At 37.5% G+C, this 72,089-nt stretch overlaps 3 protein-coding genes across 3 annotated transcripts; all 3 read right to left on the reverse strand.

Moving 5' to 3' along the window:
• Positions 1 to 29,852: 29,852 nt before the first annotated feature.
• RNF212 (ring finger protein 212) lies at positions 29,853 to 46,963 on the reverse strand (the record flags this gene model as incomplete). Its single annotated transcript, XM_080635901.1, has 11 exons — positions 29,853 to 30,572; positions 31,317 to 31,385; positions 33,032 to 33,099; positions 34,005 to 34,050; positions 34,840 to 34,909; positions 34,999 to 35,063; positions 36,178 to 36,236; positions 38,189 to 38,245; positions 40,994 to 41,068; positions 45,083 to 45,144; positions 46,852 to 46,963. The coding sequence occupies 11 exons, from the start codon at positions 46,961 to 46,963 to the stop codon at positions 30,368 to 30,370; spliced, it is 888 nt and encodes a 295-aa protein (XP_080492027.1). The 3' UTR covers positions 29,853 to 30,367.
• A 3,311-nt stretch (positions 46,964 to 50,274) lies between these two features.
• Positions 50,275 to 55,091, reverse strand: LOC308231002 (transmembrane emp24 domain-containing protein 11-like; the record flags this gene model as incomplete). Its single annotated transcript, XM_080636081.1, has 5 exons — positions 50,275 to 50,424; positions 51,278 to 51,424; positions 53,140 to 53,265; positions 54,048 to 54,148; positions 54,962 to 55,091. The coding sequence occupies 5 exons, from the start codon at positions 55,089 to 55,091 to the stop codon at positions 50,275 to 50,277; spliced, it is 654 nt and encodes a 217-aa protein (XP_080492207.1).
• A 5,837-nt stretch (positions 55,092 to 60,928) lies between these two features.
• Positions 60,929 to 66,783, reverse strand: SPON2 (spondin 2; the record flags this gene model as incomplete). Its single annotated transcript, XM_080631541.1, has 6 exons — positions 60,929 to 61,107; positions 63,320 to 63,494; positions 64,551 to 64,742; positions 65,012 to 65,235; positions 65,595 to 65,820; positions 66,616 to 66,783. The coding sequence occupies 6 exons, from the start codon at positions 66,781 to 66,783 to the stop codon at positions 60,929 to 60,931; spliced, it is 1,164 nt and encodes a 387-aa protein (XP_080487667.1).
• Positions 66,784 to 72,089: the final 5,306 nt, after the last annotated feature.

The raw sequence follows: 72,089 nt of genomic DNA on the forward strand, positions 1-72,089 counted from the left end.
GTTTTAAAAAGAAGTGGATTGGACCCTCTCCCTTTCTGTAAACTCTGGCTGTGTTACATGAGTATTTTGGTTTGGAACAGTTGTGCAGTTCTGAAGCAACGCCCCATCACTCCCCTTACCACAGTTTGCAGAGTTTACTTGGTTCATAGAGCAGTTTTAGTGCACCAGATTCCTTCTGTGGGACACAAAACCAAACCATCTGCTGCTGCACACCCCAGATGTTCTCCTACAGGAATGTGAGGGTCCCAAACTACATCCTTTGGGCATTCCTTCAACCCACATGCCTGCTTGGGTGTTTATGTGCAGGAAACCAGACTATATATAAATGGAAATAACCTCCCTGAACCATGTCGTGTGGATGCAAGGATCTCAACAGCAATCCCTTGGAAATACCATTCCAACCTTTTTCTGCCAAGTTGCTTTCTATTGTAGGAACAGTCTTGTAGAACTCGATAAAGAGTTTTGTCCCTTTGTAGCATTAGTTAGAGTCTATTATGAGCAAGGCTTAAGGTTTAGCTCTGTCTTTAACCAGTTTCTTCTGGTAGAAGGTTTACTTCAATTACATTTCTAGTTCCAGTAAATCCAGTTCTTAGGTGCCTACAAGTTCATGTGCATCAGACATACCAGGAGTGTGACTTCCCTGAAGCAGCAAAAGAACCTTATGGTCATCTGCTACAACACCACATCACTTTGAATCTAACCCACCATCCATGCTACTGCATTGTTGTTCATAGCTGAGCGCACTGGTGGCACAGGGTGGCCAAACACTTCTAATGGCATGCATCCAGGTGATTAGTCCAGGTGACCATGCATACTGGTGATTAGTTGGTTACTTCCCAGGGCACTCATGGGTTCAATCCCAGCATCAACATTAGGAAACGTAGCTGATGGGAGCATCCTGGGTCTGGGACAGTGTGATGATAAAGGAACTTTAAAAGCAAATTTTCCTGAGAAGAAGGATTAACCTAGGACTTAGGTGATTATATTTGAATTAGCTTTCTTCTTTAACAAATAACCCTCAAAGGTAATGTTTTTTGGCTCTATAGTGAACACTTAGTTGGCTTCAAACGACAAGGGATCCCACCAAATCCCAGTCTATTTGTACTCTTTTCTGACAGTGTAGAGTCTTTTTGTCTGTTTTAATGCTGGCTGTACACTCGTGTTACCATTGAAACTCCATAACTTGTTGTGTAACTTCTTTTTCTTTTTAACCTGACTTAGCTTGCTTTTAAAACCAGCTGTGTCTTTTCACCCCAGGTGAAGCTTTGCAGCTAGCCTACATTATGTAAACATGTATTGTAACATCCCCAAACCTGCAGTTAGTCAACAAAAGATCAAACGGACCAACACACTTTCATGGTAGCCATCAAAGTCACTCAGACTTTCTCAGTGAAAGCTGCCAGCTTGCTTTTTTTTTTGTCCAGTGGCAAAGGTAAGGCTATTTGTCTTTCTTTCACAGTCACAAATAAATAAGGAAAGGAAGAACAGTAGTTTAAAATGATATCTTAATCAAATCTGTTCATCTCAGAGCTTATATTTCAAGCCTTTGCCTGCATTCCAGGGTGAAGTCAAATGTCAAACTTTCCCCCTTTATCTTCTCTCCTTGACTCGAGAGAAGATCTGTATCTTTACAGAATGAAACAACTGTTTCCCTTAAAATGTTTCAATAGGCCCTGATTTTGTAAAACAAGCCACTTCTCTGGCAGGTGCTTTGATTTCAGGGAATTAAAGTAATTGCCACAAAAGGGCTGACAAACCTCACATCTGCTGCAGTAAGAGGAGAAGGAGCTGTATGGATCTATGCAACCTGTCTGGGCAGGTGAATAGGTGGACAGGGAGGGGTTTTGGTGTTGACTTCTTTAATATACTTTCTTGTCTTACTGCATTCTGGTCTTAAGTGTGTATCAAGATATCATCTGCTTTCTCCTCTTCCCTAAATCATCTTTGCCAACTGGATCAGTTGTGGATGTCTAAAGAAGGATAAAAGCACAGTCAGAGCTGTAGAAACAAGACAGGAAGAAGTAGTTTGTTTAGTCTTCACACAAGAGGGTTGAAATGAAGCAGCATACACTTACAAAGTAGCTGCAGAGCAGAAAAAGACAAACAGTTCTTCATGTCTACTGATGATAGGACAAGGATTAATTGGTTTCAACTGTACTGAGAGAACTTCAGCTTGGCTATCAGGGGAGAGCCTGATGTGATTTCTGATTTCTCCTAATGTGATTAATTTTGTGCCAGAAAATCTTGTCCAAGAATCTGTGAAACCTGCACCACTGGAGGGTCTCATAAACAGCTGAGGCAGGAGTGATTTAAGTGTCCATGAGAACAACTGATCCTGCCTTAGAGAAATGGGCTGTAGGATAAAACAATTCTTTGAAATCTCTTCCAACATTATCTCCCAAAAAAGCCTTGATTAAAACAGGACTCATGGCTCAGAACTGATTCAGAGTTTGGGGTTGTTCATTCCTTAGCCAAGATTTTGGTCTACACTGCTTTCTCCCTTCTCATTATCCTTTCAGCTCACATAGGGTAAAGTAGAACGAAAACTGAAATCCAAGTAAGGTACCAGCACTGGGATTACCATCAGCCAGCATGGTCCTCATGCCAGCCAATCCCTTACAGTTAATATCACATTCTTGGCAGAGTTTTTTTTCACCTGTTACTAACTCATCCCCACTACATTTAGTCTGAATCCTGCCCCTTTCTCTTTCCTATTCAAGTTATACTTCCTCAGGGACAAGAACTGAGCACATCAATATGTGTGTACAACAGCTAACCTGTTTTGGATGCTAGGCTTAGAAATTATATCATGGACAAAAGTTGTTAAACAGATCTCTGTGCACTAATGATGTATGATTCCCTGTGCTGCAAGAAGTCACAGGGCCATCAAGCATCTTCATTTCCGCATTACTTCTGCTTTTTCCACACAGAAATTTTGTGTGCAGAGATTTTGAGGATTTTAAAGTGCTTCTCCAGAATTTCCAGCCATCTTTTAGCTTGAACAGGGATGGAAGCCCAGTCATAATTATTGCTTTGGAGAAGAAGGCCAAAGCTTGAGGGGAAGAGGAGACAGACTGTTCAGGTACTATCCAGTACTATTAGACCTGCTCCTCTTCCCTTCTGCTCACCTACTTAACCAAGCCCAGAGAAGGAAGGACAGGCTGTCTCTCACCTGTCTTGCATCTCCTTGCACATAAGGAAACAATCCCTTTATTCTTAAAAATGGGTCACTATGTGCTTGGAGGAAGATAGTCGGGTTCTTGGGATATAGATTCAATCCCACAATTTTCTCCCTGTGAGTACAACTCCCCATAATTGTGACTACAACTAACAAAGGAGAATGACAGGCAGAGAAGTTTCCACTGCTCAAGTGAAGCCAGGAAGAGGTTAGAAAAATATTTTGATGCCTATGAAATCATCTGAAAAACACATTTCACTATTGTAAAGGGTTTTTCTTTCTCTTCCTGTTTAACAACTTTGAATATATTTTTAACTGGATTTCCTTCTGAGCTCGTACTGAACTTAATTGCTTCTCTATGGAGAAATTCCCTAGTGCTAAACGTGGTCCAGTCCTGTGTTGCTGGATGTGAAGGTGTTCGGAAATCACACAGCAAAGACAAGTGGCAGCCTGATGGGGAGGGAGCAGGAATTAATCATTTTGTATGTGTGCAATTGTGGCTTCTGGGTATCAATCCAGAATTCTTCAGTATATTCTACTGGAGATTGGTTTGGATTCCTATATTTCAGTTTCAAAATCACGTCACAGGCTCCCACTCTGTACCCACCTTCCCCAGTAGTGCTCCTCATAGTAGGAATGTGCAGAACCCTCCTTTGCAGATGCATTTTTTCCAACTATACTGCAAAAAGTATGTTTACAATGCTGCATTACATGTAAAATACATGAAGTACTCAATCTAAACACTTAAGAAGGCCTGACATAGGCAGGCCACACAGACATACTAGCCAGCCTGAAGCTGAAGGGTGCTCAAAGAACAGTATTGACTTCATGTCCTTGCTCAGGTGGCAAAGTCAGTTCTGAATCTGCAGGAATCGCAGGGGCTGTACCTTTGAAAGACAATCAAAAGGACCATTTAGAGTTGTAGTTTTCCCTAATCTCCAGGATTTTAACTCTTGTTAACACAGAAACTACTCAATTGCTTTTTTCGTTTTAATTCTCTCCCTGTCCTTTCTATGCGTATTTGGACACTTCACCTATTACCATTGCCTTCCAAATATATCACCATCCTCTCCTTCCATTCCTTTCTTCAAGGTCCAGTTTGCTGCTCACTTCCCCTTCTTATGTCTCCCTTCCCCATCGCTTTTGTATCTAGAGCACCCCGCCAATGTCTCTACATCACTACCTCTTTTAACAAGTTAATTTCAAAATGCCCACAAAGAGAAACTAGTAGTGGACCAAAGGAACACCATGAAGTCATTCACCTCTTTGACACTGTCATGTGTCCTGTCTCCTCGTGTTCAGTCCTCCCCAGTGGGGGGGCTGCCTTTCCCCTCCCTCAGTCCTGCCCAGTGCCAAAAAACTTCATAAACAATTAGGGGATGCGGTTGGGTTTGGAGAATGAGGTGCTGACCTTGCTCTGTTCTCAGCCCCGCCATTAAGCTGCTAAATGACCTTGAATAACTTGTGTAACCTCGTCTGTCCCAATCTGTCTCATCCTGTGACTTTTCCCAACAAAACGTGTAAGCTCCTGGGATCATGTAATGTGCTGTTAAAGCCGCTTGAACAAAAGGGACCTATTTTCCCACTGGCTGGCTCAGCTGGGACTTATCCCCTGTAACCACAGGCATCTATACTGTGAATATCGACATCTGAGTTATTTGCTGAAGTTTCCTAGACATTCAGAGTGGAACAATAGGCAGGTTTAGGTTGAGATTTACCTAAGCAAAAGTAGGCTTTGACTTTGGGATGAAATGAATTGCTCTGTCAGGCTGCTTACATGTTGAAAACACTCCCAAAAATTAACTGATTGCGATTCTTTGGTGAATTTAGTTGAAATATTTAAATGATTTTGGGCCAACTAGATTGCATTTTTTAATAAATGAACTATTCTATTAAAAAATTTCACCCAAATCTTTTGGAAAATGTTAAATATTTGAAAGGTGATTTTTTTAGGTCTTTCCAGATTTTTTTTTGTAAATGGATTCTTGAGCTTCTGTTTCACGAGGAAGTTTTATCACATTTCATGCTCCTGAAGAGATATAACTGTGCACAGTGCATGTAGACACACCAGTACCAGCAAGTCAGCACACCAGACCCACCTCAGAGATCCCTTGTTTGTTGTATGTAAGCAGAAATCATGAGCTCCGTAACATCTCAAGAACTACATGAATACCTAAACCTGGAAGTAACACAAATATAAGATGTTACAAAGATGCTTTTCCCATCTGAAATGAGAACTTCCATGAAATGGCATATGCTGAAGAGCTCATGGGAAGGAATATTCTGTTTTCCTACCCAAAGGAAGAAGTTTGGAGAACAACAGATCTTTTGCAAGGAAACTAGATGGAAGGGTCATGTCACTCACCAAATATGCAGAAATGGAAGAGCTGAATAACTGAACAGCATGAACATTACACCTATCACTGCTAATCAACATCACCTCATACAGCTGAAATGGCAGTAGAATAGTGGAGTGTCTTTGAAAAAGACTATAATAACAGAATGAACTTTAAAAAAGAAGTTAAAGTTTTGCCAAAATCTGTTACATATGCTCTACAAAGGGGTGTCTGTGAGCAACTGGGAGGGAAACAACAAAAATAAACTGGAGGAATAGCTTTCACAGGGTAATAAATGAATTGCAAATAGCACACGTCAGACACACTAATTCTAAACCAGAAAATTGTTCCAAAACAGAAATAAAATGGGATTGTGACTGGGACAAATGGACTCTTCATCCTTAGAAAAGGAGAGACACTTTCCTGTGTAAAGGATTAATTTATTAAAAGAGAAGAAATCTTTGGAGTTTAGGTGCCATTTTTTATGCCAAAGTAAAAGGAAATAAAATATATATACACCCATAAAGCCACCTCAAAATCCCAAGCACCAAGACAGAACAGTACACTGAATATGAAGCCTCCAATGCCCAAAGGGACCTTTTAGAGACTACCTGAAACTAGGTTAGCAAAATTAATCTAGTCCTAGAAGAAAACCTTCCGCAAGGAGGAAATTCAGGGAATCATTCAGTTATTAGTTAAAGTTATTGAAAATGCCTGTGCCAACTGTATGAGGCTGGAGAAGTCATCGTGGGCAATGGAAAATGGAAATGGACACAGATCCTGTGAAAGAAACAGAGGAGTCAGTACCTTCCTGTGAGTCTCTTCCTCCCAGTGCTTCTCAGGAAGGGCTGGTAAAATGTGGAGTCTTAATTATTTCAGCTCATGTGAGCTTGATCCTCCAGAGCAATATTGGAGTGGCTTGTAATTCTGAAAACTGGAAGTTGCTCAGCCAAAAACTGTTTGAAGCCAAAGAATTCCCCTCTCCATACAGCAGCTGGAGATGTAAAGAAGAGGAGATATAACTAAGCAACTGGACATAAAACTTCATCAGTCCCCACATCCTCCAATCCCATGCCACTGCACTGACCTGTAGATCATTGCTAAGGAAAGAAGAGATTGTCTGATTTAATAACTCTGCTGAGACCACTACAGTGCAGCTATGTAATGTGAACACCTGGAAACTGAGGACAGAATGGAGGCTAATCATCTCATTTTGAATGGGCCACTAGCCCAAATACCATTTGCATTTATTATCAGGCTGGACTAGATTTTAGCTGGGATTGGAAATGAAAACTGTATCTTTCAACAAGCCCCTTGAGCCATCCTGTTTGAGGAAGAAACAGCACTGAAACATCACAATAAGGTAATGGAAAAACATAGTCTTCCTTGAAGTACATGTCTAATATTTAGATCCACCTTCCTTTGGTGGTAATACCGTGCAGGCCTATAGAAAACAAAAGCTATGTGCAGGTGCTCGGAAACACCCCAAGAGCAGCCACAGATGAACCCAAATTGTGATCCTCCAGTCTTTTTTGAGGTAGGGCAGTGACAACCTGCATCTTCAGGCACTTATACTGACACATCCTCAAAGAGGATCAGCAGCAGTCTTGGAATCACTTAGGAGTCCTAATATTTATGGCAAAGACTTTTGGAACTGAATAGGGCTAAAGAAGTCACAGAGACTAAAAGCCTTTCAACATGAAACTTGTAAGTTTTGTAGTCTTCAAAAGAATTTATTCACTGGTTCAAATGTAACCAGTTTTCATTACTTGGGTTAGTAAATAATGTTCTGTGGCAATGCCAATGCTTGTGTCTGACTTCAGTAAAATTACTGCTTATTTCTTTCTTTTTGGTCAAAGAGCACTACTGATCATGGTCAACAATGGAAGGGGATGCTTGAGAAACAGAAGTAGGAGGGTGGCTTTGTAGTGAAGATGCATTTAGACAATTTGGTATCTGTTACAAGCTGAAGTCAGACAAGTGTCTGCATGCAAATGTGGGCAGGTAATGAAAGGGAACCTCATACAGTGAAAGGGTCCTTTTTCTTCATTAGCATTTAGAAAGTAAGAAAGTGGCATAAATATGGGATCTGATGACTGGAAACACACTGGACATGTCCTGCATGTCACAACGCTCACAGGGCTCTCTGCTAGCACCATGTGCTACTATCATATTCAGGTGATCTCTTCATCCCATTGACTCTGAGCATTTATTATCATTGTGGAAAGGGTTTGTTATCTCACATCAGTAGGATGTGTCTGTCTGCTGCTGCACACAAGGAAAACCTTTGTCCCTTAATTCCTTATCCCTTGAGCAGAACAACTGCACTTAGGAGAAGGTAATAAGGGCATTCTCAGATACCCTAAATCCTTTACTGCACTGTCTATGGCTGGAGAGCAAAGGAGACAGAGGGTGTGACATGGAAAACGACAGGGCATGCCCCAAACCTGTCAGTATTTAAAAGGCATTTGGACAATGCCCTTAAAAGGGTGCTTTAACTTTTGGTCAGCCCTGACTTGGTCAGGCAGTTGGACAATATGATCATTGTAGGTCCCTTGCAACTGAAATGTTCTGTTCTGTTCCATTCTATTCCATTCCATTCTATGATAAGGGGTAGATGGTGTATTCCAAGAAGAGAGGTCAGTTGCCTTTGCCTTCAGATTGTGTCAGGAAAGCGAGCCACGAATTCCTCACAAAGCATGGCAGCAGCAATTACCTATGTAAAATAATTTCTGTCATGTTCTGTGACCACTGTGTGTGCAAGAGGGGATGAGAGAAAGGGGAAAAGGCAGTGGATGAGCTTGCACCGCAGCAAGTGATCTTGAGCAGCTTCCAGACGGCACTGGAGCAATGTGTTTTATCTGCCTCATGAAGAAAGGGGATCTGTCATTCAATTCATCCAGACAGGGCTTCTTTTCACTCTCCTGGAAGTGTTTGACTTTACCTGGCTGTTTTCTTACTGTTACCCATGAAATAAAGATTTTTATCGGTTGCAGTGGAATAGACAGAACTCCTTTATTGCCAGTTCTGCTGAAACAGGAGGCCAGCGATGACTGGAAGAGCTGGCAGCCTGTGCAAGCTGATGTGAAAAATAATTTGCTGAGCTCTGTCACTCAGATAAGGATGAAGGACCAGATCCAGCTCTGGGAAAAAGGGTGGCTTAAATGAAGGTCTGCAATTTGGCAAGAGCCAAAGGAGCTGAGGGGCACAGGTGGAGAGATAGTTCTGAAGTGGGTATTGTGGAAATAGCATCTAAATGATGAAGCAGAGGTAGCTAAAAAACATTTACAAGGTTTTGTACAGAAAGGAAGAGACAGAAAATCCATTTTACAAGACCAAGTGTGCAAAACCTTCCCACTACTCTCATTTATCCTATTATTGCACAGAAAAAACACCAAGGTATCTTGGGTTCAGCTTTAAAACAAGCAATCATTTGCTTGAGATTACAGAAAAAAGCTGGTTTTAATTTTCCTGTTGAAGTACTTAGTTCTGCTTGATGTCAGTAAGTGGCCAGAACAAGAGAGCTCAAAAGAACAGTAGGAAGCTTTGTAGTGTATGATTGCAGAAAGGAGGTAGCAGGGACAGTAATCTGAATGTCTTTAGACCTAATATTAATTCCTATTAGCCTTAAAGTGGAAATGGAGTATACCGTTAGTAAGCATTATGTGCCATACCCTAAATACAGTACTTGTATACAAGAAATAGTTATAATGCAACAGTGCATGGCTTGGCCTCCTCACGCACAAATAAATGAGGCGATACACTTCCCATGAGTCTTCCAACGTGCCATAGAAATGTTTTTTCCAGAGAAAAGATAAAAAAATGGAGATTTGATGAAGGCTGGAGCAGGACCGATGAGAGGAAGGAGAGGGAATGGGGAGTGATAAAATGGTGAGTAAAGAAAGGCAATTGTCCGTAGAGAGGGATTGGCCAGGCTCTTTTTTGGAGTATGTGGTAGTGTCTGGTCACTTGAAGGACAGAAGAACCAGCACAGGGACCTCCTCCTTCATCTCCCATCCTCACAGACATCATATGTACCTCGCTGGACCATGAAAAGCAGCAGATGAAGAAGATATTGCTGATATTACTGCATTTAAAAGATGGGTTCAAATTGAATTGCTAAAAAGTGTTTTAAAGTTGGTTTTTTTAATCTCAAAACGTTCCTTGAAGGCAATTCCTCAGCAGGAGCTGAAGAAAAATAGCCTGGTTATGGTTTAACGGACTAGTCCCACAGAGCTTTTCATAAAATAGTAACAATATTGTAAACGAGAAATGTTATAGGAACAGATAAAATGGGAATTTGCACAAACTATGGTGCTTTTTATTTGCATATGACCTCAATGATTATGTGCAAGATTTGGCCCTCTTCACAATAAGTGCCACATTCTGGTTAGAGAAACACGATGCCTTTGTTTTGGCAGAAAATAAATCTCTGAAGGCAATCAAAAATTCATGTAACATGTTCTAAAAATACCCCCTCCAAAACTGCCTGTGCCAGACAAAACAGGAGGAAATATTTGCCTTTGACAGGGATATTGATCTGTAAAATGTTTCTTCTCCTTCCTTTGCCCTCTTGATTTTCTTCCAAGCTCCCCTTTTCTGGTGCTTTCAATGGAGCAAGGGTTTCTTCTGGGAAGGAGCATCTTGAAACACAGCTTTGCCAGCTATCCCCTTGTTTTTATTTACACTGAGGCCCTATGCAGTGTTCTGGCAATTTAGAGAGGGATTACATCCATGTTTAGCTTTTTAGACTTCCCCCAACATGTATAAGGAGCTTTGCACTAACAAGGACTTTAATATGCACATTATTGCAAAGTTGCTTTGGATGCCCTCTCACCTGCATAGAAATAAAAGGAAGTGAACCTGGGAAAAATGTTTTCACTTCCTATGAAAGTCAATCCACCAAGAAATGAATCCTCATAAAGAGGAATACTGCTCAAGGCAAGGATTTCTCTGAATAAAGTAAGAGTCTAGATGCTCTGGAGGTGGATTTCCTATTCATTGGTGCACACTAGTGGCTTTATAATGCTATGGTGATGCAAAGCACCTCTTCTAGCTTAAAAATACAAGGTTTAGGATCACTGGAACAGCAGTGCAAAGCAGCTGGGTTAGACCAATGTATCTGGCAGTGCTATATTGGTTGTGGAAGCTAATTTAGACCATCTGTGGCTTCCTTATATTGGTCACTGCTCACCTCTTGCATGTTTTTAAGCTTGTGCGAGTAGAAATTGCACCACTATACCCCTCCAAAAGCAGGATTTTGTTTAATGACCACTTTTCCTCAGAGGCCACAGTGCCAAAAGAAAATCTTCAGGTCTCTGATATAATTACAGAATGGGGGGTATTGGGTAGAGTGAGGTTGTTTCTTCTTTAGCAGAAAACAGCAAGTTGCTGGGGGATGGCATTTCCAAACAACAAATATCCCACCTGTCTCTTTGACCTGGCACACCGTCACACTAGAAGAGTGATGGATGAAAGCTTTTATACAGTTGACTGCTGTTTCTGGGTCTCATCTTTCCACCAAGGGCTCTATTTCCCCATTAGACAATGTTTTTATTTCGGTCAGACTACAGGGTTTTGTGTTTGCCATAAGCCGTGGTTATACCTGGTCAAAAGAAAGGTGGAGACACATCGCATCCCTTCTTTGACTGTCTTTTGACAGCACTGAAATGCTGCTGATGGGCAGCTGTCCCTTCTGCTGCTATGCTGTACTTTAGGCAGACCATTACTGAGATAAACCAATATAACCTATCACACATCAGCTGACATATGGCTATTGAGGGACAAAATCAGATAGGAAGGAGTTTAAATATTGCATATTTGCACAGACTTAACAATTTCTCTGTCTGCAAAGAAGAACAACATGGAAGCTTACTCTGAACTCAGTCAATCATTTCAAAATGCAGTCAATAAAACCAGTGTATAATAGCTGCTGGTAACCACAAGCATGTGTTAAATGAAGCATTGTATTTTCTAGGAAAGAGGATGTAAGAAAGCCTGGGTTTTGGACCATGCTTTTTCCTGGAATATTATATGTCTAAAATAGCAGCTTAACAAAACACCACAAAGACCAAGGGACATTTGCTGTCAAAGACCAGAAGAATCACAGGGTTCCTAAACTGAGAGGCCTTCAAGACCTGAAGGAGTACTTAGAATGCTCTTTCAGCTTTTCTTTTTCTCCTTTCTAGTCTGTATTTCATTTGTAGAACCAAACCCTTCTTTCTCCAAATTCTCAATTCATATTTTGACACGGAATAGCCTTAACATTTGTGCAAGACCTGTGACATAACCTGGCATTCAGAAATCCAAAAATGTACATCCATATCTTTGTGCATACACATAAGACATGAAGGGTAGGCAGCCAGTTTCAGGCTAAGGATTTCATAAAATCATAGAATACTTTATGCTGGAAAGGACCTTAAAGCTCATCCAGTTCCAATCCCTGCCACAGGCAGGGACACCTTCCACTAGAGCAGCTTGCTCCAAGCCCCTGTGTCCAACCTGGCCTTGAACACTGCCAGGGATGGGGCAGCCACAGCTTCTCTGGGCACCCTGTGCCAGCGCCTCAGCACCTTCACAGGGCCTAAAAGCTCATCTCAGTCTCCCCTCTGGCAGGTTAAAGCCATTCCCCTTGTCCTGTCCCTACAGGCCCTTGTCAAAGGGACTTTGTCAGAAGTCCCTCTCCAGATTTCCTTAAATTATGTGTCCAAATCAAACAATTTGCAACTTCTGTTGCAGAAGCAGAAAGAATCAGATGTAATAATCATTCACTGCATGGAATTACGAGGTTTTACACAGCTTGGTTGAGTTCCTTACTTCACTCCCTTCTCCTGCCAGATCCTCTCAAAAAGAGCTAAAATAATAATCTCTTGAGACTTTTACTGAGAGTTCATTGCACTAATTTGAATGGGATTCTTGCTTTTAATTTAAAACTGGAGATGGTTTTGCCATTCATGAATGATTTCATATTTGTTATAAAAACACAGGCCTGCTGGAGTATGGCGTTTCAGTAACAAACTGCTTTTCAACAACACTGTTGGCCCCTTTCATATTATAGTTAGAATCACTCTGATTTTATTTTAAAAGATAGCAAAGTACTTAGAAGCTCCCTCATGCTGAGCTGCTCTTGACTTCTTGCTCAGAAGATGGGTCAGACAATATGATAAGACACAATTACATCAGACAGACCTTCATGTCTCCAGGACCAGTGCTAATAAATCAGTGGAACAGATCCTTACTTGTTAGTTTCTGCTTTCATTAGTGAGGCAATATTTTACTATAAATTTGCAGAAACATAGCCATGTCCAAAACTCTTCTTTCAGAGATTTGCCAATTCGTAAGTTATTTGTAATCTGTAATTGTAGAATAGTCCTTTTTTTCTATCCCTGGAGTGCCGGTATTCTGTATTAGAGTTTTGCATGTGAAAGAGCTTGCACATGTACGCACAGAAGCACATACTGTTGCATGACTTGCCTTTGAATGGAAATTTCCCATAAATATAAATTAAACTATTCCACACAAGTGCATACAGTGCAAACACAATTGCATCAATGTGTTTCTTACATATTTCGGCAAATTAGTAGGATCTGGTTATCAAATTTATGATGTTCTGCTCCCGTAATAAATAATCCGTGAGCTCATTAAAACTGTGTTTCTCATATGCCATTAACTACAATAGACCCAGCACATGTGCAAGCATAATCTCCTTCCCAAAGCCAGATACTGTGTATCAGACTTCAGGGTTTTCTATGTGGCCTGTTTGTAATATTATTGGAACCGAGGGAATGAAAATGTTTGCTATATACCTGAGACCTATAAAAGATTGAGTTCATTCCTCCAAATGTCAAATAAGTTTTCCACTCAACAGATTCATCACTGAGTTTTCATTCAATACCTCCTACCCTCAGATCCAAGCCTCAATCTGCTAATTACCAGCAAAAAGCAACCCCTCCATTCTTAACGTGCTCAAAACTGCCGGGAGAGAGTATTTTCTGCTGATGTAGCACCTTCCAGCTTCAGTCTCAACTCACAAATATCAGACCACTTCTGTTGTCCTCTACCCTTCTATCTATCCATTTTACAGCCACTAGCAGGAGTTTTATTTTCTTAGCATCCTGCAGTAATTAATCTCCAGAGCATTTTATATCCTTTGCCTCCTCCAAAAAATAAAATCAAAACCACCTTGACTGTGAAAAAAACAAGGGATAGAAAATTAAATGATTTGCTCATGGTTGCAGTGGAACGCTGTCAATAAGGCATCTTGCGGAGTGCCAGCTCAGTACTAAGCCGCCCTTCCTTGGGGTAATAAATACTGATGCTTTTGCAAATACCCATGTTTTCAAGCAGAGAACAGTGTTGCTCTTCCATCCAGCAGCACCAGCTCTCACTGCAAAAGAAGCAAATCGCAGTTTGAATAAAGGTTGGTAATTGTCAGCACTCTGTGCTATTGTGCAGCAGCAGAAGTTGCGCTTGAGCTTCCAAATGTTCGTCTCTCCCTCTCCACCACATTCACTTGTGAATTTTCGTTTGTGAGAACATTTTCACCCCATTCTGTTTCTGACAAAGCTCAGAGAAGAAGCGTCAGTGATATTATGGCCATCTAGCATGCTGTTTACTAAATAACTCTTCATCACATCCCAGTGACTGTTTTCTTTGGAGGGAAACAAACACCCTTACAAATACAGCAGATGACATATGAAATGATAAAAGTGCCTATTGTGTAAGTGAAAGATCTCTTTTATTCCCAAAAACCCCCAGCTTTACAAGTCTAATGTGGAGTGCTGCACTATGCCAGATACACTTGGAAACCGTCCCAACTATCACTTTGAAACTCTGCCTATTTAAAAGTTTTGGCAACTTCAATCACAGCCACAAAAGCTTCAGCAAAATTGCTGTTTTAATGAGGCCAGCCCTGCCAGGAAGCGACAAAGCACCCAATGCCATCTGTTTGCATCTACCCACATTTAATCTATTAATGGGAGCCAAACTTACAGTCCTCAGTATTGTTTTACTGGTATCATTATCTGGCCTAAAAATAAGCTATGTGCCTTATTCATTGCTGAAGTAACAGAAATCAGCACTCTTAGACCAGATAGAAGTTTGACCATGGTTTTTCGGCCAGAAAAGAAAACAGGAAAATTTCGGCTCCATATGCCATGAACGCAAGTGAACCTTGGCTAAGCAGACAGATGCTTTTTTTCACATATGCATTACAAGCTGAGAACTAACTACACTTGTAGGTCACAGTGACTGTATTCAGAATCTCTGTGGAGTTAAAATACGTGGAATAAAAACAAGTTAAAAAGACGTTACTGTGTTCCTGTGCTACTATCAAGTTTCTATCCAATGATCCAACATGCAGTAGCTAAATAAATCCAACTGGCTTCTTCTCTATTCAAGCCCTAGGTCCCTGAAGATATTTTTTTTTCCATATATTTTCCACAGTTATAAAACCTTTGGGTAATTGCAATGATAAAACATGAATATGGGCATTAGCAGCTTCCTCACACTTCAGTGCAAAACTTAAAATCATGAATCAATCTGACACTCCAAAGGAAGACTCTGCAGAGAAGTGTCAGCTTACATTTCATGATGTCTCTGTCTACATATTAAGAATTGAGTAATCAGGGTTGAGAGTGAATTGCAGGAACCCAAAGTGATTCTTGGGCTCTAATTCTAAGTATGAGCTCTAGTTACTTCTCAGCTCCCATGCATGTAGTACCACTGGCATAAATCTCTACTTTCCAACTCTTTATTCTACCCTTCCCCAGTTTGTCCTCATTTTCTAGCTTCTGGGACCCCAGAACACAGGCTGAAAGGAAGCCAAAGCAAGATCCACCAATATCCCTGCGCTGATCAGCACCAGGATTGCAGAGGTTGCCTTAAAGCACACTTGTCCTGCAGTCTGAGGTAGTCTAAAAGGTTTCAAAACTCCTTGAAGAACATGCAAGGCAAAGGTGAAGGTTTTCAGATAGCAATGATGTGAGCTTGTAATGAACAGAGCATTATCTTCCTTGGTTGGCAACAGCCATCCCTGCTGCTGGAATATTTAAGCCTAGAAGGAGGAATTCTTTGTTTCATTTTTGATGTTGTGAGACTGTACACACACAGCAGGAGATGGACAGACAATGTCTACATTTGTTTAACAAGTTCTAACACAAAACAGGAATAATAAAAGCAAAGGAAGAGAAATTGTAAGCTTTTTAACACCTGTAGGATCTGGAATAGGAATTTCTAGTGGGTATAAAATGAAATTTTCCTCGTTTCCTGCTTGCTTCCTACACATAAGAGTAAAGGTGTATGAAAACACTGTTCTCAGCACTTTTAAAAGTGATGTTAGTTTTGTTGGCTGGCTATAAACATTCTCCTCCAATAGGGATAATTCTTCCCAGTTCCTTAGGCCTTTCACGACTCTTTCTTACTTGTTTGAAAAACTGCCTATGATCATCTATATCCTCCGAGATAATGGTGCAATTTTTTTTGTTGTTTTGGGCAGTTCATGTTATGACCTCTGAGGCCATACTGGATTTAGGGATTTCAGTTTGGTCTTCAGTGGCTCATAGATATCACAAATGTAATATACGTCACAGGGCACAGACTAACACAAACTGTGTAACTGAGGATGGCATTTCTGTAAAAGCTCAGAGTGCTGTAGTACGTTGGCAGGCTAATCTGTCATGACTAAGAATTATTGTATTCATAAGTCTACACCACTCAAACTGAATCCTCTGATCTAAATGAAATTATTCTGGTTTCATGGCAGTGTTACTTAGATTGCATTATAGTCCATTATCCATGGCCTTGTTCTGACTATAAGTGATGACAGATTTGGGTACCTTATATGGTTTGCCCACTTACTTTCAATGCTAGAACTATAGGTGTAAACAAGTCTATTTTGTAGAGACTTAGTGCAGCTTAGTTTCCATATCTACCTCAGTCTCCTCTTTGGCAAGTACTATATTCTACTTTTTGAATATATTGGTCTTCTCTTTTTTCAGCACTGCTGTTTTTATTTGTGTGCCTGATTCTTAATCATTAGGATTTATTAAGCTATGACATAAGCAAATTTTCCAGCACTTTCTACTCCTTTCATGCCAAAGTTCACAGTGGTTTATGGATTTTAAATTACCGTGTTTACTTCACATTTCATTTGAGATATTAGTATATCATATTCTGGCATTGTAGAAGGCCAGGATTTAAAGTTAATTTCTCTTAAACACAATAAATCACAGTTCTCAAACCCAGATTACCTTAAGCGTCACTGGGCTGGATGACCCCAAAGGCATAAGCATTGCAGCGCTCCCACAGAGAAACACAGTGACCACTATGCCTGGTCCAGCTCCGACTCATGGCTCTTACACCAGTTACTGCAGAATAAAAGGTGCCAAGCAGATTTAGGGGAACTTTCACAGAAAATTTCTTCCTAACCATCCAGACTTAGGCATTAGATTAGCTCTGAAGAAGATGCATAGCAAATAGCTATGGAGAATGAGAAATGTATTTTTTGTTGCTTTAGTTCCATATTGTTTTCTTAGTGTAAGAAGAGGTTTGTGCTGGCCTTAGGCAACATGGCAATGGGGTGGCAGCAGCAGGGGCAAGGGAACATCATGCAGTAGTTGCATTTAGAAGGAAAGTAGTGATGACTGATAACATATTTCTGCTCTTTGGACACCATGCTGTAGTACAGGAACACATAAATAATTCCGCTAAATACATTGACACAACCTCTGCTGTCTAACACTCATAAAACCAGACCTTAGCCTTCAAATGCAAAAAGGGAGATAAACTACGATCCGCTTGATTTTAAAATAGCAATTTAACAACTGTTATAACAGCCTCTGATATTTATTTTCCGAAGCTAAATCCAGACCACCAGCCATATTTAGCAAGCACTGGAGCATGAGCCGCCTCTCCAGCGCCGGTTCCTCCTCACAGAGCTGGAACGACGCAGCAATGAATCAGTTACATGCTGCAGACCACACTCCAGCTGTCTCACAATAAACTAAACTGCTGCAGCTCCAGAAGTTCACAGTAGCGGCACTAATTTTTACCAGCTGAGGGCTTGAGCCTTTATCTCTTGTTTAGACTTCAGAGCAGACCTCAGCTTCCTGCAGCATGGGTCTCCTCTAAACAAAGGGCTGATCATTGGGTTTTACCCTTGTGCTCTGCTGTCCCAAGTACCCGAAAGCCCACAGGACCCTTTCCCCACAAGTGATGGGGTGTTAACATGGTTCACAGAGAGCACAATCTCTCTCACACTGCCATAGCGTGCAGCTCTGGTGACAGCATGACCCCTATTACCTGGAACAATGCTGCTGTGGATGCGGGAAATGGAGTACCTACCACATGGATGCTACTGAAATGAAACTGGCCCCATGTGCCAACTTCGCAAAAAGAACACTTTGTTCCTGCCTGGCCTTGGCAAGCTTTTTACCCTGGCTAATTTAACATTAAAGCTACACTAGCTGTCTCAGATCCATATTGTTAAAGCCAGCGGGGTATGCCAAAAACTACAAAGAGAGTGAGCTTTTTGCCTAAACAAATAATACTGACTGTCACTTTGTATCAGGACTTAATCCTGTTAATGAACTACAGGTGGGGCAATTTCCCTGATTGAATGCATTTTTCAGGGACCATTTCCATTCACTGTATTGCCTGCTGATAGCCATAAGGTATGTACCATAATCCGGGCTTCGCTCTTACTCAGCAGTTCATTAATTAGAGTGCCTTTAACATCCGCTCAACCCTGTTATCTCCACCACGGCCACAAGAAAATGCTGTTCCCACTTACTGCAGGGTTTTGCAAGCTGTATTCAGATTTGCACCAGGCTGCAGATCCGTATTTTGTGTTGTGTAAAGGGTTTTGGGGAGGTTTCAGCTGGTTTCACGCTAGTTCCTTTCTCCTGGAACTGAATATTGGAAATTTCATTTGGGATTAAACTCACAGCAATGAAAATGAGGTAAATTCCTTGGTTATTCCTGTTCAGATTGTAAGATCTCACTTTGTGATGGATTGGACAAGTTTAACATCTGATTAGATCTGAAAATTAGTCCAGAAATCCTATTTATGTTAATAACAAAAGATCTTTTTACTTTTCATATATGTTGCTTTAATTTGATCCCACTGTGTCTTCATAGATGTAGAAGCAACAAGAGAAAGCTTTTCTTTGCTTCTGAAAACAAAAGGTTGAATTCATTTCCCCATTTATGTTATATGGAGATCTTCGGAAGGAAAATCCAGTGCTACTGAGTGAAAAGATGTCACCTCAGCCCCTAGTAAGTAACAAGTAACTGTTCTTGTATTGATCCTTTTTAGGTGACATGAGTAGTTCTTTGGCCAGGTTTTGCTACATAACATCCTGGCTTTCTTAGCTCCACTTGCTCTCCTGGGAAGAAAAAGATGGGAGAAGAGGCTGCCAGGATACCTGTTTATCTGTTCTCTGAATATCAATGTACTATTTCAGGTAAAACATTTTGGGTTTATGGTCTTTTTTGGGTTGACAAGTGGCCAGGTTGGACAGAGCCTTGGGCGACATGGTCTAGTGTGAGGCGTCCCTGCACATGGCAGGCGGGTTGGAACTGGATGGTCTTAAGGTCGTTTCCAAACCCAACCATTCTGTGATTCTGTGAATGTGAAAAGCCTACATGTTTTTCACTGAACATTATTTTTTTAAAAATCACCTATCTTGGAAAACACACTTCTTTTCTCTAAAAACCAGTTCTGCTGCTGAAAACCACAGAAAGACCAGTGCTAGTTCCAGGTGTAGGGCCTGCACTCCTAACTTCCCTAGGCTGTTTTGAAGGTCACTACTGCAAAAGATTTCCTGTTTTCTTTTAAACTAAGTACTAGACAAAAAGCGCTATTTTGGGTTATATGAACAAGCACCTCTTTGAGTACAGGAACTAATAAAAGGCTGGCCTCCCGCAGACTGATATCTCATGCTTTGTTTGTTTTTACCTGAATTAGATTAGTGCTGCAGTGTGATTTCACCCTTATTAGCCACTAGGAAGGCTACACAACGAAGCACTAAGCTCAAGGAAAAGTTCAGACAGAGTTCACAGCTAATTAGACATCCCGGGCTCCTCACAGAAAAGCAATCTGGATGGTAGAGCCACACAGGCTTTACTGTCACCAGCCCATGGGGCTTCTCAGGTGCCTGAACACTGTTGCATCCAGCTGGCTGGTTTCCCTCAATGGTGAACTAACAAGTGCTGTCTCTCCCCTCTCAGTTTGCATGCATTGTCTATTGGAAAACACTGAGAATTCTGTTAAAAATGAGAGGTATATGTCATAGAATCATAGAATAGCTAGGGTTGGAAAGGACCTTAAGATCATCTAGTTCACATACTATTTATGACAGAACAACATAACAAGGCATAACTGGGACCCCAAGAAAGGATATATGTAGCTACTACCATTGAGTAGAACTTTTTGTCTGACTTCTCTAAATAAATTTTAAAGTGAGTTGGGGTTTTTTGTTCTTTTTTTAAAAAACTTATTTTTAGGCTAAATAATCAGAAGTTAAAGCTATATTTGGTATTGCCAAAGCAGTAATACCGGGTTTACAGAAAAGAATTCAAATATAACCCCCACTAATTGTGGAGCAAACTTGTTACCTTCCCAATTATAACAACGTGATTGCCAGAAGTTTGGTTATTTGTGAAACCATGTAGCAAAACACATGCATGTATCCTTTTTTAAACCACCAAACCCTGGATGTGGGTAGGAACTATGACCATGGCTGGTGGTGTTTCACCCTTGCTTGACTTTTATGGAAATTGTTTCTTTCCCTTTAATATAAAAGCGAATTGCTTCTCTATTTTAAAAGTAATTGTTGGCAGCAAATAGTTATATTCCAGGCACCTCTGCCCAAAAAGCTTCACAAAGAACACAATTCCCTCTTACTCAGATGGTCAGGCTCATGTATCACTTCTGCCCTGCTTGGTTGTATTTTCGGGGTGAGTGGGAGACCACTGGCTCATAAGCTGTTTGCTGACAGTCTCTGCTGGGCTTTTCAATGGCAAAGTCTGGCCTGTGCCCACTGCCCTGGCTTTAGCCATGCTGTGTTAATATACTCTTTCAGGATCTGCTTATTATTGCTTAAAAGGAAAACATAAGGGGTTGTATTACCTGAATAGTCACAATTTTCACAGTCTTGGGGTATAAAGATTGTGGATTAAACACTATGTAAAGTTGGGGAAAATATAGAACTAGTACAGCAGTATCTCATTAAGTGTGATCTAGACATTACATATGGTGTATTCAAAAAGTTCAATACTGTTGAACGGCAATTCAGATAAAAGAAAACCTCCATTAGCATATCAGAAGAAGGCTCTAAACCACTCTATATAAACTTCTGTGCTTTGATTTTTTACTCATGAACTAATTAATTTTTTTTTTTGGAAACAGGCTGCACTTATGAATTTTGGAAACTAAACGAAGCATGGCAGGGATTCCAGTTTATTGCCTAACAAAAGCTATTACTCTTCTAACAGCTCTGACAGGCACAGCTGAGTCTTACAAGAGCTACTCCCTTCTCTCCAACCCATTATTTTTTGTCCCTTCAAACACTCTGTTGCCATATTAACAATCACTGTAGAAAATTCGCAATTACCTCAACAGCACATTGTAGGGAGCCGATTTTTGTGATTTATAGCTATCTCAACTGATTCTCAAGGAACAGTGTCTGAATTAACCATTGCAAACAATGGGGAGGCTTTCAATGTGTATGTATTTTATATACAGTGTTTATGTGACATTATATAGCTTGTATCTTTAGTGGTAATATTTATAGCTCCATCATCAATAGTCTAGGTAAGAGTTTTAAGGGAATAGTAGCTCAAAACTAAGATTGTCCTAAAGAAAGAGGGCTCAAGTTGCAATGCATTAAAATGTTTGCACATATGAAAAATACTCATGAAGTCACCCCTTGGTCTGTGTTACACAGCCAGAATGCGTGGAGCACATTTCACTGCCGAAGTGTTACAACAATTAATCATAGGCTGTAGAAAAGTCACTCTTGAGAGTTATGGGAGGAGAAGTGCAGGGGCACCACCATACAAGGACTCCAAAGAGGTTTCCATAACCAGCACAGAGATGACTTTCTGCCCCATCCATACAGTTCCTACAAAGACTGTCAAAAGCTGCCAATTCCAGCTCAGCAGTGAGACTCTGAACTCCTTATTCCTGAACCCCAAAAGGCTGCTGTTTCATCCAGTGTGCAAAAAGGCTTCAGCACTCTGACGCCTTACCATTATTATTATTAGCTGGCCGTGATTTATGGTGTGAAGGAGAGGGACTGTGGCTGGGAAGTGGTTTGCTAGTTTCCAATTGGAGCTGAACTGGAAATAAACAGCTGCTTTCCTCTAAATCTGCAACCACAGCATCAATATTTACATGAGCAAGTGAAGATACAGATCTTCCATGTCCACGTGCATCTATGGTGGGGTAGCAACTTATGCATACACACACCCATCACTGCCTTCTAAGTGTCCTGTAAAATGTGGCTGGATGGGCTCTTTAACAAAGAAATCACTCTGGAGGTTCATATAATTATTTTTAGGAGGGCAAGATTGTACTACCCAGGATACTGTATATGGCAGGGGTTGTGAGAACTCCAGTTAGGTTGAAGGAAAACCCTTATTATATGTGAAAGCTGCTTTATATTTCATTTGCACATTTTCCACAAGAACTATTGAAAACCCTGACAAAATGATATATGAGCAAATAAAATGTGAGTTTACTGCAACCAGACTCACACTTTCTGATATATTTTTTTTCCCGAAACTCAGTGCCAACTGTTTCCCTTGCCATTTTTCTCAAAACCCACTGTGCCAACCAAATGTCACTGATATGTGACTTTCCATGCAGACAGATAGTATTGCAATTTTTCAAAGTCCTAGACTATAGCTATTAAGTATATTGCTTTAAACTAGCACCAGAATCAGAGGATATGAAGGAAGCAGACAATTGGCAGAGCTAGCCTTTCCACCACATATGTCAGCAAGACCTATAGCTCGGGAAAATGATGCTTTCTGGAATATAACACTAATGTGTTTACCGTATGCTGTGCTAGAAGCTTTTTACATTCATGCTAATAATCTGCAAACTCGGTAATTTCACACACACACAGAGTACAACTCTCTTTATATGTTTCAGCACAGATTTAACGTATGTGCTGTAATGTTACTAGGCTTTGTTACTTTTACCCACACACCCCATAGACGCTACTGGTAAGCTGTGAAAGGCAGTGAGAAATAACAGAAACTGCACTATTCTTAAGAAAAAGTGCAACTCTTCTGTATTATGAAGGTTACGGCCTTGCTTCTTATCCCTTCACCTATTTATTCCTGAGAAAAGCTGCCTAAGTTGTAAATTTGCTAGCCATTACTAGTAACTGCAGAGATCCTAATAGACGGGAAATACTTAGAAAGCTGTAAATGCCTGTTTCAGAGCTTACAATGAAAGAAATAGATAAGACAATCTAGGTCTGCATATCTATTCCAAGAAGAATGATAATGAAGCACAAAAGAGCAGAAGTCTTGACCAGGGGCATTCAACCAGCTGTCCTTTAGGTATTCCACAGTCTCTACAGTCTCTCCTTGCTTTTAATGCCTTCCAGAATCAATCTACCCCTACTGTTGCATGAGAAACAGCGAAAGTAGAACGCGAATGAACACCTGAGTACACACAAGGAGAAAGCTGAGCAAGACTGGAATGAAAGTGTTAACACTGAAAACATTCCCTGATGCTCCTGGCTGCTTTTGCTCTTCCAGTCTTTATGCTTCCCTCTATCTCTCAACTAGGCTTTTCTGCGCCTCCCTAGCAATATCCCCAGTTTATAATGCTTCCATGTTACAAGAAACTGTTAGCATAACAGAGCTATACTCCTCCCAGGCTTGGTCCTCTTGGCAAACATAGGTCAAAACCATAGCTGAAGGCTGGACTGGGTAGTCCCAAATGGCCCATCTGATCCTTGATCCCATCAAGGGAAGCCTTGCATGTCATCACCCACTATGACTCTTAGAGCTCTGACGTGCCTGTTTCAAATAAGTTGAGTTCAAAGGTGCTGGAGATGACTGAAAGATTTTTTTCACCATATTCTGCACAGCCAAATGCATAAAGACACAGATGTATTTAGACCATCTCCAAAGTCAGCTTCTGTTTGGCTCAACACTGAGCTGGGCGAGGATGTCGAACATGGCTAAAATGTGTGCTTGGTTAAGGCAGGGGCCAGAAAAAGCCTTGAGGAATGTCTAGTGGGACTGATTTCCCCTTCTCTTTTGTATTTTTCCTCCAGATGCCTTAACACAAGGATAGACAGCCCTTGATCTTGTTATGGGGGCTGCCCTGAGAGGAAATGTGTTGTATGCCTTTTTTTGAGAAGCCCTGTGTTGGTTAGGACAAAATACCGCCTGCATGGGATGATTCTCAAGAGTGCCAGAAATAAGCAGATTCTCTCAGCATTGCTGATCTTCTGCAGAGGTTTTGTTTGCATGTTGGGCCTTGGCAGCACAGCTGGGGTGAGTGCCTGGTTTCAGAGTATTGCAAGGTGGACCAGGATGTAGAGCAGCCTCCTTTCAAGCTTTGGTGGCTTATGAATAGCTCTATGGCAGCAAGGTCAGGGACTGCTGTTTGCTATGGGCAGGGCTGTGAGGGACCTTTCCCACGTCCTGCTTTGAAAAGGAAAGCAGCTCTTTTCATCTGCAGAATAGAAAGAGATTTCCTCTTTTGCTGGTGGTAAATTGTGAGTAACTTGATAACACAGCTTATTCACTGACTCCTACCACTGAAAAGCTTTTAACACACACAATCATGTCCTTCTCCACCTCATCACCACACAAATATCACTTTGTCCTAAGAAAGTTCTTTCCGTATCACCTCCAGACAGCTGGCACCCCAGTCCCTGGTACTACTGCACTCTCATGAGTCCAGGATAAATGTTTAGTGTGTTTCCAAGGGACGACGTATCAGGGCTGTAGAGGTAAAAGCTGACCAGAGTTCATGGGGCACATCAGCCAAAGGATCACTGTTGCAGGACATCACTAACCTTCTCCATGAAGACATTCAGCAAGCTTGTCCTTTCTTTACAAAGGACACTGGTGCATATTGGCACAAACCGGGCAGTTTTCCCTGCAAAGTGCTGTAGCAGTCAGGGATTCTAGTGATACAGATGATTTAGTGACTGCAACGCTCGCTGGAGCTGACGGGATACTAAAGGTGCAATATGAAAGATCCTCAGACGCTCACAGCACAGACATGAGCAGTGTCCTCATGTCCTCACACATTGTTCTATCTGCATAGAAGAGATTTGTAGGCTGTCTGGCACAACAGCATGTCTGACCATCAGTCAGCTCCAGAGGCACACGAAGCTGATGTACAGACTGAAGCATGTTGGCACATTTGACACAGAGACCGCAAGAAGACAGAATTATCAAATTGCATTTCCTTAGGTCATGAGCAGGTTAAATTTGAGAGGAAAAATAGGACTATCCTAGATAAGCCAGGAGAGCTGCATCTTGATGAGTTATGGCATTCTTTCCTGACTGCCAGAACCTGAAAGTTCAAAAATAAGTGGTAGCAATTTCACATTTTAATTGGCACAATTGTAGAAAATGCTACTTGGCAAGTATCAGGTATTATGTCCAACATAATATAGCATTTGTCTGCAACAGACTTCCTTTGTGTTACAAAGAAATAAATAGACATGATGTTACCTTATATAGTATAGGTGTCACCTTGTGGAAAAGAGAAGTGATGACTGTGAAATGAAGCTGAAGCTGGCAATGACAATGCAAACAAGAGGATGCCTTCAGTGTTAGTGGTGACCCATTGCATGAATAGCATGATTCTGACTTGTAATAAAATCTCATACTATTGTTTATATGTGCATAAAACACCCTTGTAGTGAAATATATACTCGTGTTCTCTCCCAGAAAACTGCAAAAGATAAATTAATGCCTTCTTATGACTTCAAACCACAAAGCTGCAGACAGAAACACTGGAAAGAATTTCAGTTCAGGCTCTGTATATAAAGCTATACACCACGGCTTTAGTATTGGGATCTTAATGCTGAAATCCTGAACACCCTCTGTGATGGTGCATTAACCCTATCCCAAGAGACCAGAACCTTGCTGAAGTACTCTGTTAATAAAGTTTCCCAATATCAAGCCAAATAATTTCTTCTTCAGAACGTTACTGCTTACCCCACCAGCATGACTAACCCCTGCTACCATTTTTAGTTTTCACATATTTGTGGACTCCTGTATCTGAATTATATCTGAAAATACCCTGTATCTTACAGACCAGTCAGTCTCACCTCTGTGCCTGGCAAAATCTTGGAGCAGATTCTCCTGGAAGACATGCTAAGGCACATGAAAAACAAGGAGATGGTTGGTGACAGCCAGCATGGCTTCACTAAGGGGAAATCCTGCCTGACCAATTTGGTGGCCTTCTATGATGGGGCTACGAAACTGATGGACAGGGGCAGAGCAGTTGACATCATCTACCTTTGTGCAAAGCGTTCGACACTGTCCCACACGACATCCTTGACTCTAAATTGGAGAGACATCAATTTGATGGGTGGACCACTCGGTGGATAAAGAACTGCCTGGATGGCCGCACGCAAAGAGTTGTGGTCAATGGCTCAATGTCCGCCTGGAGACCGGTAACGAGTGGTGTCCCTCAGGGATCGGTGTTGGGACCGGTCTTGTTCAACATCTTTGTCGGTGACATGGACAGGGGGATTGAGTGCGCCCTCAGCAAGTTTGCTGATGACACCAAGCTGTGTGGTTCGGTTGATACGCCGGAGGGAAGGGATGCCATCCAGAGGGACCTTGACACGCTTGTGAGGTGAGCTGATGCCAACCTGATGAAGTTTAACCATGCTAAGTGCAAGGTCCTACACCTGGGTTGGAGCAATCCCAGGCACAGCTACAGGTTGGGCAGAGAAGAGATTCAGAGCAGCCCTGCAGAGAACGGCTTGGGGGTGTTGGTCAATGAAAAAATGAACATGAGGAGGCTTCAGTGTGTGCTCACAGCCCAGAAAGCAACCGTATCCTGGGCTGCATCAAAAGGAGTGTGACCAGCAGGTCAAAGGAGGTGATCCTGCCCCTCTACTCTGCTCTCGTGGGACCTCACTTGGAGCATTGTGTGCAGTTCTGGTGTCCTCAACATAAAAAGGACATGGAACTGCTGGAACAAGTCCAGAGGAGTCCACGAGGATGATCAGGGGACTGGAGCACCTCCTGTATGAAGACAGGCTGAGAAAGTTGGGGCTGTTCAGCCTGGAGAAGAGAAGGCTGCGTGGAGACCTCAGAGCAGCCTTCCAGTATCTGAAGGGGGCCTACAAGGATGTTGGGGATAGACTATTCATCAGGACCTGTAGTGACAGGACAAGGGGTAATGGGTTCAAACTGAAACGGGGAAGTTTAGGTTGGATATAAGGAAGAAATTCTTTACTGAGAGGGTGGTGAGGCACTGGAATGGGTTGCCCAGGGAAGTTGTGAATGCTCCATCCTTGGCGGTGTTCAAGGCCAGGTTGGACAGAGCCTTGGGTGCCATGGTTTATTGTGAGGTGTCCCTGCCCATGGCAGGGGGGTTGGAACTAGATGATCTTAAGGTCCTTTCCAACCCTAACTATTCTATGATTCTATGAATTACTGTTTTAGCATCCAGTTTAGTTCATTCAGTCACTCACATTTGTTGCTCATCTTCAGGTGCTTTTCTGATGTTTTATCTTCGGACTCTGCATCACTTTGTTGCCCTTCTTTTTATTATCTGTACCTTTTCTATACAAATTCCAAACTGAAAAGGCCAGAATAGTACAGATTTTATTTTATTTAGCCAAGAGTGCTATGACTAAATAAATTTGTTTAGAGGTAAGTTAGCACCCTCTGGTGTATCATTAGTGTACTGCAAAATTCCTTAAACATTAAAGGACATTGATTCCTCATGATAGCAAGAAAAATTCGGTGAAGATGGGTGCCTGAGAGATGAATACAGAAAGTTTAGCGCTTATTGGCAGACAGAGGAAACTGTTTTCCCATTTTTTCTGAACTGGGAAGAGGATGATGCTATTCAAGGGTGTTTCTATTTAGCATGTATCATTCCTGTGTTTTTTCTTTTCTTTTTACTCAAATTACATTCTATTTTCTTCTTTAAATGTGTTTCAAAGCTGTAACATCTCTGAAGATGAGCATTTTTTTTCCCTTCAGGATTGGATTTTGGGCTCAAATAGTTCAGGTAGATTACCTGTTAAATAGAATATATTACTAGATAGTACTAATTAGTTCAAAGCAGAAGTAAATTCTATAAATACCTATTTTTATATTATACTTCTTTTCTCTATTGATGTGATGTTCCAGGCTCTCTTCTCAATCTACAGCCACAAAACACACTCTGCCTTTGTCAAGGGTTTACCACAGAAAAGGTTAACTGGTAAAGATTACCAGGGCCATGAAGATTGTTACTGAATGCGTGTGGAAACCACCGTGGTGAGCAGCAATGCAGGAATCATTCATCTCTCTGGGTCTACTTGTCCACATCTTTGAATGACAGGGTGCATTCCTTATTATTAGTAGTTCTGCAGAACTACCATATGTGACTCCTTCCTATACGATTCCTACCAGGGAAACTTTAGACGAGTCCCATTTATAGACACAACTTTGGAGCTTTATCAACCTCAAATTTTGTCTTCCTTTACAACCGTGCAATTGATGAGGGTGAGGGGGGAGACAAAGCTAATAAACACAAGATATTTCACCTGATAGTGGAATGAAACTTTCAGCAATTATAAACCTATGATTCTGCAGTATGATAAAATGGAAATTAGAAAGAACACCATTTTGTGACCCGAACCAATAGGCAACCACTGAGGCACAATTAATGTGGAAGCTGGCAAACATATTTTACTACCCTAATTTTTCAAGCTATTGTAGCTCATATGGAACTAAAGGAAAGTATTAAAAAGTTACACCACAGTCCTTCCCTTGTATATATCTGTGGTATCGTAAAACTGAATGTTTCAAATGGAAATTTGCTTGAAAGGAAGTTAACTTATAAATCCCATCCTCTAATACTGTACAGGCACAACCATTTAAGAATAGAGTTCTGCTAGGGCTCGATACATTCACAGCAAAAAGTGCTCATTGACTGTTATGTCTTAACACTTATTTAATAAAGGTTGATCATTTATACAATGTATATTAAGCACAAATTTCTAAAAAAAAACAATAAAAGGATTTTGTACTCCTGTTTAAAACTGCTGTAGATGTTAATCAGGAAGATCAGTGATGTTTTAAATATATTATTCATGCTGAATAGGCAGCTGGTTTATACCAATTTGACATTTTATAGCAACTACTTTGATATCCAGAGACTGTTTAGGGCTTCTCCAGATGCTTCTTGACCAAAACAATTCACAGATGTTTATCTTTCTGTTGAATGTCCTCAAAAATTAGTTGATCCTAGAATAAGAATACGAGTACAAATTGAAAAAAAAACTTAGTAAGACTAAAGGAAAACTTTATTTATGTAAATTATTATGGGAACTTATTCAAGGAAGAAAGTTAAAACTATCAAAAATTAAGAATACATTTTGATGATGCCTACTGCATAGCCCTTTTTAAGAATCTCAATATGCCTCTTTTTATTTCTATAAAAGAATTATATTTCACTTTCCGTAAAAACACTTTTGCCATATTCCAATTTCAGCTACACAAGTGAATGTCCAAACCATTGTTCTGCATATGAACTGCAATTAACTTGTAAACGTATACCTCAAAACATTTTTTTTCTTCCTATCATTTCCTTATTCCTTGCTTTTTGTGGTCTGCTTGTTATAACTACTCAGAGATCTCTTTTCTGCTTTTCTTGCTTCACAGGAAAAATAGCCTTTATTGTCCTCCCATCTTTTTCCTTTGGTCCATCCTGCTTCCTCTTTTATATTGATTTTCTGCATTATTATCTCCATTCTTCAAAAATTCTTTAATCTGTTTCCTCAATAGCATTTGTTCTGTCCCATGCACTGTTCTGGGCTCCTTTTCTAATCCCTTTTAGTATCCTCACCTTTTTTTAATATTCCTGAACACATCTTCTTTCCTGTTCTCTCCCTCATCGTATGCTCATACTCTATGCTTTCCTTCCCTGAAGGACTTCATTCATTTGTTCATTTCTATTAGTATTCCTTAGTTCCTAATAACTAAGTAACTAATAGTTCACTTCTTAATCTCAGAATACTGCAGTTCACTTCCATGTTCATTTTTTCTCTGTTGGACATACTGAGATGCCACCTGTCACCTGCTTTCTCAGCACACCATTCAGTCATACAGGAACTGTCTCCCATTCATTCTTTTCATTACAGACATTTTTTGTCCTTTTCCGCTTGTCATCTCAAGTATTCTGCTTCATTAAAGGACTCATGTCAACCATCTCAGTCTTATAAATCCCACAGAGTTCATTGCACTTCCTCCACTCATGTTTTTATTTTCTCTACTCCTTACTTGAGATTTGTTGAAAGATTATTTTTTGCCAAATTATTATATGCTTTGCAGTATTTAGAATTTTTTTTTTTTTTCTAGGAAACAATTATGGGCATTATCATCTTTAAATCTCTAGTAAAATATCATCCTGATGTGAAGCAAGAATATATTTTCACAGCAGATATTCCATTACCCGTAAGACTAAGGAAAAACACTGATCATAAACATTTTTCATATTTGGCCAATAGCCCACTTCCAATTATGAAATATCATTTTTTGTGTTTCTTAATTTATTTCTCCAGTAAATAAGTAATAAGCATATGTTATGCTGAATATTTTTCAGGAACTGTTAAATGTTCTTGCTTTATAAAATTCACTTGCCTAAATGTTGTCTTTGCAGAAGTCCAGAGATGGTGATTGGATGTCTTGTTGCAGACAGCTGTGGGGAAGGTGATGGGAATGAATACAGCTGAGGGGTTCTGAGATCTGAAATACCCCATGTCCCCATTCTACTACTTTGTGATCCAGACGATGACGTAAGTGAACATCCACTATGTGGTAGCCTTATAGGTGTGGACCTGTTAATGAAAATAATTCATGGGCATGACTTCAGGCTACTTTCAAAGTACAAGATATTTCAAACCAGCTTAAATTTATACTGTTAATATTTTAAAAGCAATGTTATAAATTACTGTATTCTACATATTCCTTATTGTATTTTTACTTTAGAACTCATATTTTCAAAAGCAGAAAGACAAAACAAATTATGTAAGAATCAGAGACGGAATAAAAAACATTTTGTTATGTATAATTTAAATGTGTGCTAGGAGGACGTAATTTGCTTAATGATTATAGAGAACAAAAGTTTACTTTTTCTGGAATGATTATAAGTTTGCTCTTGATGTTAATAATTTTCACACTTTATTTTCAGTGTTTAGATGAAAAACCTGCTGCATGCTGCATGAAGTTGTTCAGGTTATTCAGAAAATAGCTTTTGTGTAGATACGGTGCTGTTATCTCTGATTTTTAGAAGAATTATAAAGCAGACACGTTGTTGCACCTTCTTACTATAAAATTACTACCCTTTTTATGAAAGTACTGTGACTGTAGATCTTCACAGCTACAGGAACTCAGATTTTTGAAGAAAGCGATTTCAAAATAAAACCTTCCAACAATAACACAATCATATATATGATGGCTAGTCTGCATTATAACATTTCTTCAGTTACAGAATATAACCTTTAAATGTATAGATTAATATAGGACAGACAAGAAAATTCAGTCTCTCATAGGAGATGGTAACATCTTAAAAAGGTATTTACCTTGTAGATCCTGCTCCGCTATATTGACTTGACATTATTCCCGATGACTGAGAACTTCTGTAGGATATACTACCTGTAAGAATTGAATTTTTGAAAACAGGACCAACATGAATTACCCATTTTACTAAAGAGATAACTTTGGAAACAAAGATTAGTACTTTAATTGCGTCATTTGGGACAAATTCATGATCAGTTTATTCAAGAATTAAAAATGGTGCACAATTACAATAGACAATGAAAGATAAGGACTTGGCTGATGAAATAAAGTCATTATATCACTTAAGAAAGGATTAAGATAGCCCTATAAATTAGAAATGTATTTTTACAATTTAACACAGCAAGGCATTTGCTGAGGCATGAGCTGTCTTCCAGTAGTACTTTTTCCTGGAAGAAAATCCAGAAAAAGTAAAAGCTATCAAAAGTCCTCAGCAGTACTCCAACAGAGCATGAAGGTGAAAAATTGTCTTTAGCCTGAATAGCTGATTCCTACATAGAGCTTAGCTGTGACAACAAAACATCACATTGCGTCATTGCTGAAAATCTTTTTCTAGTTAAACAAGTTACTGTCTTTAACCTCCTCTCATTTATTAACAATTATTAGATTATCAAGATAGCTCTGCTGAGGTCCTTCAGTTCTTCAGCTATTATTTTTTGCCCAGTCCATATCTGAGAAGGAAACAACATTAACCATTGTTTCTATTTGCCCTATTGCAAGTATGCTTTGATTCGTTCAACTTTGTCCACGGCAAAACTTTATGGGTTGATTCTGAAATGTGCTGAACACAAAACTGTTCTACATATAATTTTACTATCAAATTAAATATCTATTTATATTTAGACACAAAAAATATGATAACTTCACTCACTATCTCATTATCTGTAAATTTATAGACAAACATGCAGAAGGATCTGAATACATAAATCAGACATAGCATTGAAAAAGCAGGTTTTGCTCCTTCATTACAATTGCATTGCAATTGCATTTGTCTTTGTTTCATGATGTTTACACCATGTGAAAACATGAGTGTTAAAAGGTCCTTTATGTGGCTGGAGATGGATTCTACTTGCTACTGAAGCCAGGTGAAAGATTACCTGAGAACAGACTTTTGTAGAAATGTGCTGAATGGAAAACCAAGAATGGGGGACACACTTAAACTGCAGAGGATTAGGATTCCTGCAAAACTCCTCACAAATAAACAGTACTCATGAAGACTACACTAATTTCAACAGGTTATTCATGTCTTAATTACATCAGAGTGTTATCCATGTTCTGTAACAGCCCAGGAATGAAAGGAAGTAAAGGTAAAAAGTTTTGACTTTAGCATGACATTATGGACAAAGTTAATCTCTGGTAACTATAAACAAATATAATTATGAAGTTTAATAGAAGGTCAACAACATAAATTGCAAGCATGCCTGTTCTCTTCAACCATCATTACACTATTTTCTTTGTAATTTTTGACTATGATTGCTCAGCAAAAATTATTTTGCTTTCAAGTTATTATTTACAGAATAGAGTAGGTCAGTACTAGAAAGACTTGTTTCATTCTACATTTTCAACCATTTCCCATCTGCTGGAATGATGTCTACATAATAAGTTTGTTATACTTCAACACAATTCAAGTTTGCTCAGTAAATTGCAAATATATGGGTTTTATTTTATTAATCCCCCAAACATAATACAAATGTTATCCAGTTATACACTTTATTTTTACTCACCCATACGTCCGTCTTGTGGTGGAGTGATTAATGATAATCTTGTTGGACCACTTGGTGTCTCAGGCTAAAGGAATGAAAAGTTATTAATTACAGTGTAATAAGTTTGTTAATTATTAAGGTATTTTAAGAAATAGTGTTACATTCTCGAGGTGCTTAAAACCTGCAAATTTCTGGTGCTCTCCACTGCGAGTTTTGTTCATAGCACTAAAATGCAAAACCTCAGAAATAAGGTACTGCTTCTCAAACATTCTCATCAGAATACTAACACAGTGAAAAAATCCTGCCTTCATTCTCATCTTAAAGATGTCATTCAAGGCTTGCAATTCACCACTCAAATATAATCTTCTAGCACTGATTTCAGACCACTGACTTCTACACTTAGTTTTTACTAAACATGTGAAGATACTATACACTTCTTGTTGTCACAGAACACAGACAGAAGCAAGCAGCAAACAAAAATGTTTATGAAAGGTGAAAGATAATGACTGGTTTGATTTGTGGGTTAAAAAAAGAACTTTCATCCATCATAAATGAAATCTCAGCAATGTTTTGAGAATTGGTGTGATGTGAAGTTAAGTTCATCACGTGATTCATCTCTTGTAACCAGACATCTGCAATGACAGCATTTACATGCAGGCTGATCCCCTGAAATTCCCTTTATGAAGACGGAAGAGAAACAGGAATGAGACAAATAAGTTTCCTTTAGAATGAGATTAATCACAAATACTAATCCATAGGTATAACCTATGGATATTAGTCTATCTATGGACATAACCAATCCATAGGTTATAAAGGAAACCCTGAGATGTTAGCTTGAATCTGCACTGCAGATAGCTGCAAGAGGTCTGGTGAAGGTGGAGGTCTTACATGTATTTCCATTCCTTAATATGGAAACTTAATATCAAAAGCATATATATGTGTGTGTATATATATATATAAAAAAGCATATATGCAAAAAAACCCACTTACTTTCCTCATCGGTGAAGGCATAGGATCAATCTCCATTGGCTCAAATCTTACAGCAAAGGTCAAAAAAATTATGACATTGTAATAAAACTAATACATTTATTATAATGATTTAACTTATGTTATATTCTCATGTTCAATTTGACTACTAATGGAAAAGCATAATATATAATGCATAACACAAAGAGTATTTAGGACTCACATTAAGAAAAATCTATTAATTGATTCTGAGCTTTGGTGTAGACATTTACAGAGAAATTCATTTTATGATTAGCATTGTTATTCTTGTATTTAAGTCAGAATAAATATGCATGTTTATATATATCACTTGTCTTCACAACAAAGGAATTCTTTAATTTTATTTTTTATTAAAAATAAAGTCACAGCCACAGTTACAGAAATCTTTAAGCCTGAGCAAGCTGTATGTTCAATTTCTTTAGAAGTTAATGAGCCTTACTGGAGTTCATTCCATGTAACTTTAGACTACTACAATATACATATAGGTGTTTGTACGAGTCATTTAGGTTTTCCCTCCAACCAGTGAGAAGAGTTCCTCACTAACTCATCAGCCTATCTATCCAAAAAGTCTTTAGAATAAGGTGCATCATGCCTTAGATATTTTTCCAACGAGTACAAAGGCTATCTATGCCAGTAGTTATTACGTAAACTTGGATAGGTAAGACCCTTCCCGGTTCTTTTATACTTACTGAATTTGCAGAAGCAAAACACAAAATCAGAAAATATACTCATTTTAAACCTAAAAAATGGCTTTGTGTATAAAGTATGAGTATATAGTCACTGTTAAGATTTTTATTGAAAGTTAACAATTTATACCTACATGTCAGAGGTGGAGGAACGACTAGGATGAAGAGAACATGAAGGATAACCATTCTGTTTTCCTGAAGGATCTAAAGCCATTAATAAATTTTAAATTAGAACATAGCTATATCCAGTGATATGTATTCCATATTTAGTATCTTAAACCAACACTTCTTACTGGAAAATGGATTTCTACTTGTACTGGAAAATGGTAGTTGTGCAGTTTGTTCAGGAGTTTTCATACTAAGGGGGAGAAAGAAGAGAAAACAGATTCAAATTAAGAGCTGGTTTGGTTAGTTCACTTGTCCAGCTGGTCAATAAGGTATAAAATCAATGCATTTTATCCATCAATAGCTGGTTTTAACACTACACAATTTGCCATGAAGCAAAATAATAATGTATTAAATATAATGTAAAAAATGCAATAAAGCTATTAACTTCTTCATATTTTAATGTCTGTATCACTCATTACCTGCCGAATGAGATCAATCTAGGATAACATTATAGCAAAATACTTTATGAAATAATAGATGTTAAAATACAACTATTAACTACAGTTGAGCCAAAAATCTTCTTTTCAATGTATACATTCCCAAGCTTTAAAAAATACAGTTATCAAAAGAAACGTTGGCATATTTATGCTACTTACTAACAGCTATGTAAAACTGATAAGAGCAGTATATTCAGGTAAGTATAACATAAATAATGTTAAAAGGGAAACAACAACAAAAAAAGGGTTAAGAGAATGCAGAAATGTTATTAGTGATGCCCCTTTCAGTTTAGTCCTGCAGCTGATCCTGTTTGATATACTCCATGATGAGTCAGGAACAGCCTGCAGGCTGTGAAATCTGAACACAAAAGTTCTGAAGATAGAAAGTTACATCTATATTGAGAACTCAGAATGTTTTTAAAAATGTGGCTTTTCCCAACAATAATTAAAATAAGATGTAATTAAATGAAAAGCAATAGCATAGAGTGTATTTAGGGATCAACAAGATCTGTAAGTTGGAAATACATATGATAAAAAGATTAGGTTGTATCAGTCAGTGAACAGGGGGATAAGGATGCCCTGCCTCTTGGCTGTCTCTTGCTAAAATTTCACCTTTAGAGTAACTCCTAAGTTTTAAAATAAAGGGATTCTTTCCTGACATGATTGATTACTGAGAAGGAAATGGAGGTGATGACAGAAATTGCTATCCATTTATTTCTGACAAAATATGCATCTTCTATTTATACAACAGAATATATGAGAAAGTCAAAGCAAGCATAACTTTTATATGGCTTTATCAATTAAATTTATTGATTTCTGATTACAAAGACTATTCCTCATTTACTTTTGCTGCATTAAACCCCTTACCATTGTAGCTGCTGAATTTGTTGTGTTACTTTCTGGAGAGATTCTTCCAACTTTACTGTCTGTGAGACAATCATAGATTTAAAAAAAAATGTGATACAAACTTCATTTTTATACAACTAGTATTCGAAAGTGTTGAAAGGCTGTTTCTATTGGTTTTAATCTTAGATTTCATTGCTATTGCAGATTTATTGAGGGCAAGACTACAGCTGATAAAATGATCCATTAAACAGTCTGAAAAAATATGTTTCTTTGAGGCAGTTACAGACTTGGTTTGATTACCTTTTGTTAAATGTGCTGGTAATATTGGGTAAATAAATACTAGGAAAAGTGCTCTAAAAATAGTTAGCTTTTTTTTTTTTCTTCCTCTTTTTCCTATCGGATATAAAAGATACCAATATAAATGATACAAAGTACCAAATACCATGTTCCTGTATTTCTCATTTTGGACTCAAAACTTATTCAGTTCTTTTCAATATCTCTTTGAAATAAGCTTATGAGAAGAGTATGTCCTATTATGTTATAGACACAACCAAAAATATCTCTATTAAAGAATGTTATGAGCTTGCAAAATTGAAGAACATTAAGGTCCAGAACATTAGGTCATCTCCTTAGTATGTCTATTTTTTACAGTCTTTCATTACATGATCACACATTATATTTTATGAAGGATGTAAAACTTTACTCAATAGCCTCAATACTGCATCTGTATTTTATCATTAATTGCCACTGTGTGACCTTAGTCCTTCATTACTTCACACGTTTCATATTTTGATTTGAAGACAACTTATTAATTTTCTTGTTAACTTTTCATGCTTCTCCTTTCAGTATTATTAGAATTCTTTAATAGCTTTACCTGCTATACCTTTATAAAATAATATTTTTGGGAGATATTATGCTTTTTTTTTGTAGATGTGAAACTCTGCAAAACAGATCAAAGACAAAATCTAATTTATGTAAGATCTGGTCTTTGGTATTCTTTCTTCTGTTTCATAATGAAAGCTAGGTTTGATTAAGAAAGCGACCAGTACGGATGTCAGGAAGAATGTACTTTACCCTGTTACTCCGTAGGACTGGATCATTTTAAGGCCAAAATGCTTTAAAGAAAGTTAATAACTACTTGGTTGTCAGTATCTTTGCATCCTATCATAACACAGAGTCTATACTTGCCAGGAGAATGAACATCAAAACCCACATCACACACCATCTTCTCCACCCCAGTATCTGTACAACTCACAGAAACAGCAACAAAGAAGTTTTTATCAAGGTCATGAAAGCTGTTGGTTGACAGTGACAACAATGGCATACTAGAAATAAAAAAGGGGGCCAGAAAGAAGTTAGCTTAGCATGAGAACCCAGTTGTGGATTTCCTTACGTAGTGCTCCATGTTTCCCAAAGGCCAAGACCAGTGAAGACTGGCAGGAAGAAGCACCTGTGTCAATAGGGTAGATTTGTGCATCTTCAGCTCCCCAGGGGTCATTGCCATTCACTGAACAATTTATATTGTAAATCATTCTTGTTCCATCCTCTTCCCGCTCACCTTCGTCTCAAAACCAGTGGCAGGAAGACTCAGAAGGAGATTATAGCCCTGAGTGTGAGCATCTACTCCCACTCTCTCATCCTCTGTGACTCTGCCAGCTGTGATCTAGCCTTCCTCAGCTCCCTCAGATTCCCTCCCAGTAGCCCTGAAAGAGCTAGCATTGCTAGCTGAAACCCACAGGTGGGTATATCATTGCACAGGGGAACTCTTCCTTGCTCACCTCAGCTCCACTGTCAAAATATTTCTCCGCCAAAACAACCTCACTGGTACTAGCCACAGCTCATGTAGGGTGTTTAAGACAACCAGCCTCTTCTGACTCTGATGCAAGGCAGTTTTAAAATACTTACAAATCATAAACTATTCTAAGCATTCCAATAAAAGGTGAATTTATTTTCTAAAAATAAACCATAACAACAATGCAAACGTAAGAAACAAAAAAAAAAAAAAAAAAAGGAAAATAGCAGTTAGAGTTACCTTTTGTCTGTGGTATGCTAATAAATGTTTGCGATGTTTCTCTTGAAACTCTGAAATCTAAATATGAATACAGTTGTATCAAGCTTCACCTAACGACATTCATGCAGACTCAGCAAAAAAATTATGGAGAACTATTTTACGGTATTCACATATTTCTATATTTAAAAAAGTACTTAACATATCTTTAAATCCTCTCCAACAAAACATTTTAAGTTGTATCACCACTAAAGTCTCATAAAGTTTATTTAATCTAGTATGACCTATTCCAGAGTTGGTAGATTTATTTCACTGACTTTAATATTTTAGCCCTATGTTCAATAACAAGGTAAAGACATTGGAAAGCCAGTTTAGCTGTGGTGTTTCTTATTCATTAGTGCTAAGCAAACACATAAAATTAATGGCAACATAAAAAGTAATGTGTCTTACTGGCAATTACAACTTGCCTTGTAAAAGTACCTTGTTAATTAAAAAATAATTGTTAGACACACTGTCTGGTGGCATGTAAGCACTTCTTGGGTACAAATGAGGATCATAAACTACGACAGGTTAAAAGTGAAAAAATACAAGGTAGGCAAGACAAGAGTTTGAGGAACAAATTACAATAGGCAGCAACTTACTAGTAAATCTTTCTTCTCACATGTAAGAAATCTGCCAGAAAATGTGCAGGATAGAGACAAGCAAGAAAACACACTCTGAGAAGATAAACCCATAGTGGAGTATCTAATTAAAATGGTATCTAATTACTTTTATTTCACTGTAGAATAGCCTGAGAGGTTCCCACTGGATACTCAACAAAGGATCAGAAGTTTCTTCAGAACAACAGATGGAAGAAATGGCCACTCAGAAAGTAATGGCTCTGAGATGCCTCTCACCACTCAGAAATGAGGTCTTGGGTCTACAAAGGAGAAATCTGTGAAAACGTCAATTCGGTGCTCAGTATCAGTCAAAGAAATAAATTAGAAGCGGTTACAAAACGAATAGACTAGGGAGCATCATTATTCCACTTAAAAAAGAAAAATGTTTGTTATTACATCCTGAGTCTGCTTAACACCAGGAAGGATATAGTAGGTCTAGAAACAGTTCAGATTAACCAAAAGTATGTAAGATCTTCATTAAAAGAATGACCACATAGAATACAAGTCTTCATGGCTGTAAAAAAGACAGTCAAAGAAGTGCTTCACTATCAGTTCAAAACCAATTACTAGCACAGATGAAGTGCATGGGAATGGCTACTTTTTCCTCTAAAATGGGATTTCAGAGTATCAAATTAAACTACCATGTAGCAGGTTAAAACCTGAAAAAAGAAATCATCACCACACAGTGTATAAACTGTGGACCTCCATTCCACACTATGTGATAGATGCTATATATTCAGAAAACAACCTGACAATTAAATGAGGAAAATTATCCACGAAAAGCTTTTGAATGCAAAGGCACTAAGCCCACTTTGAGAAATCCCTGTGCCACAAACCATTGAAAGCTAGGAGGCTGTTCTGAAGACATACCGCTACATGCCGGCCTTGCTCTCACATGCTTTCCTAACCACCTGCTGTTCTGACTGCATATGAAATTAGATATTAGATTAGATAAACCTTTGCCCTAGCAGAGTATAAGCTGTTCTCGTGTCTTTTGAGGCTAGTAGAAGTTCTGAACATACCTTAAGGCCTTAATTATACTTCAGTATGTTTCCCACAGGTTATCTCAGGCTACAGAAAACCCACCATAGTCTTTTGTGATTGTGTCCTCTTTTTTTTTTTTTCTTTGATACATTATGGAAGTTTGCATTCGCCTATGATGGACTGGTGGTATAGCTGTCTGGATTTGTTCATAATAACTGCTGATCATCATATATGCTGTTAAAAAGTGTGTATGGAATGACAGAGAAAGGCTTCCTGTTTTCCTTATTCACCTATACATCTTAGGAGGAGTGCTGAGGAAAGGAACCGTTCTCAGCTTTGGAGAAGTTTCTGAAGCACAGAGTAGAGCAAATATGAACCCAAAATCACTGCCGAAGAAAGCAGGCGATGTTCCCTGGGTTACTTTTCTGCTGGATCAGGAGGCTCACCACAAGATCAAAGAACTACCAGCCCAAGGGAGATAAGAATACACAATGAAGGTTGCAGGGGAGTTCAGGGAGAATGCTCTGCAATTCAGCCTGGAGTACTTGAAACTAACATTGAAATGCTCAGTAAAGAGGGACAAGGGCAAGCCCAAAAGCCAAAATGAAGAGATGAAGAAAACAAGTACTCAATGGGAGTTTACATGAATTTGTTTAACCCAGACAGCTACTAAAGTTCCAGACTGGATACTCAGCCTGAAGGAAGGGACCTTGCCTGGAGTTTACAAAAAGCAGGAAGGAAAGTTACCTTGGAATCATTTATTTCTTCTGTCTGAAAAAGCAAACCTGGTTTGGTGAAAAAGAGAGGGACCATTCAGCTCAGGACTTTAGCTAGCTCAGGTTTTTGCTGTGTAATTTTTTATTGTTACAATAAGGACACACTATCTAGGCATGTTTAAGGTTGTGGCAGATCTAATTTGTCATTACACGGCATTGAAAGTGATTTTACACCATTAAAATAACCAGACTAGTGGTCCTCAGAGAGAGCTTGAAACCATAAGCAGTAACCGTGATGAATAATTTATGATTTCTTAGGAGCTTTGAAGCTTTGGAATTAAGAAAGTAAAGATAATAATGGACATACATTCACTTTCAAACATTCACTCTTATATTTTTTCCATTAATATAAAAATCATTAGAGATTGCTCATTATTTTATACAGTTAAAAAGTTTTAAGGCATATTCACCTGTGTTATTTCTTTTGAATATTTCTTGCATAAAGTATCTATTCCCATGAAGAGTGATTGAATATCAGGACTTGTCTATCAAGAAAAGAAAGTATATTAAGGTTAGCACTTATATTTGTAAGTTATATTAAATAAATAATTTTGAGAAGTGTTCCTTAAAATGATAGGTGTATATAAATAAAAAAGACAGATCAAGAGTAAGCTGATGCAGAAACTGAAAAAAAAGCCTAGTTTTATTTGATGCCCTTACTAACCATCTGGAAGGTTTTCTGCCTTTGTTTGAATATATTACACACATATGCATTTATTGTAACTAAGACAATAACAATTCCCAGAGGACCTTCAGGCCAGATGTTGTGGTCCTCTGGAAGACACATTGCCTTCAGACAGACAGGTTTCTGCAAGCCCCTTTCTGGGCTTTTTGGCTCTCAACATCCCCAGCCACATGGATGCGCTTTACAATCAGTTTTGTTTCAAAGTCCTTGTTCAGAATATTTCCATTACTGACTGGGGGCTCTTTCTCTCTCCTGCCTGTCTATCCTAATATAAGAGAAAATCCCTAAAATGATAGCTGAATTTTCCAAGTCTTTTATGACTGAGTCTTTCAATCAGAAATCATGATGTGGCCTCACAAATGGCCATTTGTGTTTTTAGAAAATGCTGAGTAAGTGCTCTGTACGTAAGCTATCATTGTAATAAAGATATATTCACTATTCATGGTGAGAAATAAATGCTACAAAATATTAAGTAAATTTCAGAATGATAATGACATTTGGACAGCTATCCAAATCTACTAACCAATATAGATAACCTAGTTAAGTGTTACTTTAGTCCAGAATACATGTATTCTTAATTTATTTGTAAGAAAAATTAACAAAATACAATCCCAAAATAGCTACACTAGTTATAGTACTAAATTAAAATAATACATTAGTAAAAACGAACAGTGCTCACATTTCAATTATCTTCTATGGTAACAGTGAACAGCTATTAAAAACAAGGAATCTAGCAAAAAAAAAAAAAAAAAAGAAAAAAATCCCTACATCTAAATGTCTATTTGAATAAAAAGCAAAAAGAAAAATCTCAGCATACTTAGATGATAAAAGAAGATTTTCCCAGAAAAAAAGTACATCCTTCATATAAGAAACTACCTTTCAAAATCCAGTCATAAAAACCTGAAACCTTTGCAGGCAAAATGTAAATTAATCCCAGAAGTACAAAAGAATCTCAAAAAGTTTTGAAAACTGAAAAAAGAATTAAAGAATCATTTTCAAATCAACTTTTGAAAGAAATAAGAAGTGGGCCACCTGTGAATGAAGCAACAGTTTTCTGTGGTACTAAGAAAATAGAAAGAGTAGTGCAATCATTTAAATTAAAAATATCCCATTGAAATAAAAAAGAATTAGACTTTGCTTCACTTGGAAATGCACAAACATATATAAAGAGAGTGTTTTTACCTACTCCAAAAAATAGTATAGTAAAAAGTCAAGCATGAAAGACTAAATAACGGCTGCCTTTGCCACACTGATTTTTAATGTGTGCTTAAATTATATACTTACATGTTCATAATGATAAGAGGAAACTGTTTCTCTTATGTATGAAAAAATAATTATGTGAGGAACTATACTAATAAGCTGCATGGGCAACAGATTTATATCATTTATTCTTTATATTCTGACATCAGCTACTTCGATGTCCTGTATAGCAATTCATCTCAGCAAAGATGGCAGGCATTCTTTGGTTAGCGTAGAACTGTGCATGTAGCTGCCAAATGCAGTTCTGGTTATTGATGAGCTCTACTTACATTGCTCTCACTAGGGGAAGTAAACTGCTTTTCCTTGCTTTCCCCAGCTACTAATTTTTATAGAACTTACAGGAGGAAATTAATTGTATTTGAGACTTCCTCTGCCTTTTTGAATTTGGTTGACATTAGCCAAAGCATTCAAAAATTTCCACAGGGTGAATTGGCAGACAGAGAAAGAGAAAAGCAGATAGACAGACAGTACAGTCTAACTTATCTACAGTATCTCAGTAAAGAAAATACCAACAAGACAATAAAAGTTCATCATATTCATAAAAATACATTTGGCACCTTTAAAATGCCTTCATGACGAGGCAAGCTCTAGAAACCTATTTAGGGTCCTAACAAAGCAATGACATTGGTTTAAGTACCTTTCGTGTCTGAAAAAAAAAATATAAAAGCCAACGAGCTTCGTCGCTGATGTAAAAAATCTTTAAAATAAAGGTTTGTTGAACACTATTTATATTTTATCTGTTGCACGGAGGAGTAGCAGATGTTAATATGATATTCTGAAGTAATAAACAGCAAGATCCTGATTTATCATAACACTTAACCATCCTTTGGGATAAAGCAAGTGTGGATCATGAGACATAGAAGAAAGATATAAAGGTGACAAGCATGCCTTGCTATAAAGATGAGAATATTTAATGTGTAGATGTTGATTGGCCCAATATACAATTTAATGAGGAGTTTTAATACATTTATAGGACCTCCTACTCATTAGGAATTCTTCCATTGCATCAAGTTCATAAAGCTTACCAGGTATATTTCCACTTGGGCTCCTGAATTATAGAGTCATGACTTTTTTATATGCACCTTTAATTATCATTCCAATCATTTTTTCTGTTCTTAATCAAGGCTAAGCAATCATCATTAATGTCTTTTTTAAAGAATATGGTAATTTGCTTCCTTCCAGTCGTCCAGAGCAGTAGCAGGTTCTAATGAAATATCTAATATTTTTGTTAGTATCCCAATCATTATATTTTTAATTTCTTCAGTAATTTTGAAGTAAATTATCAAGGTCTGTTAAAATGCTGCAACTTAAGCCTGATCTAACTTGAAAATTAGCTTTGTTTTGAGCAAGGTGTTGGACAAGGTCCCTGACAACCTAAGTTATTCTGTGACTGAAATTCCTAACAAACCTTGCAGCTAAGTTAGGCTGATATTGAAAGCTTGATAAAATACCTCCTTTAGGAGGTTTATGAGGAGTTGGGGTTTTTTTTAAAGTTGATTAATGTGTGCATTGTTCCTTTGTATTATGTTTGCATTCTGTTGCATTGCTGTAATTTTTTATGTTTGTTAGTATTGTCTTCTTCATCCTGTTTCAGATCTGCAAGATTCTGTGTCTACTACAATGAAATATAGTGTAACAGCTTTTTACTTTAGTATATACAGTATGTATAGTTAAATTATACAATGTGGAGTTAAAGATTTCAATATTTAGATATACATAAGCTCAGTTTTAAACATCTAGAGAAATCATGCCCTCTTTCAAGGTCACCTCTGCAAGGTTAGTCCCAAATTTTCCTCCATTTTATATACGACTGCCTTGTATAACATTATGTGTCAGCTATATTGAATGTTCTTAGTACATTTCTTCTATCACTGTAAGGCAGGCTTGTCTCTTAGGTAGGCGTTAGTCTAGGAAAACAGAAATTTTTTCCCAATCCATTTATGAAATTAGCAAAGGAGAAAATGATTCCTGAGAGAAATAGGAAAATTCAATCTTTCTGATGATACAAAAGGGAATTAAAATCTATTCATTCTCTAGTGAATAATAAGAATTCCCAACAATATTTCAGATCCTCTCTTAATCACATGGCCATGAAAAAAATAGTTAAGCTTAAGAGAAAACAAGAAAAATATCCCAATACATTTGCGAACACTGAAGCACCACCATACAGATTTTCAATTCAGTCCATTACTAGAAATAATTCATTACAGTCCACTTCCTCTGATGTACAAATGCCAAAGTCAATAACTATTTTTCCTAATTTTTAAAGTAGTCACTGGTGTTACACCGTAACCAGTCACATTTCTGGAAAAGGTTGGAGTGATTTACAATCCAGCAAAATCTGAAAACCTAAAAAGTCTCTGTAGGCTTTTATTTGAAGAAATCCATAAAACTAAAAGCTGTATAGTGCATAAGTATCTTAACTCTACCAATCTATTATCAGTAAACATTCGTGTCACAGTGGGCCAAAAAAGGGAAGTATTTTGTAATGCAAATAATTTAGCTCTTAAGCAAACTACACATTAATGTAATAGAATACTAAAGCTTCATTTACCTGTTTTGAAAGGACTAAAGTACGACAAGGAGTTCTACAGATCAAGCATTCATCTTTTTTGCCTGCAAGGTAAAGACAAATTTAAAATATACATCAAACTGAATAGGTATTGAATACTTTTTTAATAGAATTTCATGCCTAAACTTTTCTTTGGAGCCTGTGGAAGGAATCTGGAAGTTATACAAAAAATACAAATAAACCTGAATAAAGAATTTGCCTCCGTAACCATTACACACAGTTGCATGTGAACAGTGTGTGTGAATGTCATCAGGTTTCAATCTTGCAAATAAGCATTCATATAAATGCTTTTATGAATCTAATTAGTATCAGTGAATGCAGGTGACCTTCAGTTTTGTTGATTTAAACAGGACTACTTGTCTGGTTTAATTAAATGTATGCTTAAATGCACAATAATGCAACCAGATATGTGGCTTTAGATAGGGACCCAGTCGGGCTCTCTCAACAAACTACAGGAAAGTTAACTTCTAAGAATTAATAATTTTACATGGTGAATTTTTCCAGAAAAAAAATCATCAAATAACTTTTTAAAACTTTCTAATTTATTTAAAATGCCTCTTTGATTATATGCAAACTTATCAGCAAATATTTCTAGCAAATGCATATTACTACAATAGTTATAATTGATAATTATACCAGCTGCTTCTTTTCTAAGAATTCTAAGGATCAATGTTTATAAGCATCCTTAAAGAGTAAATACATTTTAAATGTGATATTATCAATATTATTGAATTCACAGCAAAAGAAAATATATCTTAGGGGTCTTTTTCTGCTAAACAGTATAAAAAGCCGAAAGAAAACCTGGTGTTCACGTTCTAGGATCCTGAAAGTTGCATTTAGAGAGTGCATTTTATGATATGCATATTTTATGATATGATATGCATTTTAGTATGAGGTGTTCCTGCCCATGGCAGGGGGGTTCGAACTTGATGGTTTTAAGGTCTTTTCCAACCCTAACTATTCTATGATTCTATGATTTTCTCTCCTTAACAGTAACCCTGAGAAAACTTTTAGTCAAAAGTTTTCTGAAATACAGACTGTTTAGCATGGCCACAAGGGAAGAATATTGCTATTTGTCTGTTATTTTTTTGTTTTGAAAAGCAACTTTATTCTGCTATCTTTTCCACAGCTCTTCATCTAAGCACATCACAGGAGTCCCAGAATATGACCCAGGAATTGCGTACAGCACACAAGAGTTTCAAAACATCATTTCCAGTCCTCTTAACACTGCTGAAAATGTTCTGTTCCAGTGGCACTGAAACACTGAAACTGTGTCAGCGACAACGCTGAGATACACAATGTCTTGAGACTTGTTGCAAAACCTGCCCTAAACAAATCCTGTGTTCTGCAAATTGCTCTTTTACTAATGAAAAAGCATGCCCTTTCCAAAATTAGACTGAACAGAATGTCATCTTTGGGGAGGGGATTTACAGTACAATCATGCATCATTAGCACCCAGATTAAAAAACTCTTAGTAAAGCCTCCAGTTTTCTGTGTCTAAAGGCTTGCTCTCAAAGCCACATCACTCCAGTCAAATCCATTTGGAGGCAGACACAGGTGGTTTTTACTGTTTAGAGAAAATCAATGACAGGAACTGAAAACGTTTATCAGTAACATTCAATTAACAAACAGAAATGATCAGGCCTGTCTTTTTTACACAGTGAGTCAGGAATGCTAATGGTTAAAGTAAATGTGTGCACACGAGCAGCTGAAGCAGAGGGCCAAGCCGCCCTGCCTGCAGTAGCCATTACCTTTCTGGAGGCAGGTCTCACAGATAACATGCCCACAGCTCGTGAGGCTGAACTGTGGGGTGGGCTTGCGAGGCTCACAGAAGCAGACATTGCAGAATACGGCGACAGACATGGGGTGCAGGGGAAGGAGGGCCCGGCAGGGAGCCGGCAGCTGAGGCAGGTGCTGGGGTGAGGCCTACAGGCCTGCTGCAGCCATGTTCCTCCTCCTGAGGCTCCTCCAGGCACTGAAGTGAGGGGTGGCGGTGCCCCTCCCACCACACAGGTACCTGCTGTCAGCAAGGTTTGACCCTCACACCCCCATAAGTGAAGTCTTCTGGCCTTTCGCTACCAAACCAGAGAGAGTGCCTATGCAGGGGATCCTTTCTGAGAGATTTCCCCTTTTCTTCCTCAAAAGTGGGCCACTGAGGACAACCAATATTCAGGGCTCTGGGTGGGTGCTTCCTCATGAGCTCTGTCCTCCTCACAAAGGCAGCTGTGCAGCAGGGGCTGCTGACAGAACAGCAGGTGTGTGGAAAACGGCGGTGGTTTTTCACTCTTTCAAATGCAGGAATCATAGAATCACAGGTTGGGGTAGGAAAGGACCTTAAACTCCTCCAGTTTCTGCCCCCTGCCACAGGCAGGGACACCTTCCACTACAGCAGGTTGCTTCAAGCCCCTGTGTCCAACCTGGCCTTGAACACTGCCAGGGATGGGGCAGCCACAGCTTCTCTGGGCACCCTGTGCCAGCGCCTCAGCACCCTCACAGGGAAAAGCTTCTTTCTTTTATCTAACCTAAACCTCCTCTGTTTAAGCTTGAATCCATCACCTCTTGTCCTATCGCTACAGTCCCTGATGAAAAGTCCCTCTCCAGCATCCCTGTAGGTCCCCTTCAGATACTGGAAGCTGCTCTGAGGTCTCCACACAGCCTTCTGCAGGCTCTGTGAAGGTTATTAATCTGCTGTCAGAGGTTTCTTGTTGCTCCTTTGAGTGAGGAAAAAGAGCAAAACAAGGAGTTTTGAGTTTAATTTCTTTGACTGAAAAAAAACCCAGGGCTTGCTAATTTCCCTTGATGAAAATTTTATGGGAGAATTCCCTTACAGATCTACTTGCAGTGCAGGCTGTAGCTCTGGTACAATAGACGCAGATTGCACAGGAGCAACCTTCGGCTTTTAACTGCATAAAGAATACTGACCCCAAAGTGCTTCCGAAAAGAGCTATGATTCAGCTTCTACTTTATAGAGTTAATTAAAAATCTTGAAGGAGACTGAAAGCATTTCATCAAAGCAAAGATATTTAATTATTATTATAGATAAAAAATGCAGTACTTTCAAGCTACAGTCGAGGCTCCAAGTCTCAGTGCTGGTTTGAGTATAGACCTAATTAATATAGAGTAATATAATCAGCTCCTTTGTAGATCTGACATGGTGCCTGTCCTTTTGATTTAAAGCTTAAGTGTATTTTAAGTGAGAAAAGTTTGTCATTGGGATGTAGTTAGATGTTCTTTACTGTAAGGATGGTGAGGCACTGGTACAGGCTGCCCAGGGAAGCTGTGAATGCTCCATCCCTGGCAGTGTTCAAGGCCAGGTTGGACAGAGCCTTGGGTGACATGGTTTAGTGCGAGGTGTCCCTGCCCATGGCAGGGGGGTTGGAACTGGATGATCGTAAGGTCCTTTTGAACCCTAACTATTCTGTGATTATATGTAGTTACACTAAATATCAGCTAAATTCTGAACCACAACCTTGTAGCAACCCTTTATTAAGCTTTCTTCATTGTCTTCATATACCATATAGTTTTATCATATCTTTCCACCTTTCCCAGCAGCAAAGATGTTATTACAAGACATATTGTGTGTGAGTGCTCTATAAGAGTGAATTTAATAACGCTTATTTCAATTTAATAACACTTATTTCAAGGGCATTTCAAGTGACAACTCTAAAGTGTCAGAATTTTTAAATCTAGGACACACCTCAGTGAGTAGCTTTATGAGATTTAATTTTGATTGATGCGGTCCGTAGAGCATTGTCTTTTGTCTCTACTTTTTATCTGCTTTATGGATTCTCACATACACACAGCCGCATTTTAATTCTCATGCTGGAAATGTAAGTGAACTTAAAGGGCAATGTTATTTCCTTGCTAATGAAAACAAAAGGTGAGAAGATAGAAAACAGAAAAAAAGCAGTGCCTTTGAAACAATAATTGGTCTAGAGATATTTCAGCTTTTACTACCTTTTAAATTAGTGAAGGGTCTGGAAAGAGAAGTAGGAAGCCAAATCACAATATTCTACTATCACAGTGCTATCAAGAAACTTTATCAAGTTAATTATATTTTAATCAAGTGCTGAGATGGGTGATGTTATAACCCCCTCCAACTCCTTCTTAAACTACTGCTGCTTTATCTGAATTATTAACCATAGCTTTTGACTTTTAATTACATGATACTGTAGCTTGTTCTGCTAGTTGTACATAAACTATCTAGATTAAGGCCTACAGATATATTCAACAAGGTTGCAGTAAGTGAAATGTAAATATACGATTAAGTCAAAAACTGGTAAGCTCCTTGGACAGTCATCATATGGTTGCTGAACAATTAAAATAGAAATAATTCTCCAACACAGAAACAGACTGAAGAATTCAGTATAGTAATAAAAAATATAGTCACAAATTCAGTATTTATGAAGAAACCTGTAATTTGACTTACTTTGGCATACTTCATAAACATCATAACTTACATAAACAACTGTGGGAGAGGTCTGATCTCAACTTTATAGCCTAACATTTAGGGCTTATCTGGAAGCAAAAAGGAAGTAAAACTCCAAATTGTTTGTGCGGGTCTCTCTCTTCCATGGTAATTGCTGCAGCCACTGATCATAATCTCAAGGATGGGCTCCATTGTCACTGAAAACTCTGAATGTTTTAAAAGAAAACATTCACAATTATATTTGAGGAAAAGGTAGGTGTTAGAGCTAGGTGGACTTCAAGACATTGACAACACATTAGGCACAGCAGAGAATATAGCTGTTTCTCTGCCTACTATCTGAACCTTAGTCAGTCTGAAATGCTGAACTGTTTATGGTAGTATCGAATAAGATTACTAAGCAAGTAGAAAAAATCAAAATATTAAGTTTGGGTTTCTTTTATTTATTTCTATTTTAGATATAACAATCCTGATTTGAACTTAAGTGCTGCCTTAGTCACTGAGTTCTTTTAGATTTAGCTTTACAGGTTTTAATTTTTTATTTACAGCAGGGCGGGAAAAACTGATAAAGCATGGCATTCAAGGAGTAAAATGTAAGGGGATGCCAGTGGTTGCGATATAAATGGAGAAAGCAGGGTAAGAGAAGCTTGAGAGTTATATACAACCAATTTTCTCATAGGATGGTTTTTTATACATTAGGTGTTACATGGTGTGCAATTTTTGAACCTGGGCATTTACTTTATAAGACTTAAACAAGCTTCTTAGAGATAAAGAAATCTCTGAGTGATTTGATTTGCCAGATTCCAATGGAGAGGAGGATCAGTGTTTGTAGAATAGCCCACCAAACAATATTGCTGTTGGTTCCTTCACTCGTCTTCCGAAATTTTTCTTCACGCTCCTAAAAAGAAAACATAATTGTTACCTTTTGGCATCTGTGTGTTTCATGCTGCCGTGCAGGCAACTAGACAGGCAACCTGCTTCTGCACAGTAGTGAGCAAACACTTTTTTCATGCCGGTAAAAATGAAAGTTTGTTGTTATCCAGAGGGTGGGTATCTTTGAAAATAAAAAATGAGAAGCAGACACTGTATCCTGAAGCAGAAAGGCAAACAGAGCTTCCCCTTCTTCACAGAAGATTCACTGTGCTAAATTGGTTCCATTAGTGCAGCTTAAGCTTTTTTAGCTTTACTGACACTTCCATATTGCAGTCAAGAACCTTTTTGCAGCCAAATTTCTTTCTTTAGGTAATCAGATGATGTACTTCAAACACAGCCTGACAGCCTGCATACATGTAGGAAAGTGAAAACAATAGATGTACACTTGTTTAAAGTAAAGCTTTATTTCTAACTGCATGGAGATGTATAAATATATACACTCAGTCATTTCCTACCCACTCCAATAAAGCTTATGCACATGGACCAGCATGGCAACAACAGCTGGCAACATCACCAGCGACCATACCTGCCACCTGCTCAGATCCTGTTACTGACTCTGACCAAGAAAAACATATTTGGCAATTCCTGCTTGAAAATAACACCTGCTGCTATAAGCATGAGCTCACAGTGACTAGCTTTTATGTTACAGCTTAAAAATACTTTGCAAGGCAATGTAGGCTGTTTCAGTTAAACACCTCTAGATTTTTATGAGTTAGTTAAAAATAACACTGTAATTATATAATAAATTTCATAATACTTTATAAATCAATAAGCCTATGTACAATATTTTTAACATTTCCATTAGGGAACATACGTACTCTTTCATAGTTCTGCTCTTTGGATATGTGGTGAATTTGCTTAATTAGATGTTCTAGTTTAATGTTAAGTTCATTCACTTTGTCTTTTGCTTGAACAACAGATTCATCCAGAAAATGTTCTCCAACTCTAATGTCCAAATGGATACGCTGTGAACAGAAAAGATGTTCTCATTACTGTGTCTTGTGTGCTTTCAAAACTCCTCAGAAAAAAAGAAACAATGGATAATTTCCCTTTAAACTCATTGCAGGAAACCAGTTTTAACTGCTTACAAAAATCCTTCCTAAAATTAGGATCAGGTGGGATATTTAAAGTGTTTTTTTTTTTTTTAATCATATAAATTTACAATCTTCACTAATGTCAAGGCATTAACATATGCTAGCATTTATTCAACAACCAAGAAAATCTTTTATCTTCTTTGTCAATCTAGTTAAATAAATAAGCTGCATTAGGACTGCTCATTGTGTTTCACATTCCATCCTAATATTACAGAAATTACATTCTTCAGGAGTACTGCAGGAAGCTCTTTATAGACGCACTTCTAGGTTTTCTGCACTAACAGGAATACAAGACTAGAGACCAGCTGAATCATTGTTTGCATGTATCATAGGTGTTAAAGCAGAACCATCCATAAAGTATCCTTTTTCTTTCTCTACAGAGTTTATCTTGTATGAAATATCTCCCAATAACCTGTTAACTATTTTACAGTCTATAACAAAAATGTCCCAAACCTGTCAAGCAATAGACCCACAGAAAGAAAAGAGGAGACTGGAATTTGCAATATTATGTGATTTATCTTGGCATGAATGAAAAAATTTACTAAAATAGGAGAAATTTCTCCTAGAAGCCAATTTGTACCTAAGGCAAAATAAAAACATTTTAGCAAAACAGATGATCTGCAGAAATCTTAGAGCTTGGTATTGCCATGATAGAATTTTGATCTACTCACACATCAACTGCAAATGAAGAGCACATCTTCTTTCTGCTCTCTTAGAGTTAGCCAACTCAATATCCAGAAATCCATCTCACAACCTCATGGTAGCTTTGTTTAACTTTGAAGCAGTTCAGATAAGCACCACTGCATCTGGTTCTTCTTTTTTACTTCCATGCTCTTATGCTGAACAAATCACCCTATTTGATATCTGTGCCATTAATGTTCTCCTTCCCGGCATCTGTTCACTTCTTTTAAATAAGATGACAGAACTGTACATGTACATGTACAATTATATTAATACAGCTCCATCTATATGAGATAAAAATCTTCTTGTGTATCCTCAGAATCACACTCATGGCGTGTAGTTAAGTGTGACCAACCAATGCTTTATCCCCCTTAGTCTCTCTAGTTGATGAGCTTTGCAAATTTTTTTATTATTAGAACCTAAATAATTTTTCAATGTGTATGAGTAAATTTCCATTCATTTCCATAAATCAGTCCATAAGAACACCTACTAATTCCAGTGTAATAGTCCCACTTCAGTACTGCTAACTCTTCTTGGTTTTGTGTCATCTACACATTCCTAAAGCATGCATCTAGGATGAAATTTGGCCTACCTCAATCTTACATACTTATATTTTGAACCAAGTAGTTCTTCTCATTAATCAGACTCTTTCACATTCAAAGTACTGTACAAACATTAAACCACTTTACAGTTATTAGTCTTTCCTCTTTAATCTTGACTTCTTAAATAATTGAACAGTCTTTTTATCTCTACATATTCATGATTCTGGGTTTGTTTTTTTTAATTACTAGGAGATGTTTAATTATCTGATAGTATTTAGACCAACTTCTAACCTATTTTGTAATCTCTGCAGTTTGTAAACAATGGATACTATTCAAACAATAAATATTTAAGAAATCACCTACCAGTTTACTTCCTGCTAATGCCATTAGTCTTGTGGAGTTGGACTGTAAACAGATAAAATGCTCCCCAGAAAGGTAGGATGTAAAAGAAAATGTTCCTTGAGGCCCGTAGAGTTTTGACAATTGTACCTGTAATTTAGATATTATATATGTTATGTACATAATAAATGTCAATGAAACAATCAAAAACCAGTACTGTGAATTGGATGTGAAATGTAATCAATTAAACCTCCTGGCATCATTAAATTTATCTCAATTTCAGAATAAATTTAGAATAGAATATAAAATGGATTTCAGAACAGATTGAGAGAAAAATCAACAATTTCAGCTCACAATGAACATTGAAATGTTATAGATTTCTGCAAGGTACAAAAGACAAGACTCCCTAAAGCACTTAACATTTGAAAACTAAGACTTACTCTAGGCACAGATATAAGTTGTCCATTGCTGAAAAAGCTTGGGACCTCATAGCAGTGCAGGCAGTTCCTATGCAGGATGACTACACGCAGTCTCGTGGTAATCTTGAGTTTTGCAGTTTGGTTTATCATCAGCTTTTCTTTCTGCTGCCTAAGTACATTCTGTACCACCTTACTTCATTAGTGAATTTTCACGGCTTTTTAATTTACTCTGTTTTCTCAAATGTCACATACTTAATGACAGTTTCCCAAAGCCAGTACTAATGCAAAAATTGTCCACCCACACCCTTATCAAACATTTTCACTTCTATTTACCTTGATAGAAATCAAGAGGTGTTTATAACTTTCAGCATCAAAATACTGAAATAGCTGGTAGACTGAAGATCTACTATTCCCTCAAAAGTGTCTATTGTCTATTATTTTTAGATAGTGTTGCTTGCCAGTACCAAATGTGAACTCATAAATCATACAGAAACATTCATAAAGCATATTTACCTCAGCAGAAGGAGATTTAACAGTCACAATCATTCCTAAACCAGGAGCAGACTCAAGAAAATCTTGGATCTGTATATCCCACCGTTGTACTTTGTAATTCCCTGAATAAAAACAAAGGCAAAAGTCTGTTAAACAAAAACAGAGTTTAATATTAAACATCTTTATTGCTTTTTCAGCAAAAATATAAAGATAAATGATTAACAATAAAGTAGTAGATGTATATCATATGCTTTTGATTAAAATCACTCAGGGGGCACTTTGCAGCAGTGTGAAAGGCAATAAATTTTTACTACACAAGAAAATGTTCTACAATATTACAAAAATGGTCGATTAACAAGTAAGACTTTCTGATTACTTCTACTGATGCTCTGGCAAGATAGTATACAGAAGGCACGGTAAGACCGCTAAAAGCATAAGTATGCTGTATTCAAATTCCATTTTTAAGATGGTCTTACATATTTTTCAGTAATTTAATGTGCTTGTTATATCCCATGTGAAATGGAACTTTTATACACCTTGAACTGCTTTTTTCCACACTAGCATTAATCAAAAAGTAACTCTCCCATTCATACATGGAAAAACATGTTACAGAAATTCTGGTATAAATGAGGAAATCAGTCAGACTGTATAAAAGCACACGTTGAAGCATCAATTCTACTGCTATAGAGTTAGAAGACATTCTTTGTCTAGTCAGTTAAGCACTCTAGAAACCTGCATTTCTTTGTGTGACAGACACACAAAATATGTGAAGACATTATGACTAGCATTTGCTGTGGGGAATTATTTTCAGTGTGCCCTTTTTTTTATCCCTGTAGCTTTACCACATTCATCAATCACAGAATTTCCTGTTACATTACAAGCTATCTTTATTACTGCATAAGTTAGAACATCATATAGCATTTACAGATACCTACCAATTACCAACGTGTCCCTGGGAACATCTTCAATTATACATTTCTCTTCTCTTTCTCCACTGTGAAAATACAAAGCAAGTGAAAATGAAATCCAGAAGTTCATAAGAAATCCTATTAAGTGGGTTTTCATGTTTTTATGTATCCCAGTTGTACTGCTTTCAAAAGTAACTATTTACAAATGTAGTCTTGTGGTTGTTCTCTGTTTGCTGCTTATCAGTATATTTTTGAGAGGGAAAAAAACCTGTGAGAAAAGGCAGCTGGTGGTTACACATTTATAAATAACTACAGTATGTTCTGCAGAATGAGATAGCATGAAAAAGATAACTTGTAAAATCTTTCTCCTTTCCCAGCACCTAGATTAAAATTTTATATTATACACATAGAAGAACATGAAACTGGAAAGGACCTTTCAGGTACTTGAGATCAGTTCCCTTGGTTACTGTAAGCAACCACATTGGCTATCTCTTCCCATAAACTGCTCAATTTTCAGCTAAAATGAACTTGTTAATTTATATTTCCCATTTATTCTGGGTGACTCTTCCAGGGTTTCACTCTTATTACTAAGTCAGGTAATTTGCAGCCTAAATCATTGAACATACGTATACATCTGTACAAAACCACCAGGGAATACATAAAAGGACTGAAAGAAATATGAAGAAGAAAGTCAAACAAATTCAAGTAACGAAAGAATCTAAACCACTAATGAATAGGATACAGCAGGAAGAAAACAAAATTAATGCTTTTTGAATAAGATTTTCCTACATAAGAATATCATTTTTGTAGATACTGCTTAATAAACTCTCCAAAGAAAGTTATAGTGTAAATCAATGATTGAGGCCTGGTTTTTTTACTTTTTGTACTAATATAGACCAATCTTTATGTCAGATGATGAAGTAATTTACCATTCAGGTGTTCCTTGCCCTATAACCTGGGATCACTGTGTCTGAAAGAGTGGTTTCCATGGGAGAGGATATGTGGTCATCTACCAGCAAGGAAGGATCCACCTATGGGATCATTCTCAGGGTGAAGAATTCATCTTCAAGCTCATTTTTCCCCTTCAGAAGCTTGCTACACTCCTGTTGAAGGTACTGACTCTTTTCAGCCCTCCTGCCATGTTCCTCAGCAGTATCTGAGATTTGATAATGAAATTGTTCAGTGACATTCTTCAAGAACCTCTCAGTTTACTTCAGTTCTGTTATCCTGACTTCAGATTACGGTGTATAAGCCTCCTCTACTGCACACACACATGCTATATATGCATGTAGATAAGGAAAACACCATTTCCTTACTGGAAGTTTATCAGCATTTATTTTGCTTGAAAACGTAGAATTTGGGTTTTATGGGGTTTTTTTATACAGCTGCCAAATGCTCAGCTGCAGAAGTTGCATCCTCAATACAATGCATACACCAAAGGATCATGAGTAGTCCTTTTCTCATATTGTCTAACACCTTCTTTCAATTGCCTCCTAAAATGTCCCATTTGCATTTAGTGTTATTTGGTTACACCTATAAATGAAAGTATGTTGGGCTTTCTATCCAATTCTGTAAACATAGGCTTGCAACCATCATTAGTTCAGCTCATTTCACATCTTGAAGTAACTTCACAGAAGTTCTAGCACAAGTATTCGTTCACTTCCAGCAAAATACAACATCCCTATACTGATAAAGAGATTATGAGACAAGGAGAAGTGATTCCTTAAGCATTTCTTCTCTTTGACTCCATATGGTTAAGGATAGGGGGATACAAATTGTATCTTATGGCCATTGAATCCTTAGTATTCTCAAGAGTGATATTAGGACTCTGTTACTACTTTAGCATTTATCCATCAGAAATAATTTTAGATTATATAGATTCTTGTCATATAATTGTACTCTCATGCCTTCACCACGGAAGATCTTAACTGGCATGCACCTGCATAAATTCTCATCCCCTGCTACACCTGAAAGAAGTAAATATTTATCTGCAGTTTGTGAACTACTTAAGCAATCATCCTTTTAGCTCTTCATTAACTACTTGAGGTTTCCAAAATTCCATTTTCCAATGGCAGAACACAAGATATACAACGGGACACCAATTTATCCTTTACTCTGCCCAGACCACTTAGGACAGACACCTTACTCATGTACTTTTGCTAACAAATGCTGACACAGTAGGGCTGCTGGACTTCAAACAAACAAAAATAATACAGCCTCCAAGTGATCAGGTTGTTATGTAGCATATTGAGAGCTTTTTGTCTCAGACATGCACAGTACTTGTAAATTATGTCAGGCACAACTTCTGCATGCAACATCCCATTAAACAGGATTCAGCTGATTTCAGAATTGTTGTGTCAAGTGCTAGATTTATTTTCTGAGCAAGTTAAATATTGTCATGGATAGTCTGAGTTACTTTATTATGTTGGATCGTTCGTGACAGATCAGATATTCCCAATGTACTTAATTATCTGGGACTTGGAATACTATGAAATGGGATTATTTGCCTTCAATACCATAAATTACTCTCAGACCTTTTCTTCACACTCCAGTTATGTCCTACTGGGGACAGTGCTCATTCTGCTCAGTGATCAGAAAGGCTTCCATACACTTTCTCTTCACTTCTAGATAGCCACATTCTAGATAGCCACATATTAGTTTCTGTGACCACACTAAACTTAGTGTGCCTAGGGTATTAGAACTGTTTTTCAATGAATCCAAGACTCTCCCTCTCCAAAATGATCTTTAACAACAGACCTTGTGCCATTTCGACATTGCCTGCAACTTAATGGACAAGATTGATTGGATAGAGCTGGCCTATTTATAATGTAAGCTTATATAGTATAGAGGTGGCCCTCTGATACAGCTTCTCCTCAGTTGTGAGAACACAAATTTACCTAGGAAAATAGAACAGGGCCTCAAGCAGCAGTTAGTAAGTTTGTTTCACACACACGCACATGCTGGGCATCCATCACAATCATTTTAAAGAAGTTGGTAGAACAATATGTCTGACCTCTCCTTTAGACTACCTAAGGCTCAAACAGGTGACATTTATGGTATGGTACTAGCTTTTCTGTTCAGTTCAGTTCCATTCATAGATCACATCAGTCCTTCCTGTACTGTGACTTATCTGCAATATTGCCCTGTATTTTCCTTAGCATTAACCACCCAGCTGCTGTACTGGACGTTCCCAGAGAAGCCACAGCCCATAAAAAACACAAATATATATGCAGCTTCATCTGGCATTCCTAGCAATCACAAGACAATAGGAAGAGCTTTCACGTATTCACAGCTAGCTGACATTAAATTCCTTAAGGTACTGGACAAGTTGCTCTCAGTAATGAGGTACCCTATTCCACTACACAAACTCAATTTGTAGTTTATGGTAGGACCACAGTTCAAGTCTATGGTGACTTTTTTGCTGCTACACCTACCTTTAACCATCTCTTCCATTCTGCAAGAATATCTGCCAAGGCATCAAATCTGATTGTTCCTACAAAACATTCTTGCTAATAAAATTGTCTTTACAAAGCTATTTCAAATTTCCTCCCAAAGTGTATTCTGAGATTAGTTTAACCCAGGAATTAATTTACCTATTTCCTTCCCTAAATCTCATGTATTTAGGACCACAGTGTCTTGGCTGCCAGCCATCTGTAACACTGAATGTAAAGGAAAAGGAAGAGCTTCTCAGTGTTTCTTCACTGTCCCAAATTTTTTAAGACAAATCCAAGACTATGCTGAAAGTAAAAGCTACAAAGGTCTACTTATATCCACACAGGGATCACATACCTCATCAATCAGTTTAATTCAGATGTGTTATTAGAAATGTCTCCATCATTAGAATGTGTTTCACTAGAAATCGCTACATCCACAGTCTTGCCAAAAAATGTCTCCATCTCTAATGTTTGCAAAGGCAATACCTGGAACTGTATTTATGGTCAAACATTATACAGCCACAAGGGCATCTTTAATCCTATATTTATCAAGGTCTCTTGTAGCCACTGCTTACAAAAATCCCATATGCAGGTAACTGACTGGACAGGAAACTTCTGCTTGAAGGAATACTCATGTATGTAAAAACTCTAAAAGAGAAAAGTTATTTATCACTAACTGGACTTTCCTGAAGTATGTTGGTTTTTTACATATTCAATTCCCTTTCTACTGCACACACACACACACACACACACACACCCCATTCCTTCTCTTTCACTGTCCTTTGGGAAACATGTGGCTTCAGGAGTAGAGTAACCAGTGAGACTGATCCACTATTAAATCATGTCTTGCAGGACTGAGATCCTCAATTCAGGTCATGTATACAGTAAAAACATGGCAATGCTTATGTTTTCAGAGATGGTGATAACCATTTAACTATATAGTAAACAAATCTAACAGCAAAGAAGACACAGAATGAGTAAAATTAATATAAAAAGAAAAAATTGGAAAGGTGGAGAAATTAACTAAACACAAAATATGAAAATGATAGTGTAGTAAAACTATTTCCATTATAGAATGGAAACAGAGGAACCTGAAAAAAATAGGTATAATAAAAAAAGTAAGTGAAACTATTTTGAAAACCAGGCAACAGTGGTAATCTGAAGAATGCATGATGCATAAGTTCCTATACTTAGCTCTAACAACTGTGTGTTTATCAGCATTTGCAGGACCAACTTAGTCTGGTCTGATAAAATTTCAAATTTCTTTGGGTCTTTGCAAGACTTCTTTCCTGAAAAAAACATATAGAGAGAACCTTTTACATGTTTCAGCCCTGCAGAGAATCCCCTTTTTCTCCTTTAAATACATAATACATTTTCTAATATTGGCATATTCCAAAAAGAACCAACTCAAATCAACTCTCCTGTTCAATATCTGTGCTGTATATGTGTAAAATTACAGTGTGCTGTAAAAGTTTTGTGGCCTGACTGTAAACATATTCTACTGAATGGCTACTCCAAAATTCTTTTCCTCATTGTTAACCACAACTCTTTATAAGCCATATGTTACATTCATTGCGTAACATTTATTTGAGCATTAAAATTTGCAGTCAGGAGCATTTTCGGACATACTGTGTTTGTTATATCTGTGTATACCTTAATTTTAGATAATATTATAACACTGGTAAGATTAGGATGACACAAATAGCAGCAAACACTCAAAGAAACAGGGACACATTTACTGCATATATAAAGATGATATAATTTATGGTATGGTCAACAGTGTTAACCTTGAGATAGCTGTCTTATAAGGGACACACACCAACAATCAGTTAGGTTTTAAATCTCAGATAACACTTTTAATTGAGTTCAAAGGTTATCTACTAGTACCACACTTCTGATTTTTCTAGTAATTTTGTTGGCCGAATGTTCTCATAACAGATGTTCTCATTCTCGAGAGAAAAAGACATTTTCATATATTCCTAAGTCTCAAGACAAGTTTACTCAGTTATACTATTGTCTTAACCACACTGCAAACATCTGATCATTCTGATACATGTGGGTAGTTTCTGAAAATATGCACGTTAAACAAATTGTTTAGAAAGACGACAACAATGCCAATAAATTATAAAAACATAATTTAGAGATGAAATTAACGTCTAGGTATAAATAGCTGTAGATCAACAAATTACAGGATTTAAGAACGTTATGGTTTATATTTTGTGACTGAAAGATTTTTACATGTGTGAAGTATAATCTTTCCAAATGTCTTCTTTTCTGCCACTAGAGGGTACTCCAAGAACTTACAGAATATTTATAGCAAGGATTTATTTGGGGTTTTTGGTCTGTAAATGATCAAGTACTTTTGTCACACTAAACCTTAGGAATTTAACCCTTCAAAATCTTGATATTAAACAACAGCTTTCAAAATCAGTCTAATATACCTTTTCAGCAAAATAATGCAGCATATCCAAATTATAAGGAACATTGACTGACATGTAGTTGAGAATTAGTTAAACTTATTCTACTTTTAAATTAACTAAATTATTATCTTTTCTTTATTTCAGATACAATTCTCCGGTTCACATCCTATTTCTTCATCCAGATTTGGACAAGGCATTCCATTGTTGGCAGGTTGAAGAAGTACAAAACGAGTTCTGATCTTGGTCCCTGTCTTTCTGCAAATACCTCTACAGAGACCCCAGGAAGACCATTGTGAAACCTCACAGTCCAGTGGTGTTTCTGCAATACACACAATAAAAAGGTATCTTTACATAAATTTGTGGGTATGTCAAATACCTAGTTGACAGAGCATTAAGGAATAATGATCAAATAGTGTTCTTTCTTGTACAAAAATACATGTGACATTAGCAAAATCCATATCTTACAGACAAAAATGTCTGTTTTCAGCTCCTAAGCTCATCAACACTGTTATTACTATTATTATTGCAGTCTACAGACTGTCTGAGGTAACATATATGTCTGAGGTAGCACATAAGTAGTGCAGCATATTATCTAATGAATAGAAAACATAGAATTCCCATCAAAGAATACTATGCTTTAAATAATTGTATTCAAAAGATTGCATTAAAAAAACATTTATTATTGATTTTGTTACTCATTTGCCTTTGCATGTCTTACTGAAAACACAGGGATTAAAGGTTTTTTTCTGGTTTATTTAGGTATATTTACATTTCTTTGCAGATACATACTCTTCTTACAGTTGTTCATGTAGAATTCCATTTAACATTTTTTCCTATTTGCTTCAGGATTAGAGAAAAGTCACATTTTTTTATCATTAAGTCATCTTGCTATTATTTGGTATGTACACTGCAGTTCCCTTTGCCAGTAAAGATATTCTGTCACTAGAAGCTTTTTAATACTAAAAGGGACTTCAATACTGTTTTAATTTACTGCAAAAATAGAAGTCAGAAACTCTAAAGTGCTTTTCATAATCTATACTTCCATTGAAAATATCTCTCATAAAAATATAAGTGACTATTCCATAGCAGGTTAAATGAAAACATTCCTTGTCATAGGAAATTGCATCAAAATTGTATTACAGCATCTGTGGGTAAAATAAGTGCGCACAAAACCAGCTTTAAATGCAATATTATATGTGACCTCTGGCACAGAGTTCTAGTATTACAGTGGAACTCACTATCTCTTCAGTGACCACTCATTCCCATGTTTCTATAGGGAATGAGGGGGACAGTTTGATCTTTGGTAATTAAACCTGTCTTTTTGATTCTGCAATGTTTTTAAATAGACTGATCTGCTGGTTATATAGATTAAAATGGAGATCTATGATTAAAAATAACTTTAGAGATATCATACTTTAAATGCATTCTTTTAAATTTGTATCCTAAAAAGGGCCAGATGTTCCTTTCAAATGTTGCGGGAAAGGCATATGACTAAAAATGAGATATGTAGCACTCATTTTGAATATAGTGTGTTTAGTAATAGAAATATATTTAAATGCTATATATTGGTAGAGAAATGCATTTATTAAAGTATAAATCATGCATTTTTAACTGTGTACAGAATGAGTTTAATTTTGCTGACTGTGAGGTGACTTCAGCACAGAGCTAGAGGCATGCAACCTCCAGACATCCTGGAGAAGATTTTGGACATGTCAGCTCTTCTAGGAAAATACTGGGGATTTAGCCTTTTGTTGTCTCACAAGTAGTATTTCAGATGTCAGTCTTATTATTAACCCTTCTTCTTACACTTTGCAAAAATCAACTAGAAAAGTGTAATGAGAACATCTCAGTGGACACTGTCCAACTGCTACCTTTCCCTTCGAGCAACTATTATGTTAAATATGTATTTATTAATTTGGAAATTTGAAAATTACCCATAAAACTGATTTGAGTCCATAGTTTGAGTATCTTCCTACCTAAACAAGATGATTAGCCAGTATTTTTAAGAAAAATAAGAGAGAACATTATTTTTGCTATGAGGGTGTATGTTTCCATCACAAATATGTCCAGACCAATTGAATTATATCAATTCTTATTGCATATAACTATCAAACCCTCTGACATAGAAAAAGACAATAGTTCCTTTGTTTGGTCAACACGTAGAAACTTAAGGATGAATATTTACTTCGACGTTGCAAAGAATTAGGAAACTCTGATTCTGATCAGTATTTCTTATAAAATTCCCTGATCTATGCAATACTAAGGCTTGAGAAGCGCTTATTGTGAATAGAACCCAAACCACTGAACCATAGCTCAAATATGCAATCCTTATTCCTCATTTTTTCAGGGATTCTCTTTTGTCAGCTGGCTTATTTTATTTCCCATGGGTGAGTCTGGAAACTATTCCTATGCAAATAGGAGAACACTCTGCCTAATCACCTGTTTCATCCATATCACCTGCCAGATTTCCATATACTTTCTGAATGAATGGTAATAACAGAAGTGAGCATATTGAAGAACTAATCACTTACCTAAGACAGAGTCTATTACTTCATTGCTTTTAGCTGGAGGATTAATGAAAGGTGCAGAAAGACCCAGCTGGGTTTTCTTCAGTTTCACCATCGTTACTTGAGCAATAGGTGGCAAAATTTTGAGTTTGGGATAATAAAATGAGTTTGCTGGGTGGCTTGGAGAGGAGCAAGTGATCTGTCAAATTAAAAGGAGAACCTTAAAGAAACTATATCCTACTAATAAGAAGATAACTGTAAAGTCATGCTTATACATCATACCAATATTTTTTAGCAAGTAAAATGCATATAACCAGTTATATGAACCGCAGTTCACGTAACTACTGCTGGTAATCCTAGAGTTTTTGTGCATAATGCTCTGAGACTAGGCACAGTGAATTGTGCAAACCTTTTATAGAGGACTGCAGTGAGAGGTACTGAAACCACAGTAATGTACGGAATGGTTTGATGGAAAGTAGTAGATGTTATCACAAGGAAGAATACAAGAATATCATATAGTACTAGGTATGCTATAGCAGCTATCATATGGCTCTAGAAGGTCAAATGTATTGTTTTCCAGCTTCTCAATCCTCTTATTAGCACAGCGTTTGGCTACAGAAAACCTTAAAGAAAGGATTACCTGAATGTTTATAGTATTTAAAACATTTGAATCAAAATCCTGTGTTCTCCATCACCCTTAAATAACAAAAGCAAAGTATGAGGCATATAGAGTATCAAGCAACAAAAAGAGATTAAAAGTGAGGTCACCTCAGTAGTGATGAAGTTCTCCTGGGCTTTCCCTTAGCTCCTTTCCCTCAAATGTAAGTTTCAGGTTTCAGCAATGCTTTTAACTGAAGACTCCTCCCCACATCAGTATTCACTACTAAGAATTTTCCTGTTTAGATACATACTTAGGAATGCTGGGACTTTTGTGAATACTTTTATTTTCCTGGTGGTTTATGAATGGTTAAAAATGATATAAAAATAGTCAGATTTTACAGAAAAACTTTAAATGTAGAGCCAAATTTTCATGAACCGTCTGCATTTACCTAATAAAGTTGAATGATACAGAAAATAAACAAAAGCAGTAGGATTATCAGCTACGTAATAAATCCATATAAAGAGAGCATCAGCACTCTTCAATACTGAAATTAGATTTGCAAGGGCCTATTGTGCACTCATAGGATAGTTATCTTTTAGAGGGAGGACTCAAAATGTATAGGTATTAAGTGCTAACCTATGTATATACACCTACCTCTGTAACTGTGTCCTGTGGAATAGTGGCAAAGTTTGGGGAGGAAAATGTGAAACCACTGTCAGTTCCAGCATCATATGGAAATAGGTCTACGGATACTTCTTCCATCCAGTGGTTTCCTTCACAGAGATTTAGGCTGTCAATACCCACAAACCAGTCGGGGCTTGGAACAATTCGTACCACAAATGAAACCTAATGAAACAAAATGATCCATCAGGATTGCATCACTTTTTTTGTCAAATGCTCCAGTCCTGCTTATCGTTATTTTAACTTAAAATTTTGTAAGAAATATCATTGTAATCTTTTACTTTACAGAACCTGTACAGTGCTCCCTGCAATGTCACATGGCTTTTAGTAGCTCTTTGCCTTACATTATTCCTATGAGTGAGAATTCAAATATTTAATTTTGGGTGCTAGTGACATAAAATAAACTTTTAAAATTAATATGTATATTTACTTACTAAGGGATGTCTTGGATGCACTTCTAATTCAGTAGAGGTTTGTCCTGTACCACTGGGAATGGCAGGAGCAGAGAAGATTCCATGTACACTCTGAATTTTCTCTCCAGCTTCTTCTATTTCTTTCATTAACACCCATGCTTCACCCTTTTCAGCAAAATCACGGACACCATTGCTGGCATATTCATTTTTTTTCCACATGCTGTAGTCAGAACTATGAGTAACACCTATTTGAGTGAATACATGGCATGACATAAAAGTCTGGTTTAGATTGTCCCTATTTATTCAATTTCTCTGTTTTATTCCTGAGGTTAAAAAAAATGTGTATAAAAATGAGTGAACACTAAAACATTTGGCTTATCTCTGTTTATTTCAGCTGCAGCCAATTGAATACAGAAGTCAATTGAAAACAGTTGTGGATTTTTGAAAGCACTGTGGATACTTCACGTGTCTGCATTTCATTCTTAATAACTTGGGTATTTTTTTCCTTTTTCATTCTTTACCTTAAAATTGACTGTTGAGAAATAAAAAGACCACAGTGGTCAAAAGATTTATTTGTTCTAAAAACTGGGCATACTTCACTTACCTAGCATTGATGACCACTGTGCTGGGGGCCTATAAAGTGGGTACTGCTTAGGGAAAGCAGTTTGACTCCATTTCCCTGTGAAGATTATGCTGTATTTAGCAAGTTCCTCCGTTATGCAAATAGAATCATCACCCACAGGCAAGCTGCTGGCATAACCTAGTATTGTTACAAGTAACGTCCAGATAACTTTACAGGAGCGGTAGACAAACGTCAGGTTTTCCATTGCCTTCCACACAAAGAAGAAAAAAAATGTTAGCAACATTAGTCACTCTAAACTCAAAATTGAATAACAGTTACCTAATAAAATGTAATGTACCATAAGTCATAACCAAAAAGAAAGCTTCTGAAACACTAAAAATTGTTCTGCTTCTAAAAATATTATTATAATGCTTTCAGATTTCATCTTTTCATTCTATATGCTACAAATCTCTAACTCTACCTGAGACAAGAGTTTCTAATGAAAATAAAAATATCTTAACCTTGCCCATAGTCCTACCACTGAGAAAAATCTGTTTCTGATTTTCTTTTAAAATCTTATTAGAGTCACATCTTGAATTAATTAGAGTAGCAACTGTTTCTGTGGAAAACATTAGTGGTATATTTATTCTTCTAAAGATTAAATTGCAGGTTCCCTTGCCAAAAGAAATGATTTATTTTAAATTTGTGTTCTACAAGGGCTGTTTTATGGCATAACATTTAAAATCAAATGCATTTCATATTTATATAAATTGCGGTGCTGTCATAGCTTGTGCATTTAAAAATGCATTGTAATTCCTTCAGATTGTTTAAGCTACACAGTTGTTAAAAACCAGTATTTTTTAAAAGTTGCTGTCATAGGTTGTGCAAATTTTGCTTTTAAATTAGTATGGCAATTGCATCAGACTGTTGAAATCCAGCAATTGTTTAAAATAGCAGCCTTTAAAACTTACTTTTAAATGCTTTTGTCCTTTGAGAAATCTATACAAATATAAGTAAAACACTAAGAACATATTAATTTGTAAAAAGAGCTGTGAATACTCACTAAATATTTCCTCTGGAGCACTGGTAGGGGGAGAGCACCTGCTTTTGCTGGCAGCTGAGTTGCTCTGCAAGAGAAGACAGTAGGAGTCTTGCTATTTATGCCTGAAGAGGGTCCCTTTGGTCCAGCAATTATTGTAATCTTTACACTTTCCAGGTTTGTAAAAAGCATGCCATCTTCTTGTTTGCAGGCTTTTCGGGTGCACTATCAGAGGTTTCCTGCCTGTCAACTGGTCCAGGTTCCTATCAAAAGACTGTGATGCCAAATAGACGAAATGCTTTAAAAAAATACCTTGGATTCTTAGCAACAGTTTGAGTTTTCTGGTGCCTTTACAGTTCTCTGCTCTGATTAATGCCTCCAAGCTATACAAATGAACCGATTCCAACGCTGGAATAGTTCTAGTGAATACACTTTAAATGAGAAGCATGTTTGCTTGTAAGTTTTATTGTCTGACAGATGCTCCTTCCAAACATTTACAGAGAGCTTGCTCACCCTCACACACCATATGTATGTGTTCAAATAAAACGGGTGAGGCAGCTAAAAAAGTCAAGAGGAAAAAAAAGTTACATTTCCTAATTGCACATACTCACAGAGACTGTCTCTGCTGCAAATATTAATTAATCTGAAGTAGTACAGTGTATATTTTTGTTTCCTACAGTACCGTATGCTGGATGATGAAAGGGCTCTGTAACACTGTGGTTTCTTTGGAAAGAGTGGTTTTGGGAAGCTCTGAGATTTTTCTTAGCTGTCTTCAAAGTAAAAACCCCAAATAAAAATCTTATTCTTGCAGTGAAATCATACATCCTCTGTAACACAGCACATATACTTATATCACCAAAATTAAATTTTCTATGAAAAATTATGTATAATATAATGACTCAACTAAGAAATAATGTTTAATATTGATTTTAAATTCTTTTCCCCACCACATTCCAAATAAGGGAAAAAAGGGGGTTTGTGCCATGCCTATAAGGTTAATAAATGCTACTGGGGCTGGTCAGCAAAAGAAGTTAAGTTCAAAAGTTTAGAGTGAATCATGAAGAAAGTCTTTCATAGGATTTTATTTTGAAACTGTGAGAAACGTCACTTAAGTACTTCCACAGATCTCCAATAGGATGGTAGAGCATATGGAAAATAACCAAAACAAGCAACACAGTAATTTTTCAGATGAAACTTCTAAGCCATCACAGTTATGTATATAGATAGATAGATAGATAGATAGATATAGATATAGATATATATATATCTTAAGTGACATGCTATGGTCCACCAGGAGGGGGTTACCAAACAACCAGATAACTTTACAGGCACTTTATTGTAGCACTTTAACTGGCAACTTATCTTTACCTTCTGCCCCTCACCCCATGGTAAATCAAGAAAAGCCAAAAGATGAATAAACTAGGATGTGTGAGTGGAATTTCCATTGATTATCCTCCTGGCAAATGGAATTTATAACAAGTTTGAACACAAATGGATTCAAAACCCATAACCACAATTCCTGTGTATCTGGATAGATTATGGGAATTCTGTGTCAGATTAAGCCACCTAGACATGGACATGCCCTTTATTTCCAAGACCCCTTCCTCCATCCTGTGTTAATGCAATGTTTTCCATAATTTATTTCTGTTCCAGGATCCAGACTCCACTAAGAAAAAGAGCAAAGAGACTTCATGGATACTTTTATCCAGTTGTTTTGAGTGTTTGTTGAAGGATGATATTTGAACTACATCCAGCTCACTTCCTTTTATGCACAGAATTCCAAATCCATGGGTTCCTTAGAGAACTGAGTGTTATTTAATAAGTGGGTGATCTTTCCCACCCATGCAGCTACCTAGGGGAACTATACAAGATCCCACAAGTTTTAACGTGTATTGCTCAGAACAATGTTAAAATTACTTGAGGCTTACTTATTTATTACTAAGTAGCTTTAAACTTCAGTAGACTTTGTCATTTACCATCTTAATTACTGAACCAGCTAACTTCACATATTGAAACATACTGTGGCACTTCCAGGACAACACTTAAAATGAGGAAAAAGCAATTAGCTCTGGATATAGCACAGAGCTTTTTAATATATCAGTCTGGCCTTTTCCTTTCGAAGAATAATTACTGGCAAAAGGCACGTCACCAGACTAGATCATTCTGGTTCCATGACTACATGTTATGAATGTGTCCAGGCACAGGACAATACATGCAGGCTGCATAATTTGGCACAGATATTATAAGAAAAACTCACTAAATGATGAAAGAAACTGAATCACTGGAAGTCATTAACTTGGGAAGTCATTTGAGGTTTCTAAGTACAGAGTAGACAAACAAATATCAAAAATCACAAAAGTGATAGTTGATTCTTCCCTTGGAATAGGAATGCACGATATATGACCATCCAAGAGGTTTTCCAGTCCTACAATTCTTTGTAATCACTTTATCCTTCTTCTAGAGCTCCATTACTCCAGTTTCTTGATGTTATCATAGTCTTCAACATCGGATATGCAGTTAATGGAATACATAGTCTGAATATGAATCTACTGAGTCTAGACCATTTCTTTTGCTAAGTTACTGATGTGGGCATGAGGTACTTTGAAGCTTTTTAATCTGAAAACTGAAGAGAGATTCTTTCCTCAAAGACTGCAGATACTTACAGAGAAACTGTATTATAGTCCTTATTCTTGTTCTCCAATGATGTCCAAAATGGAGATTTTCTTCCTTGCCATTCCTACACTGGACCTTCTCCTGTTTGCAATGATGGCTCTACCATGACAGGTTTCTGAGGATTAATATCTTCAGGAGCTACAGCCTTATTCTTGTGTTTGTTGAATTCATAATGAAATTGTTGGACAAAATACAGTGGTTGTAAATTTATTTGATTATCTTCTAGCCTCTACCCACCCTCATGACTGAATGAAGAGAATACAGAGAAAAATAAAGTAATACCAAGTAATGGTATCAGAAAATACTAACTTGAGGACTCCCAGCCTCATTTCTTTAAATAGAACTGTGCTGAACATAATCAGCCTCTGACATTGTGAAGGACATCAAAACACCAAACATATCTCATAGATGGGAAGAAAGAAAAAGAAAAAACAGAAAAAAGGCCCAGATTTCCACTCAATGGACTACTTTCATGGCTGGGAAGCCACGGATGCCAAATTTCTGTGGGCCTGCAGATGGAGAAAAAAATTGCTGTGGGATCAGAATCTATGCTTACATTCTTTCTTCAGTTTGGATGTCCCATTAAAAAGGAGCTGAAAACTCACGGAAAACTGGAAAAAAAGTTCCTTTAAAAAGCAGTTTATCTACATATAAAATTGGATGGTTTTATTTCTCTTTTACAGCAAAATAGCTTTTGTCTTTCAAGTTTGTGTCTCTTTAGGTACACCTATTTTCTATCCACATGCATACCACTGTAGACCTTGAATGTTAAGAGGGGCTAGGCATAGAAAGCTTGCTTCACTTATGCATCAGTGCCAAAGTGTGCCTTGTGTTTAGTTTTACTTGCAGGAACATGCAATTTCTTGTCAGTAAGTCTTACAGGCTTTACCTACAGGCTTTAGCAAGACTGAAAGCTAGAACATGTAAAACAAAAGTGGTATCCATATATTTTGAGGGTTAAATAGCAGTCATAACTGTCTCTAAAATGTTCTGTGGTTTTGCTAAGCAAAAATAATTAACAAAGCAAAGAAACAAGGAAAAAAAACTACTTAAAAATATAGCAAAACACTCAATATGTTGATTTTTGAACCTTTTACAATGTACCAAAACGTTTATATGATCGTATTTAGGCAATCACACAGGAATATAGCAAGTCAAAAGGGTGTAAATTCCATTTTGATTAGTGAGAGAATAATTTGGCACTTTTTCCGATAAGCAACAAGGTTGGCATGATTAGTTATGACTTTTCCATTAAAGTGTAGGATTGAGAGAAAGGAGGTTTAACCAGAATGATTGCGCCAAAGTTAGTTTGCCCACCTTTGTTCAAAACAGGATCTTCAGAAATTTTGTATGTGTATTCCTGAAGTATTACCACACATTACAATTTTATTAAACCAATTTCCATTTTGCTGGTAAAGAGTATATGTGGAACTTTGATATTCACAGGCTGTTTAATATGCTTATGGCTAGCTAGCATCTCTTTGTCTATCAAGAAAAACATAACATTATATTACTTAAGAAGGATTATGTACCCATACTTTCTCTCCTGTAGTTACCATGGATACACATATGATTGCGGACACTCAGCAATGCCAAAAGGTTTACATTCAGTCAAAACCCTCTGAGCTCTAAATTGTAAAATCTCAGTACCAGAGTGGTAAGCAGCAGAATACTTTAGTGTGGAGAAATTGTGGTGTTGTCTTGGAAGCTTCTACAAAATAAAGCGTTTACATAATCAAATACAGCTTTCCCAATATTGGATGGTACAACAGAAGTGAAGGCAGCTTTAACATGTTTATGTTTTGGGATAAAAATTGAGTTTGCAGATTAAGGTACCTAAAATAAGTATACACATGTGAACTAGATATGTAAACTACCCCTATATATAATGGAAGTCTAATACACAATCCATAGAATCTAGAAAACTGCTTAGCTCACCCTTTAATCCATACTTATATTTGACCAAGTAAATAACTGATTAGTTATTATGAGAGCATGAGTATACTCTCTGGTCTCCACTAACTGTATTGATAAGCTCTCCATTGATCACACACCTAGCTCTCATGTAAGCATATATACATAAGTAATAGATTCAGGCACCTGGGTCTGACAGTGGGGAAGGTGCATTGTTCTTGGTTTGGTGCCTTTTTTACTTTCTAAGACCAATTTGATGCTTTCTTTGACTTGTAGAAATGTCAGGTTTTTATCTCTGTGGCAACACTGTAGGAGACCACCCAATTATGTTTCTAAGGTAGTCACTCTCAAGGCCCCTATTCTCTTATATTTTTCCTCTTTCAGTCAGTTTTGTCTATTTCTCTCTTATTTTTTTCAAATGTCTGAAATATATTAAACAATAGCTTTGGAGTTATTAGAGTTACAGCTTTAATTCATGTGAATAATGAGGTACTGTAAAAAACTTAATTGATCTTTTCGGGGGAGTCATCCATAGCATCTTGCGTGACATGATCTAGTGTGAGGTGTCCCTGCCCACGGCAGGAGGGTTGGAACTGGATGATTTTAAGGTCCTTTCCAACCCTAACTATTCTAAGATTCTAAGATTCTATATATCACAATCTGTACATTGCTTCAACTCTGTAAAAAATCCATCTTCTGACACCATAACACAGTATCTCCTTCCCTCCCAGTACTGGTAAGGAGTCAATGGAGATTTAAGGGTAGCATTGGAGTACTAAGCGCAGTGGGCACAATTTGAAGCAAGAGAAGTTCAAACTGAGCATAAGGAAAAACTTTTCTACCACAACAGTCAAGTGGTGGAGCAGTTGGCCCAGAGATGAAGTGCAGTCTCCTTCCTCGGAGGCTTTAAG

The sequence above is a fragment of the Psittacula echo genome (genome assembly GCF_963264785.1).
Source record: "Psittacula echo genome assembly, chromosome: 1".
NCBI classification, from domain to species: domain Eukaryota; kingdom Metazoa; phylum Chordata; class Aves; order Psittaciformes; family Psittacidae; genus Psittacula; species Psittacula echo.